The sequence below is a fragment of the Bos javanicus genome, chromosome 14 (genome assembly GCF_032452875.1).
Source record: "Bos javanicus breed banteng chromosome 14, ARS-OSU_banteng_1.0, whole genome shotgun sequence".
Lineage (NCBI taxonomy): Eukaryota > Metazoa > Chordata > Mammalia > Artiodactyla > Bovidae > Bos > Bos javanicus.
This window is the reverse complement of record NC_083881.1, coordinates 61,938,586-62,010,674: the sequence shown is the minus strand read 5'-3', so window position 1 is coordinate 62,010,674 and position 72,089 is coordinate 61,938,586. Positions and strand designations below refer to the sequence as shown.

Sequence of the window (72,089 nt, the reverse complement as noted above, 5' to 3'; positions counted from 1 at the left end):
ATACAGTGTGAACAAATGCACCGGCCATCTGCATCAGCCATTTCCCCCCATAATCCCTCCAAATCCTACCCTTGGAACTGCCCCCTCTGCCTTCCTGAATATTGATTAAGTTAGTATAAGGAATAAGGAAATCCAGGACCTTCTGATCAGGGACTTCGTTATTTTAAAATATTTTCATCTTTGGGTATTTTTTAGAATTAGATCAAACTGATCTCTCAGTGTTAATGATGTCCTGTGAAACACCAAGTTAACACATGTTTATTGACCATGGCAGGCACTAGGGTTCCAGGGAGAGCCAAGACCTAGACTCATTCTTGACAGTGACTCACAAGAACCCAGGCATGACTTCTAAATATAGTGACCTGGCGAAACAGAGTCTTGGAGAAATGTTCCACATTCAAGCTTTATACCACTCTTCCCTCCACTTAACCCTACAGATGATAGCATGCCAGGTTCCCTTGTCCTCCACTGTCTTCTGGAGTTTGCTCAAATTCATGTCCACTGAGTTGGTGATGCTATCTAATGACCTCATCCTCTGCCAACCCCTTCTCCTTTTGCCTTCAATCTTTCCCAGCATTGGAGTCTTTTCCAATGCGTCAGCTCTTCGCTTTAGGTGGCCAGAGTATTGGAGTTTCAGCTTCAGCATCAGTCCTTCCAATGACTATTCAGGGTTGATTTCCTTTAGGATGGACTGGTTTGATCTCCTAGCAGTCCACGGGGCTCTCAAGATTCTTTTCCAGCACCACAATTCAAAAGCATTAGTTCTTCGGGGCTCAACATTCTTTATGGTCCAACTCTCACATCTGTACGTGACTACTGGAAAAACCATACCTTTGACTATACAGACACCTTTGTCAGTAAAGTGATGTCTCTGCTTTTTAATACATTGTCTAGGTTTGTCATAGTTTTCCTTCCAAGGAGCAAGTGTCTTTTAATTCCATGGCTGCAGTCACCATCTGCAGTGATTTGGGAGCCCAAGAAAATAAAACCTGTCATTGCTTCCACGCCTGCCTTGTGCTGGGTACCAAAACCACAGCAAGAACTAAATTGTCTCCCTTTCCAGGCTCACGGAGACGTCATTGCCTTTTCTGAGATTTCTGAGAATTCCCAGGGGCCTCATGTCTCCAGCCTGTGCTTCTGAAACAGGGTGGATTCACAGACAGGCTTACTACCATCCCACATGGTCCCTGTTTAGACTAGCAAACCAGATCTGACACTCTGCCCCTCTCCATAGCCACCACTGAAAGCCTCTCTCACAGTACGTGTGTGGGGGTGTGCCTGCACTGTGTGTGGAGCAGAGTCTGCTGGTGGCGTGGTAAAATGGACAGATCTGACTCTAACACTCGCCCTACACGACAGCAGATGACACCAGGGGGACCTGTTCCACAAGTCTTCCAGGCGCCTGGGATGCCAGGCTCGTTGCTTCCTCTCCTCTCTCACTTCCCCTCTTTCTTTCTTTTGACCTAAAGTTCAAGTTGTCCCATTTGATTATGTGGAAAAATGCAGCTCTCCTCTGCCCCTAAACTTGGCGCCAGGCCTCCCCGTGCACTGCTAGCTGACACAGCCAAATCAAGCGCTTCCTCAGACACCATCTTCCTGCCAGGGACTGACTGGCACGGTCGTCTCTAAAGGTGTCCACAGACCCTCTGAGACCTCTCCTCCCAGGGGCTGGCACCTAATTCCAGTCCCCAGCAGTGGGAACTGAATCTGGTAGCTCACTTCCCATGAATGAAATGATGGCAGAAGGGACACGCGACTTCCCAAGTGAGCAGATAAAAGGCTGTGTGGCTTCCTCCTCCCTCTCAGCTCACTCACCCTGGACCAGGCCGCCTGCCATGTCAAAAGGACACGCAAGAGAAACCTCACTCTTCTCTTTCTCCACTGCTAATTCCTCCCACCAGATGCAGCTCCAGTTCACAGTACAGAGCGTGGGAGGGGTCAGTGCAGGGGGAGGTGCTGGGTCACAGCCGAGGAGACACAGACAATCAATACCCAGGGGACCAAGTGCAGGGGAGAAGCACAGGCTCTGGAGGCACAGAAACCTGGGTTTGAGTCCTAGCTCTGCCTCTTATCATCAGCCCCCTTTAGCTCCTGAAGCATCAGTTCGCTAACCCAAGCATCAGTTCGCTAACCTATAAAATGGGGCATTATCTCCTTCAGAGAGACACTATACGGAGTAAGTGGGCTGAGGCACAGTTAGGTTGGGTATCAGGCCTGGCCCAATGTCAGCACTCCTTGGTGGCAATAGCTATGATGATGGTGAGGACTGGTTCAGGACCTACTGTGCGTGCATCAGGCTCAGTGGTAGCTGTATCACACACATTTTCATATCATTGATATGAGATCTTAATCTTCACCCACCAACTCAATGAGATTGATAAGCTGCAGCAGTTGAATAGTATCCCCCCTGCCAAAAGATGTCAAAATGAGAATTTCAGATACCTGTGACTAGTGACCTTATTTGAGAACAGATGTAATTTTTTTTTTTTTTTTGCAGATGTAATTAAGTTAGGGATCTTGAGATGACATCATTTTAACTTTAAGCCCTAAATTTCATGGTGGGTGTCTTTATAAGAGAAAGGAGAAGGAGATTTGAGACTCAGAGAAGGGAAGATGGCCACGAGAAGATGGAAGTAGAGACAGGACTTACGTTGCCACAAACCAAGGAAGTTCAGAGCTGGAAGGATTCTCCCCCTGAGGCCTTTGGAGGCAGTACGGCTTTGCTGACACCTCAAGTCTGCACCTCTGGCCTCTAGAATTATGAAGAGAATGAATTCCTACTGTTTCGGGCTGAGTCTGTGGCCATTTGTTACAGCAGCCCTGGGAAACTAATACATATGTTATCACCTGACTTTTTTAGATGAGGAAATGAAAGTGAGCTAACTTGCTTAGGGTATGTTTTTATGCAAAGTGATAAATTACACTAGATAAACATGAAGCTGCTGCTGCTGCTAAGTCACTTCAGTCGTGTCTGACTCTGTGCAACCCCATAGACAGCAGCCCACCAGGCTCCCCCGTCCCTGGGATTCTCCAGGCAAGAACACTGGAGTGGGTAAACATGAAGCTACTGAGTGCCTATAGGAGAAACGATCAGGAGCCAACAGAGAAAAATTAGCACAAATGTGCAGTTCCGGGTCTCCATCGGAGGAACCATACCATTTCCCTTAAAGTGTTCCTTCTCACAAATAACAGAGCTTGTTTAATTAGGTCAAGAGAAACCCTCTCGGAAGGAAAACGCTGGCAACACAGAACTCAGGATGACATGTAAAATAGCTCCGCACAGCTCTGTGGAAGAGACCAGACCAGCCAGAACCAGCCCTGAAGACTGATGATTAGACCCTTGGGAGATGTTGAGCAGATTAAATTAATAGAGCAATTAGGGGCCAGGAAGCCACTTAAGTCTCTTAAAATCTAGGAATCCAAGGGGAAAATTTCAAGACAATTAGGTTTGTAGGAAGGACTCAGGTCACAAACTTTAATTTCTCTTTGTTTCGTTTCTTTTTAGATGCTGAAATGGCAGGTCTGAAGAGCAAGAAATAATCACAGATTTCTTCTGAAGTGCAAACAGCAAGGAATCATTAACTTTAAAGATCTACCCATTTCCCAAGGAGCCATGCCTGCTCTTGAGGGTTTAATCCACTGACACACAAGGGGAAGATTGCGCCTACCCTACACCATCACCCTCCCAAGAGGCTTGACCTTCTTTTCAAAAAGAAACTTGCACTTTTCATAGTTGCAAAAACAACAAATGCTAAATGTACAAAAGTTGGAAAACTTGAAAAGGCACAAAGGAAAATAAAAGGAGAAAATAAGTGTCTTAATCCACCTCCAACATGTTAAAATATTTTCTCCTGGTATTTTAGATATAGCTACAGATACATAGCTATCACTATATATATAGCTATATATAAAAGATATACTATAGCTATCAGATCAGATCAGATCAGATCAGTCGCTCAGTCGTGTCCGACTCTCTGCGACCCCATGAATTGCAGCACGCCAGGCCTCCCTGTCCATCACCAACTCCCAGAGTTCACCCAGACTCACGTCCATCGAGTCAGTGATGCCATCCAGCCATCTCATCCTCTGTCGTCCCCTTCTCCTCCTGCCCCCAATTCCTCCCAGCATCACAGTCTTTTCCAATGAGTCAACTCCTCGCATGAGGTGGCCAAAGTACTGGAGTTTCAGCTTTAGCATCATTCCTTCCAAAGAAATCCCAGGGCTGATCTCCTTCACAATGGACTGGTTGGATCTCCTTGCAGTCCAAGGGACTCTCAAGAGTCTTCTCCAACACCACAGTTCAAAAGCATCCATTCTTCAGCGCTCAGCCTTCTTCACAGTCCAACTCTCACATCCATACATGACCACAGGAAAAACCATAGCCTTGACTAGACGAACCTTTGTTGGCAAAGTAATGTCTCTGCTTTTGAATATGCTATCTAGGTTGGTCATAACTTTCCTTCCAAAGAGTAAGCGTCTTTTAATTTCATGGCTGCAGTCACCATCTGTAGTGATTTTGGAGCCCAGAAAAATAAAGTCTGACACTGTTTCCACTGTTTCCCCATCTATTTGCCATGAAGTGGTAGGACCGGATGCCATGATCTTCGTTTTCTGAATGTTGAGCTTTAAGCCAACTTTTTCACTCTCCACTTTCACTTTCATCAAGAGGCTTTTTAGTTCCTCTTCACTTTCTGCCATAAGGGTGGTGTCATCTGCATATCTGAGGTTATTGATATTTCTCCCGGCAATCTTGATTCCAGTTTGTGTTTCTTCCAGTCCAGCGTTTCTCATGATGTACTCTGCATATAAGTTAAATAAACAGGGTGACAATATACAGCCTTGACGAACTCCTTTTCCTATTTGGAACCAGTCTGTTGTTCCATGTCCAGTTCTAACTGTTGCTTCCTGACCTGCATACAAATTTCTCAAGAGGCAGATCAGGTGGTCTGGTATTCCCATCTCTTGAAGAATTTTCCACAGTTTATTGTGATCCACACAGTCAAAGGCTTTGACATAGTCAATAAAGCAGAAATAGATGTTTTTCTGGAACTCTCTTGCTTTTTCCATGATCAAGCGGATGTTGGCAATTTGATCTCTGGTTCCTCTGCCTTATCTAAAACCAGCTTGAACATCTGGAAGTTCACAGTTCACATATTGCTGAAGCCTGGCTTGGAGAATTTTGAGCATTACTTTACTAGCGTGTGAGATGAGTGCAATTGTGCAGTAGTTTGAGCATTCTTTGGCATTGCCTTTCTTTGGGATTGGAATGAAAACTGACCTTTTCCAGTCCTGTGGCCACTGCTGAGTTTTCCAAATTTGCTGGCATATTGAGTGCAGCACTTTCACAGCATCATCTTTCAGGATTTGGAATAGTTCAACTGGAATTCCATCACCTCCACTAGCTTTGTTTGTGGTGATGCTTTCTAAGGCCCACTTGACTTCACATTCCAGGATGTCTGGCTCTAGGTCAGTGATCACACCATCATGATTATCTGGGTCGTGAAGATCTTTTTTGTAAAGTTCTTCTGTGTATTCTTGCCATCTCTTCTTAATATCTTCTGCTTCTGTTAGGTCCAAACCATTTCTGTCCTGTATCAAGCTCATCTTTTCATGAAATGTTCCTTTGGTATCTCTGATTTTCTTGAAGAGATCCCTAGTCTTTCCCATTCTGTTGTTTTCCTCTATTTCTTTGCATTGATCACTGAAGAAGGCTTTCTTATCTCTTCTTGTTATTCTTTGGAACTCTGCATTCAGATGTTTATATCTTTCCTTTTCTCCTTTGCTTTTCTCTTCTCTTCTTTTCACAGCTATTTGTAAGGCCTCCCCAGACAGCCATTTTGCTTTTTTGCATTTCTTTTCTATGGGAATGGTCTTGATCCCTGTCTCCTGTACAATGTCATGAACCTCATTCCATAGTTCATCAGGCACTCTATCTATCAGATCTAGGCCCTTAAATCTATTTCTCACTTCTACTGTATAATCATAAGGGATTTGATTTAGGTCATACCTGAATGGTCTAGTGGTTTTCCCTACTTTCTTCAATTAAAGTCTGAATTTGCTATATATTTAAGTCTGAATTTGCTATAGCTAAATATAAAAGATATATATAGCTATATATAAAGATATACTTTTCTATATATAAATATTTATATTTAAAATATTTATATATATATATACATATATATATATATATGTATATATATATAAAAGCAAGAGAGTTCCAGAAAAGCATCTGCTTCATTGACTATGCCAAAGCCTTTGACTGTGTGGATCACAACCAACTATGGAAAATTCTTAAAGAGATGGGAATACCAGACCACCTTACCTGCCTCCTGAGAAATCTGTATGCAGGTCGAGAAGCAACAGTTAGAACCAGACATGGAACAACAGACTGGTTCCAAATTGGGAAAGGAATACATCAAGGCTGTATATTGTCACCCTGCTTATTTAACTTATATTCAGAGTACATCATGTGAAACGCCAGGCTGGATGAAGCACAAGCTGGAATCAAGATTGCTGGGAGAAATATCAATAACCTCAGATATGCAGATGATACCACCCTTATGGCAGAAAGTGAAGAGGAACTAAAGAGCCTCTTGATGAAAGTTAAAGAGGAGAGTGAAAAAGTTGGCTTAAAACTCAACATTCAAAAAACTAAGATCATGGCATCTGGTCCCATCACTTCATGACAAATAGATAGGGAAACAATGGAAACAGTGACAGACTTTCTTTTCTTAGGCTCCAAAATCCCAAGATTTTCATGGCTAGCCATGAAATTAAGAAACTTGCTCCTTGGAAGAAAAGCTATGACCAACTTATACAGCATATTAAAAAGCAATGATGTTACTTTGCCGACAAAGGTCTGTCTAGTCAAAGCTATGGTTTTTCTAGTTGTCATGTATGGATGTGAGAGCTGGACTATAAAGAAAGCTGAGCACCGAAGAACTGATGCTTTTGAACTGTGGTGTTGGAGAAGACTCTTGAGAGAGAGTCAGGAAATCAGTGCTGAATATTCATCAGAAGGACTGATGCTGAAGCAGAAACTTCAATACTTTGGCCACCTGATGCAAAGAACTGACTCACTGGAAAAGATCCTGATGCTGGGAAAGATTAAAGGCAGGTGAAGAAGGGGAGGACAGAGGATGAGATGGTTGGAAGGCATCACTGACTCGATGGACATGAGTTTGAGCAAGCTCCAGGAGTTGGTGATGGACAGGTAAGCCTGGCGTGCTGCAGTCCATGGGGTCACAAGAGTCGGACACGACGTAGTGACTAAACCACCACCACCAGCCACTCAACAACAACAGATATAAATATATAATTCAAAACCAAGTGGACCATAGCTGCTCCTGCATGTTCATGGGGTGGGGTGGGGTGAGGAGATGAAGGTGAGGGTGTATGCATATTTACGGAGAAAAACAGCTAATATTTAACAGTGTTTACTTTGTGCCAAATACTCTAAGCACTTTGTACATATTAAATCTAAGAAACTTCTGCCTATGACCAAGTCCAAACATATTCTTCTGTATTTAATTCATTTAATTCTCAGCGACCCTCTTAAATGTTAGCACCGCCCCCATTTTGTATATAAGGAAACTGAGGTACGTGGAGACCAGTGCCCCAAAGGTCAGAGCTAGGTGAGCAGCGGGGCGGGATTTTTCCTGCCTACCCAGAGAGCCAGCATCATTCACTGCTTCTTTCCTCTTAGAGACCAGGAGTCGGGAGGGACTCACGGTTCAGAGCCACGATTCGTTGGTATCTTCCGTCCCAGACTGACGTCTGCCAGAGTCACCAAGGAGTCTCAGTTGGTAATATTGGGGTGGGGAGCACACAGTAAGGAGAGGGTGAGGAAATTGAAGCCAAAAGCGCCTGGAGGAGAGGCGGGCCCTGATCCGGTGCAGCCCTGTGATCGGCAGCCCACGGCCGCGGCCACGCCCACAGCCACGCCCACGGCCAAGAGCGGCCCTCGGCGGTCAGAGCTTGGGCTGGAAGTGCCCGAAATGCTTGCAGTAGGACAGTTAGCCATGCAGCACTCTGGATCTTAAGAAAAGTCTACCACACACTCATTTGCCTAGTGCAGGTGGTTTTGGAGAAATTCAGGGACATGAGTGAATCCCACGTCTGCGCCGGGGCGCGCTGAGAGAGAGGCCGCAGGCAGCTGTGAGCTCCTGGGCATCGGGATCAGTCTTTACAGGACAGTGTACATTGTAGTTTTCGCAAACCCGGACTAGAGGATACAACCTATTCTGTCTCAAGCTCAGAGGGCTGAATGATCTCAACCAACATCTGAAAAAGAGATATTCTTTCCATGCATATACAGACATGCTATCTGTAACATGTGTATGTTATATACTACACATATGACACAAAGCATGTATGAGTAGATATGTAAATAATTTACAAAAAGTGACATCACACAGAATGTAATAAATCTATATAATATACATTTGTGAGATAATTGCATTATATAACAAACATATTATATAAAAGCTACACAAAAAAATACATTTTATACATTAGATATACAAGCACATATTGATATAATTTTTACTAAAATTTAATATTACGTATGCTTTTAATCTTCTTTACCATTAAAATTTTACAGAAATGAGAAATTATTAAATATACAATTTTGCGGGAATATATGGTGACCATTTTCTCATCTTATTAATATTCTTTTATAATATGATTCTCATATACTTGTACATACTATGTGGAGGCATTATGATTTGCTTAGCCAGTCTCCAGTTTGGTTCTTTGGGCTGTTCTGAGTTTCTGTTATAATAAATAATGCTGCTAATAAACTTTCTCCTAAATAGATCTCTGATTTGATACGTAGCACTTGCACCAGTTAGGGCCTGACAGGAAACAAGTGGCATGCCAAAACTGGGTAATTGCTGCTGCTGCTGCTGCTAAGTCGCTTCAGTCGTGTCCGACTCTGTGCGATCCCATAGACGGCAGCCCACCAGGCTGCCCCATCCCTGGGATTCTCCAGGCAAGAACACTGGAGTGGGTTGCCACTTCCTTCTCCAATGCAGGAAAGTGAAAAGTGAAAGTGAAGTCGCTCAGTCGTGTCTGACTCTAGCGACCCCATGGACTGCAGCCTACCAGGCTCCTCCGTCCATGGGATTTTCTAGGCAAAAGTACTGGAGTGGGGTGCCATTGCCTTCTCCGTGTGTAATTGAGGGAGGTCTAATAAGACGTACAAATGTGTGAAACCTGCCAGGGATGGTGCAGTGCTGGGGGATACTACCACCCCCAGGCCAGAGCGGGTGGGGAGGGAGCAGTTACCAGAACCTGCAGAGGTGGGTATTTGGGGAGGGTCGCCTTTGACTGTGTGGGGACAACAGAGGATGAGATGGCTGGATGGCATCACTGGCTCGATGGACATGAGTCTGAGTGAACTCTGGGAGTTGGTGATGGACAGGGAGGCCTGGCGTGCTGCGATTTATGGGGTCGCAAAGAGTTGGACACGACTGAGTGACTGATCTGATCTGATCTGATGTGATAGAGGGTACGGCCTTGGTGCAGAGATGCAGCAAGCCCAGGCAGCCGCAGAAACCAAAGAAACAGTACCCTCACTTTCTTCCCATCCTCCTAACTCCTTCCCATGACTCTAACTAACACCACCTAGCCAGAGACCAGTCCACACAAGTCAGCCCCCAGGGACACAGAAGGATGGAGAAGAGTAGACAGTGGATCTGGAGAAGCAAACCAAGGTTAATATGCCATAAAGAAATATGTTAACAATTTCATACCCAATAGCAGTGAGCACCTATTTCTCCATAATACCCTTGTAGCTACTGGGCATTACCACTTGTAGGGGGCTGTCAACAATAATTACCATTTATAAGGGGAAGTCCAAGGACTTCCCTGGTGGATGGGAATCCACCTGCCAATGCAGGGGACACAGGTTCAATCCCTGGTCTGGGAAGATTCTACATGCTGCAAAGCAACTAAACACGTGCGCCTCAACTACTGGGCTAGAGCCCTGGAACTACTGGAGACATCTAGACCCACGTGTCTAGAGCCCTGTACTTGGTAACAGGAGAAGCCACTGTAGTGAAAAGCCGGTGCATTGTGGAGTAGCCCCCGCTTGCTGCAACCAGAGAAAGCCCTCATGCAGCAAAAAAGACCCAGTGCAACTAAAATAAATAAATTAACAACTAAATAATTTTAAAACAAACAACAAAACAATATCAAGTCCAAATCCCTGAAACTTCTTAGTGTTACCTTATATCTGTGTGCTCAGTAACTCAGTTGTGTCCAACTCTTTGCAATCCCATGGACTGTATGTAGCCCACCAGGCTCCTCTGTCCATGGAATTCTCCAGGCAAGAATACTGGAGTGGGTTACCATTCCCTCCTCCAGGGGATCTTCTTAACCCAGGGATCAAACCTGAATTTTTTACATCTCCTGCATTGGCAGGCAGATTCTTTACCATTCAGTTCAGTTCAGTTCAGTCGTTCAGTTGTGTCCACCTCTTTGTGACCCCATAAACTGCAGCACGCCATGCCTCCCTGTCCATCACCAACTACCGGAGTTTACCCAAACTCATGTCCATCAAGTTGGTGACACCATCCAACCATCTCTCCTCTGTCATCCCCTTCTCCTCCTGCCATCAATCTTTCCCAACAACAGTGTCTTTTCAAATGAGTCAGCTTTTCATATCAGGTGGCCAAAGTATTGGAGTTTCAGTTTCAACATCAGTCCTTCCAATGAACACCCAGGACTGATCTCCTTTAGGGTGGACTGGTTGGATCTCCTTGCAGTCCAAGGGACTCTCAAGAGTCTTCTCCAACACCACAGTTCAAAAGCATCAATTCTTCAGCTCTCAGCTTTCTTTATAGTCCAACTCTCCCATCCATACATGCCTACTGGAAAAACCATAGCCTTGACTAGATGGACCTTTGTTGACAAAGTAATGTCTCTACTTTTTAATATACTGTTTAGGTTGGTCATAACTTTCCTTCCAAGGAGTAAGCGTCTTTTAATTTCATGGCTGCAGTCACCATCTGCAGTGATTTTGGAGTCCAGAGTCTGCCACTGTTTGCCCATCTATTTGCCATGAAGTGATGGGACCAGATGCCATGATCTTCATTTTCTGAATGTTGAGCTTCAAGCCAACTTATTCATTCTCTTCTTTCACTTTCATCAAGAGTCTCTTTAGTTCTTCACTTTCTGCCATAAGGATGGTGTCCTCTGCATATCTGTGGTTATTGATATTTTTCCTGGCAATCTTGATTCCAGCTTGTGCTTCGTCCAGCCCAGCGTCTCTCATGATGTACTCTGCATATAAGTTAAACAAGCAGGGTGACAATATACAGTCTTGACGTACTCCTTTTCCTATTTGGAACCAGTCTGTTGTTCCATGTCCAGTTCTAACTGTTGCTTCCTGACCTGCATACAGGTTTCTCAAGAGGCAGGTCAGGTGGTCTGGTATTCCCATCTCTTTCATTGTGTTCTCATTCAGTTCACAATCATTTCATTGTGAACTCATTCAGTTCATTGTGATCCACACAGTCAAAGGCTTTGGCATAGTCAATAAAGCAGAAATAGATGTTTTTCTGGAACTCTCTTGCTTTTTTGATGATCCAGCAGATGTTGGCAATTTGATCTCTGGTTCCTCTGCCTTTTCTAAAACCAGCTTGAACATCTGGAAGTTCACGGTTCACATATTGCTGAAGCCTGGCTTGGAGAATGTTGAACATTACTTTACTAGCGTGTGAGATGAGTGCAATTGTGCAGTAGTTTGAGCATTCTTTGGCATTGCCTTTCTTTGGGATTGGAATGAAAACTGACCTTTTCCAGTCCTGTGGCCACTGCCGAATTTTCCAAATTTGCTGGCATATTGAGTGCAGCACCTTCACAGCATCATCTTTTAGGATTTGAAATAGTTCAAATGGAATTCCATCACCTCCACTAGCTTTGTTCGTAGTGATGCTTTCTAAGGCCCACTTGATTTCACATTCCAGGATGTCTGGCTCTAGGTCAGTGATCACACCATCATGATTATCTGGGTCATGAAGATCTTTTTTGTACAGTTCTTCCGTGTATTCTTGCTACCTCTTCTTAATGTCTTCTGCTTCTGTTAGATCCATACCATTTCTGTCCTCTATTGAGCCCATCTTTGCATGAAATGTTCCCTTGGTATCTCTAATTTTCTTGAAGAGATCTCTAGTCTTTCCCATTCTATTGTTTTCCTCTACTTCTTTGCATTGATAATTGAGGAAGGCTTTCTTATCTCTTCTTGCTATTCTTTGGAACTCTGCATTCAGATGTTTATATCTTTCCTTTTCTCTTTTGCCTTTCGCTTCTCTTCTTTTCACAGCTATTTGTAAGGCCTCCTCAGACAGCCGTTTTGCTTTTTTGCATTTCTTTCTCTTGGGGATGGTTTTGATCCCTGTCTCCTGTTTAATGTCATGAACCTCATTCCATAGTTCATCAGGCACTCTATCTATCAGATCTAGTCCCTTAAATCTATTTCTCACTTCCACTGTATAATCATAAGGGATTTGACTTAGGTCATACCTGAATGGCCTAGTGGTTTTCCTCACTTTCTTCAATTTCAGTCTGAATTTGGTAATAAGGAGTTCATGATCTGAGCCACAGTCAGCTCCTGGTCTTGTTTTTGCTGACTTATAGAGCCTCTCCATCTTTGGCTGCAAAGAATATAATCAATCTGATTTCGGTGTTGACCATCTGGTTATGTCCATGTATAGTCTTCTCTTGTGTTGTTGGAAGAGGGTGTTTGTTATGACCAGTGCATTTTCTTGGCAAAACTCTATTAGTCTTTGCCCTGCTTCATTCCGTATTCCAAGGCCAAATTTGCCTGTTACTCCAGGTGTTTCTTGACTTCCTACTTTTGCATTCCAGTCCCCTATAATGAAAAGGACATCTTTTTTGGGTGTTAGTTCTAAAAGATCTTGTAGGTCTTCATAGAACCATTCAACTTCAGCTTCTTCAGCATTACTGCTTGGGGCATAGACTTGGATTACTGTGATATTGAATGGTTTGCCTTGGAAACGAACAGAGATCATTCTGTCGTTTTTGAGATTGTATCCAAGTACTGCATTTCAGACTCTTTTGTTGACCATGATGGCCACTCCATTTCTTCTGAGGGATTCCTGCCCGCAGTAGTAGATACAATGGTCATCTGAGTTAAATTCACCCATTCCAGTCCATTTCAGTTCGCTGATTCCTAGAATGTCGACATTCACTCTTGCCATCTCTTGTTTGACCACTTCCAATTTGCCTTGATTCATGGACCTGACATTCCAGGTTCCTAGGCAATATTGCTCTTTACAGCATTGGACCTTGCTTCTATCACCAGTCACATCACAGCTGGGTATTCTTTTTGCTTTGGCTCCATCCCTTCATTCGTTCTTGAGTTATTTCTCCACTGATCTCCAGTAGCATATTGGGCACCTACTGACCTGGGGAGTTTCTCTTTCAGTATCCTATCATTTTGCCTTTTCATACTGTTCTTTTGATATAATGAAACTTAAATTTTTTATGTAGTCAGATCCTTTCATCTTTGCTTGTATGTTTTAGAATGATGCCAACTTCAATAAAGTTGTATCAGTTCAGTTCAGTTCAGTTCAGTCGCTCAGTTGTGTCCAACTCTCTGCAACCCCATGAATCACAGCACACCAGGCCTCCCTGTCCATCACCAGCTCCTGGAGTTCACCCAGACTCACGTCCATCGAGTCAGTGATGCCATCCAGCCATCTCATCCTCTGTCGTCCCCTTCTCCTCCTGCCCCCAATCCCTCCCAGCATCAAAGTCTTTTCCAATGAGTCAACTCTTCGCATGAGGTGGCCAAAGTACCGGAGTTTCAGCTTTAGCATCATTCCTTCCAAAGAAATCCCAGGGCTGATCTCCTTCACAATGGACTGGTTGGATCTCCTTGCAGTCCAAGGGACTCTCAAGAGTCTTCTCCAACACCACAGTTCAAAAGCATCAATTCTTCGGCGCTCAGCCTTCTTCACAGTCCAACTCTCACATCCATATATGACCACAGGAAAAACCATAGCCTTGAATAGATGAACCTTTGTTGGCAAAGTAATGTCTCTGCTTTTTAACATGCTGTCTAGGTTGGTCATAGACTCCTTTCCTTCCAAGGAGTAAGAATCTTTTAATTTCATGGCTGCAGTCACCATCTGCAGTGATTTTGGAGCCCCCCAAAAATAAAATATGACACTGTTTCCACTGTTTCCCCATCTATTTGCCATGAAGTGATGGGACCAGATGCCATGATCTTAGTTTTCTGAATGTTGAGTTTTAAGGCAACTTATTCACTCTCCTCTTTAACTTTCATCAAGAGGCTCTTTAGTTCTTCTTCACTTTCTGCCGTAAGGGTGGTGTCATCTGCATATCAGAGGTTATTGATATTTCTCCTGGCAATCTTGATTCTAGCTTGTGTTTCCTCCAGTCCAGCATTTCTCATGATGCACTCTGCATAGAAGTTAAATAAGCAGGGTGACAATATACAGCCTTGACGTACTCCTTTTCCTATTTGGAACCAGTCTGTTGTTCCATGTCCAGTTCTAACTGTTGCTTCCTGACCTGCATACAGGTTTCTCGAGAGGCAGGTCAGGTGATCTGGTATTCCCATGTCTTTCAGAATTTTCCACAGTTTATTGTGATCCACACAGTCAAAGGCTTTGGCATAGTCAATAAAGCAGAAATAGATGTTTTTCTGGAACTCTCTTGCTTTTTCCATGATGCAGCGGATGTTGGCAATTTGATCTCTGGTTCCTCTGCCTTTTCTAAAACCAGCTTGAACATCTGGAAGTTCACGGTTCACATATTGCTGAAGCCTGGCTTGGAGACTTTTGAGCATTACTTAACTAGCATGTGAGATAAATAGACCTTAAAGTGTATTTTACAGTTTCTTTTTAACCTCTAATTCTTAACTTCTAACTAACTAGTACTGACTACCAAACAACTGATGGTGGTAAAAAAAAAAAAGAAAAATGTGTGGAGCAGAAAAAGAAAGTATCAGTCAGAAAACTTTACGAAGCTTGTGAAAATGGAGGGTATTAAAAACCTATGGTCTTTACCACATTATGTATCAAGAGTACTTGGCAGAAAATACTTGAATCTATCGTGTATTATTGAATCTATACTGCTATTTATTGCTGTGGACTTAACCATTGTCGGTTATGTGAATTTTTGTCACAAATTGAAGTTAAATATCCTGTATCTCACAGCCATGACCACAGTTCTGTGGCTTAGCAGTTGTAAAGTTTTATTGCAACTTTTGAACTTGAACCTAAGATTGAAATGTTTCTGAGTGAGAACTACTTCCCTTGGTTATTTTCATTTATTTGTTTACTTATTTATTAAGCAGTCATGATTATTGAACACTGAATGGCTTTGAAAATTAACTTCTATTGCAGACTTGATAATGCTTAATGAATTCAATCTAAAATTGAGAGACAAAACAGTATTTATGTACAAAACTTATGTACTGCAATGAGATCATCTTGATGGTAACTAACATTAATTTGGATCACAAGTAATGTCATACTGCTTTACACAGTTGCCATGCTTTTAAAAATTAAAGTGATAATTGAGATCTCCATTCCCACACAAATTTTCAGTGGGTATATTTATATACTCAGCTCATACTGTAGTTTCAGCAGCATTTTTTGAAGTTCCATGCAAGTATAAAGGGAATTTCCATATTTCAGAATCCACTTATCTATAGTTGAGGAGCTTCCACCTTATCTTCAATTGGAAGTGATTAATCTGAATTATAAAGACATGAGTGTGCGTGTGTTAGTTGCTCAGTTGTGTGCAACTCTTTGCGACCCCATAGATTGGGGCCCACCAGGCTCCTCTGTCCGTAGGATTTTCCAGGCAAGAATACTGGAGTGGGTTGCCATTCCTTTCTCCAGGGGATCTCCCCAACCCAGGGATCTAACCTGGGTCTCCCGTATTGCAGGCAGATTCTTTACTGTCTGAGCCACTAGGGCAAAAAGACAATGACATGCTCAAGGGCCAATATTGGGTTGACCAAAAAACTCTTTCAGGTTTTTCTATACCATTTCATGGAAAACCTGAATGAAATTTTTAGCCATCCAAATACAAACAAAAAACAAACAAATACAAACATTTTAGAATTCTAAAAATGCCTTCCAAACAATGAATAGGCTCAATTAAAATTGTATGGTTGAAAACTGGTATCGGTATTTGGTAGCACCTTGCTGTGTAAAAAGACATTTTCCAGGATAAAATACATGAAATTCCATTACATATCAGTAATAACAATAAATGTTTCAAGAGATTTCAGTGTCCACTAGTGGGAACACTAACTTTGAACCCCAATTCAGCAAAATGTGATCCTCACCCCCAAAAATTCCATTCTTACTGTAAGTAGACCTTTATTACAAAAAATTGAACTCATTTATCATTATTGTTTGTATTATTATATTTTGAATTTTATCAGTAAGAATTCTATGACAGTTGGTATTCTCTGTTGTACTGATGTAAGTGCCTACATAATATTCTCTGTTTCACCTCTTGGCCTGTGCTGTGCTCAGTTGTGTCTGACTCTTGGAGACCCTTTGGATTGTAGACTTACCAGGCTCCTCCGTCCACAGGATTTCTCTGTCAAGAATACCAGAGTGATTTGCCACTTCCTCCTCCAGGGGATCTTCCCAACCCAGGGATTGAACCTGCGTCTCCTGAGTCCCCTGGATGGCAGGCGAATTCTTTACTGCTGAGCCATCTGGGAAGCCCACTTCTTAGCCCGCAAAGCCTATAATATTTACTATCTCATCCCTAACAGAGAAAGTTTGCTGACCTTGGATTTAGAGTATGTATACCAAAATGTCAACTGTGGTTTCCCCCAATTATTTAGATTATGAATATTTTCATTTACTTCTTATTCTTGCTACTTGCATTTTCTCATTGATCAGCAATGAACATGTATTAACCATGTAATAAAGAAAATCAGCTTTTTTTAAAACCAGTTCTATAAAGAAAAATTAATCCTCCAATCAAGTTGATACATGCATCACTAATAAAAGTTCTCCATTCCATAAAGCAGACTCACTTCTATGCAATTCATTGTCTTTCTCACCAGGAGAAGTTGCAATCAAACTGAGGATTTCTATAAGAAAAGTCCTTGTGTTTTCCTCAGAACCACATCAGAGCAGAGAATTTTCAGGAGGACGCTTTCATCTGCCACAGGCTGAATCAGACTTTTCAGAAGCCCTGTGCGGGTTTACGGGGAGCAGGCAGAAAGGGTGGCCTGTGGAGTGTCCTCCCAACACAGCATCTGACGTCCCACCTCTTGAGATGCTCTGCAGCAGGTTGCATGTTTGATTGGAAGTAACCATCTCCAAATTGATCCATGCTCACAGGTTAGAGAGCATCAGGGCAGTCAAGGGGTGGGAAATGAGCTCTGTCCAACTCATCCAGAACAATCTGTCCTGGTGGTACTAGTCGGGTATGGTGGCGTCCAGATCTTTTACCTGTTTTCAGAAGCAACTTTACACTGAATTCCAATAGGTATAAATCCATTTTTATCCATATAAATTTATTTCAAGTGGCAATATTTACCACTTACGGTAATCACACAAGGGAAACGAGGCTGTTCAGATACAAATTAAAGTTAGATTTAGGGAACTTCCCCAGTGGTCCAGTGGTTAAGAATCCACCCGCCAATGCAGGGGATACACAGGTTCCATCCCTAGTCTGGGCAGATTCTACATGTCTCAGGGAAACTAAGCCTGTGCGTCACAACTCCTGAGCCCCTGTGCCCTGGAACCCATCCCCTGCAACAGGAGAAGCCAACACAGTGAGAAGACCGCACATCACAACTAAAGAACAGCTCATGGTCGCTGCAACTGGAGAAAGCCCAGGCACAGCAATGAACACCTCAGTTCAGTTCAGTCACTCAGTCGTGTCCGACTCTTTGTGACCCCATGAATCGCAGCACGCCTGGCCTCCCTGTCCATCACTAACTCCTGGAGTTCACTCAGACTCACGTCCATCGAGTCAGTGATGCCATCCAGCCATCTTATCCTCTGTCGTCCCCTTCTCCTCCTGCCCCCAATCCCTCCCAGCATCAGAGTCTTTTCCAATGAGTCAACTCTTCGCATGAGGTGGCTAAAGTACTGGAGTTTCAGCTTTAGCATCATTCCTTCCAAAGAAATCCCAGGGCTGATCTCCTTCACAATGGACTGGTTGGATCTCCTTGCAGTCCAAGGGACTCTCAAGAGTCTTCTCCAACACCACAGTTCAAAAGCATCAATTCTTCGGCACTTAGCCTTCTTCACAGTCCAACTCTCACATCCATACATGACCACTGGAAAAACCATAGCCTTGACTAGACAAACCTTTGTTGGCAAAGTAATGTCTCTGCTTTTGAATATGCTGTCCAGGTTGGTCATAACTTTCCTTCCAAGGAGTAAGTGTCCTTTAATTTCATGGCTGCAATCACCATCTGCAGTGATTTTGGAGCCCCAAAAAATAAAGTCTGACACTGTTTCCACTGTTTCCCCATCTATTTCCCATGAAGTGATGGGACCGGATGCTATGATCTTCATTTTCTGAATGCTGAGCTTTAAGCCAACTTTTTCACTCTCCACTTTCACTTTCATCAAGACAGTAGGTGTTACAAGAGGGCATCAGAGGGCAGACACACTGAAACCATACTCACAGAAAACTAGTCAATCTAATCACACTAGGACCACATCCTTGTCTAACTCAATGAACACCTAGGACAGCCAAAAATAAAAATAAATTTAAAAAACCATTTTTTAAAATTAGCTTTAGACTGGCCTCAGCATCAAGTTTATCCTGAGTTATATTTCTGTTACATGAACTCAATAAAATCCTGAATCCCATACACGTGTGATGGCAAGCATTAACAGCTTTTAGCTGCTTGCTTTTCAACCCCAGGATAACCTTCAATTAAACTGATCTAAAAGCTTGAAAGAAAAGTAATAGAAAATGTTTGTCTTAAAAATGGAATCACTAACATTTTCTTCCAACTGCCAGTATTTCTTATCGTCAGTATGAAAGCCAATCCAGTAGCATCCAAAACTATAATGAATGTTAAAATGAATAGATTTTAATGTATTTAATATCAATAATATTAAATAAATATTAAAATGAATATAAATACAGTATGTCTTGGGCTTCCCCTGTGGTTCAGTGGTAAAGAATCTGTCTGTAATGCAGGATCCACAAGAGCTGCAGGTTCAATATCCTGGAAGAAGGCATAGCTACCCATTCCAGTATTCTTGCCCAAAGAATCTCATGGACAGAGGATCCTGGCGGGCTACAGTCCATAGGGTCCCAAAGAGTCGGACACAACTGAGCACAACTCGGTATATTTACCATCTGAAAGTGCCAATTATCATGCAACTCACTACTGTGTTGAGTGAGTAAGTGAAAGTCGCTCAGTCATGTCCAAATCTTTGCAACCCTACGGACTGTAGCCCACCAGGCTTCTCTGTCCACTGGATTCTCCAGGCAAGAGTACTGGAGTGGGTTGCCATTTCCTCCTCCAGAGGATCTTCCCAACACAGGGATCGAACCTGGGTCTCCTGCATTGTAGGCAGACACTTTACCATCTGAGCCACCAGGGAAGTCCTGCCAGATGGCTTAAAACAACTGAAATTTATTCTGTCACAGTTCTGGAAGCCAGAAGTCTGAAATCGAGATTTGCCCAGGCTACACTCCCTCTGAAACCTGTGGGGAATCCTTCCTCCTCTCACCCTAGCTTCTGATGGTTTGCCAGCACTCTCTATCATCCTTGGTTTATAGATGCATCGCTCCGGTCCTCCATCTTCACATGTGTTTGCATATCCTCCCTGCGTCCAAATTTCCATGTGCATAATGACTGGATTAGGCCCCACCCTAATGAGCTCATTTTAACTTGATTACCTCTGTAAAGACCCTGTCACCAGTTAAGAATACATTCTGAAATACTGGGGGTAGAACTTCAATCTATTTTTGGGGGAAGATATAACACATAACTGATGGCAACTAAGAGTGTCCACGGTGCTAGGGTTTGGATGAGTGCTGAACCTAGGTGTCCCCAGGGGACTGGACAGGCCTAAGGGCTATGAAAGGGGCCGAGTCCCTGCGCCTCGCTGGAGGAGGAGCGAGCGTGTGGTGCATGCTGTTCGCTCATGGTGCAGTCTCAAGCACATCGCAAACACCACCTGTTTGCAGACACCACCTGTTAAATTTACATTTACTCTTGTGAGCCGTGTGTTATTGTGACCATGTCACAGATGAGGAAATGGAGGCCTGATGAAGTCGGTAGACTACTACTCGATTCCTTTCGGTTTCTGGCTGTGATCTACTGGAGAAAATGGGGTTTGCTGTTTGTGCTGGTGACTACGTCATTTCCATTCCCATTTTATTCCCAGTGGGCTTAGACTCTAGTCAGTGATTATGGTGACAGTCCCCTCTCCTGGTTTTAGAAATGACTCACTGGGTCGCATCTTTTATCTTGATTTAACCATGAGCATTGTGTGAAAGCAGAAGTGAAATATTTTGCCCTTTTTCCCGAAGGTGTCACAACTGTCTGAGATTTTTGACTAGGCATTGAGTTGAAACACTGATTTCAAAGTGCCTGGCAATGGCAACCCACTCCCGTACTCTTGCCTGGAAAATCCCATGGGCAAAGGAGCCTGGTAGGCTGCAGTCCATGGGGTTGCTAAGAGTCGGACACGACTGAGCGACTTCACTTTCCCTTTTCACTTTCATGCATTGGAGAAGGAAATGGCAACCCACTCCAGTGTTCTTGCCTGGAGAATCCCAGGGATGGGGGAGCCTGGTGAGCTGCCATCTATGGGGTTGCACAGAGTTGGACACAACTGAAGCGACTTAGCAGCAGCAGCAGCAGCAACAACATGTGGTGGCTCAGACGGTAAAGCATCTGCCTACCACGTGGGAGACCCAGGTTCAATCCCTGGGTCTGGAAGGTCTCCTGGAGAAGGAAATGGCAACCCACTCCAGTATTCTTACCTGGAAAATCCCATGGATGGTGGAACCTGGTAGGCTACAGTCCATGGGGTCTCAAAGAGTCGGACACAACTGAGCGACTTCACTTTAACATGTGTTGAAAGATGTGTGTGTGTGGGGGGGGTGTTGTTGCTTTTTAAAAATATCCTCATAATCACCATATACAGTAGCTTATTATTTTTTTTTAACCGTGTTCCACAGCATATGAGATCTTAGTTCCCTGACCAAGGATTGAACCCAGGCCCCTGCATTGGAAGCTTGAATCTTAATCACTGGACTGCCAGGGGATTTCCCTGAAAGATTTTAAAAAAATATATTTATTTGGTTGCGCTAGGTCTCAGTTGCCACATGCAGAATCTTTAATTGTGGCATATGAACTAAATTTTAGTTACAGCATGTGAGATCTAGTTTCTGGACAAGGGATAGAACCCAGGCCCACCCTGCATTGGGAACATGGAGTCTTAGCCACTGTTAGGGAAATTAAATGAATAGTCTGGTTTAGGCTTCAGATACAAAGCACAGCAGGCCTCTGACCTTGCTTCTAACCTGCCTGGACACTGTCCTGACTGGGAGTGACTGCCTGCTGTGAGTGCAAGGCTTGCAGCACCATAGATAAGATGGGGGAGAAATCTTGAGATTGTTGAACCCCTGGAGGGGGCCTGGTCAACCAAGCCCCAGGCTTCACTACATTCCAAGTTTTACACAACAAGACAGACAGCATTAATAGGAAAATAGGCTTACAATTTGGTCACAGATTGATGATAATATCAGTTTGCGTCCTGGGATTACAAGTGGGAACCCCTGAACTGCAATCTGTGAAGTCTTACCAGCGGAGCAGATGTGCTGCCTGGGACCCTTTCCCAGTTGGGACTCCAGATGAGCTGTGACACGGGATTCCCAGCGCTGATTAAGTCTGGATGTTGGTCATAAACCCAATTTGGTGATGTATTCTCTGCTCTTTCTACTTTTCTTTTAATACTAGCATATTGAAAGTAAGCTAGATAATTCTCTAATAAATATCTGTGTTATTTATTTGTATATAACAAGTGGCTTATTTTGTTAACCAATCCTTTGAACCTGAGACGAAAGTGAAAACAGCCACTGCATCACCAGGGGAGTAACTGAGAGCTGTTTTTAAATGAAGAATAACCTGGAAACTCTGTGCCTCTGAGACGTGTGTCAGAGATGGTGGCAAGAATCATCCAGGGCTTACCCTCTGCCAAATCGAGTCTAAGCGTGTATTTTCTCATTTAATTATCCGAAAACGCCTGATGGGATTGGTATTAATATTTTAGCCCCATTTCCAGATTTTAAAAAAATGAAAACTGATAGTCCAGTTGAATCTTTTGTAAGTGAGAGAGGCAGGATTTGTCTGATTCGAAAGGCTATGCTTTGAATCTTGACTGTTCCCCTGTCATGCACACACACAACCACCACCAAAAACTCAGCAGAGTTCAAGTTCAAGGGAATGCAAAGACCTACCCAGGAGAATGCTCACACCCTCTCTCCAGACCTGAAAAAGGGGCTTTCCCCCTCCCATGCGGTACTACAGGAATGGTTCAGCAGCCTAGGGGCCCTCTTCTCACCGAACCAGGTAGCTATTTTGCAGTTGAACTTCAAAATCCACCAACCGAGGTTTCTCTGGTGCATTTCCTTTGCCCTCCCCCACCTACACCCTCCCTCTCCCCTTCTGCTTATTAACTCGGCAGGCTTACCCAGCACCTTTTATTTTTAGGATCTCGAAATGTTCGAACAAGACATTTGTATTATGTTGCTGTGCTCATGACTGGGAAACCAGGATCACAAAGACTCTGTGATCCTGATGACTTAGATGGTTATGCAACAAACAATTCAAGATAAAAAGCCTCGGGTGAGGGTTGGGAGGGGGCTGCCGTAGACCCTGTCCCCAGGCCCCAGGGTTTGCTGATCTGGGCTGAAAACAGCTCCTTCCTTCCAAGGGCCACGTCTGCCTCTGCAGCGAGGGTGTTATTGACAGGCCCGGTGGGGCAGCCAGCTGGGCTGCCTCAGAGTCAGGCTCACCCGCGTTAGCCATTTTAACCGTCATTTAAAATTCATTTCCAATACTAGGAATAGCAGTTTGTCACTTTCTCTGCTGTTGTTTTTTTCCACAGACATATTAATATGGATGTGGCTAGCAGCTTCCAAGCTCTGAATTGAGCTCATTAAGTCACAGCTGGCTGGGAATACATGTCAATCTATGCCTTTATTTCTCAAGCCGGTTCTATAATGAAATTAAAATGGACTCCTCCACACACCCCCTCCCCTCCAAGCAAAGCCCCTTGACCCTCTGGGAAGTGGATGCTGTGTCCAGAGGATGCTCTTTTCTCAGAAGAAATGCATATATAATTCCGGTAATTAAAACATTTAATTTGGTGATTATCTTCACAAAAAGAAACCACTCGGATTAACCCTGGTGTGGGGACATTCCATCCAGCTGTTAGAACCAGGGCGGCCTGTCCCCTCCGCCCTCCTCCCTTCGAGGGAGGAGCCCACCCGCTTGGGGGTGCTCCCTTCTCACTCACCAGAGACCAGTTCTCCGAGTGGAAGTGTGGCTGGCCAGATGGCCCCCAGCAGTACTCAACTCGCCTCAGCTGAAATGCATGGTTGGATTTCTGAAACACAGTATTTATTTTTTAAAAGGGCTTTAAAGAAAAAGCTGATTCATTGTTACTCCAGAGGAATTCCTTAAGGGAAGATAATACCCTTGCTGCTAAGTCATTCAGTCGTATCCGACTCTTAGCGACCCCATGGACCGCAGCCCACCAGGTTCCTCCGTCCATGGGATTTTCCAGGCAAGAGTACTGGAGTGGGGTGTCATTGCCTTCTCCGATAATACTCTTAAGAGCCGACATTTCCTGAAAACCTTTATGGTTTAAATAAAACGAGCTGCGTGTCAAATAAATTCACCTGGGGAGCTTGTTAAACAAGGGGATTCCCAGGTCCACTCTGGCTGTCCTGAAACAGGAACCTGGGCAGGGGCCCATGATCCGGCTTTTAACAAGCTCCCGGGTGATTCATTTGCATCCTGAAGTTTGGGAGTCCCTAGGGGTGTGGGGGGTGGGGTGGGGGGTGGAGGAGGAACATGGGGAGGGAGAGGACACCCACTTATCATCAGTGCTGGGTTGGGGTGTAACAGTGAGTCACTTGGAGAGCGATGTGCTCACCTGACACCCCTCTGTGCTTCATTTGGATGACAAATTAGAAAATGATGTGCAATTAAGCTTTTCACGAGGCACAGTTCATCGGTTCACCCCCTCTGTACCTCAGAGCCAGGCTTTGTGTCCCTGGGTAATCAGGAAAGTCACTAAGACTCCCTCTGTTGTGTGGATGGGAGGATAGCAGGCCAGACCTGCCTGTCGATCTGGGAAACAGAACGGGCGGAGTGAGTCCTGCTCTGCTCTCAGGAGCTGCTGAGGAGCCCAGCGTACCCGCAGACGTTATTGTGTGTGCTGTGCTCAGTTTCTAAGTCGTGCTGGACTCTGCAACCCTCATGGACTGTAGCCCGCCAGGCTTCTCTGTACATGGGATTCTCCAGGCAAGAATACTGGGGTGGGTTGTCATTTCCTCCTCCAGGGGATCTTCCCAACCCATGGATTTGAACTCGTGTCTCGTGCCTTGGCAGGCGGATTCTTTACCACTAAGCCTCCAGGGAAGCCCAGTAGGGGTTCCCAAGTGTCAACTCAACCCAGGGTCATCCAGAGAACTTCTTAAAAATACAGATTTCTGGAGCCCGGCCCTGAGCCATTGAGGGAGAGTGTCTTGGAGGCTGGGCCCTGAAATCTCTATTCGTGGCAATCCTTCCTGGGGAATCAGGAACCACTGAGAACAGAGAGCACTGCTTGTTGGATCATGAAATTATTAGAAATAAACCTACAGAGAAGTCAATGCAAAGAAAAGAAGCTAGACATCAGATGGCAGGGGAACCAGGATCTTGCACCCCTAGATTCTACCAGATTCTCCTGACAAGGGGAAGGTGAGTGATGAGAACTATAAAGAAAGACAGCCCATTAAAAGAGGCTGCTTAATTTGAATTTGTTTTGCTCCCTTTTAGTAGCAGGAGCTTGTAAAATGATAGGGAGGGTGGGATGAAGATTTTAATTGCACGGGCTGCTGGCTCCTGTGAGGGAATTTCTTTCTTTGTTTTAAAGCAGTATTTCCAGTGGTGTGTTGTAAGTGGGTGCTTACAGGGAAAAAAGAAAGAAAAAGCCATGATACGTACCGTTGACTGATTTCCCTGGAGTAAACCCTCCTTCCGTGGCCTCTGGCAAGCTACTAACATGATGTCACCGAGCATGAAACTGAGAGGAGATACATGCAGTCGGCTCTTCTCTGCTGGAAGGAACCCATTCCAGCACACCTCGGGATGGTCCCCAAATTCAAAGGAGACCTTCCTGAAACAAATTCAGCAGTATCTGCCGCAAATGTCACCATACTGGAATCCCTGTGGGATGGAGACAGGCAGAGTAACACTGACTGTGTGGTTGAGGGCGGGCTTCTCCCCACCAGGCATGCAGACATCACTGGGTACCATGCTGGGAGCCACAAGCAATGCTCAAGCAAGCACAAGGTCCCTTGTCAAGGAGCCAGCAGCCCACCTAAGGCAGAGCCCTATTCCCTAAGGAAGTGGGGACAGGCAGTGGAAACAGGAATGAAGAACTTCAGGTGGGGGAAGGGGTTCTTTCTCTTCAAATTCTGTTCATAATCACCCACTACAGAATTCATGAAAAAGGAAATGGAGCTGTAGTTGGGAGCCCGACTGGACAAGCAGATTCTGCAATATTAGGGGGAAGAGCTTAGGATGACAGAGCCTGCACAACACGAACTGGAGTGGAAACGATCCAATTAATCATTCAAATTTGTGTCTAAGGAACCATGATACTCGGTTATGCATTTCAAGTACCTCTTAAAACCTGCTCTGGAGAGAGGTGTGAAACCCATGATGGATGTAAAATTAGCACATATTTTCCCAGGTAGGTGAAAATGTGCTAGGTAAATAATAGGAAAGAAAGCAGAGATTTCTGGGAATTACCTCGTTTGCGTGCGTGAAGAAAGAACGAGATGGGGTGGGAGGAGAGAACAAGGCAGACCCCAGATCCGGTGGGAAATATCTTTTGTATTTGTGGTCCTCAGGGAGAGTTGGTTGTTCCTGAAGCAAAAGCAGCCAACAGTGTACAGCTCTGCTCTGTTCCCATGTTCCTCTAATATGTTGGGCAGATCCAGCATGAAAGACAAGGGGTAAAGGACAGCTGAATGCAGTTCATTTCAGTTGCTCAGTTGTGTCCGACTCTTTGCAGCTCCATGGACTGCAGCACGCCAGGCTTCCCTGTCCATCACCAACTCCCAGAGTCCACCCAAACCCATGTCCATTGAGTCGGTGATGCCATCCAACATCTCATCCTCTGTCGTCCCCTTCTCCTCCTGCCCTCAATCTTTCCCAGCATCAGGGGCTTTTCAAATGAGTCAGCTCTTTGCATCAGGTGACCAAAGTATTGGAGTTTTAGCTTCAGCATCAGTCCTTCCAATGAATGTTCAGGACTGATTTCCTTTAGGATGGACTAATTGGATCTCCTTGCCATCCAAGGGACTCTCAGAAGTCTTCTCCAACACCACAGTTCAAAAGCATCAAATCTTCGGCGCTCAGCTTTCTTTATAGTCCAACTCTCACATCCATACATGACTACTGGAAAAACCAAAGCTTTGACTAGATGGACTTTTGTTGGCTGAATGCAAGGACTGCTTTATTTTCAAGCTACTCCTGTTGCAAGAAGGCAAGCCTGGAGCATGTCAGTGCCCTTGTGTGTTATGTTTGGGATGGGAGTAAAGGAAAACTAGTAATATCCTAGTTTACTAAAGAAAAAAAAAAAACAAGATCCTGCCGTAAATGAGCTGCTATAAATATTTGCTGGAGGGATTGGCTGACAAACAGGGATGCGCTGGAGCCAGCCCCAGGGCGCTGACGGGCTCGAGCCATACATGCACATCTCTTCCCAACTTGACATCAGTGACGTGACACCAACAGCGTGAAATCGGCAGGGGCAGTACTGACACTGCAGTAATTGGCAGATTCTACAAATCAGGTCATTTGTCCCCGGAGGGCCAGTTGTTAAGACCTACCACCATATCACTGCAGGCAAGTTACTCTAATGGAAGGTTGGATCATAACTGTGTCACTAAGTCTGCTCAGGCCACCATCACAAAATACCACAGGCTGGGTGGCTGAAACAACAGATACTTCTTTTCTTAGAGTCCTGGAGACTAGAAGTCCAAAGGCAAGGTGTCGGCAGGGTTGGTTTCTGCCGAGGCTCCTGTCCCTGGCTTGCAGGTGGCTGCCTTATCACTGTGTCCTCACGTGGCCTTTCCTCTGTGCCTGCCTATCCCTGGCATCCCTTCCTCTTCTTATAAGGACACCAGTCAGGCTGAATTAGAGCTTACTCGTATGACCTCATTTGACCTTACTTCCTTAAAGGTCCTATGTCCAAGTACAATCACACTGGGTGCTCTGGCTTGAGGAGCCCCTGGTCAGCACTCCCTGAGCATGCGTCTTCCATTCTGACACTGACAGACAGCTTACTTCGGCCCTCCCACACCACTTTGGCGTCTGCACCGTTGGCTGCCTCCTGCCTGTTCTCCCATCAGCCCACTCATCCATCAATGTGACAGGACTGTGCTAGTGCCACGAGTGTGGCAGTGCACGTGGCAGCCTGGTCCCTGCACACATACGCAAGCCACGACAACTGGCATGCCTCCTTGAGGCGAGGGCCGGCCATGAGAGGACAGAGTGGGCTGACCCTCGGGAAGAGCTATTTGAACTGAGATCTGAACCACTGAGTAGGGTTAGCTGAGTGGAGAGGAGTTAAGCGTGGGCAACACAGAGCAAACAGCCGTGCAAAGGCACTGAGGTAGAAAGGGCAGGGCGTGTTCTGCTGTCTTCAGGCAGTGCTCCCTTCTTGGAAACTTCTCCTGCCACCACCCCCCAGCCCCTACTCTGATGAGTCCTGCTTGGTGGAGAGGCGGCAAGAGGCAAGAGAAAACTCATAGACCGGAAGAAGGTGGTGTGAGGGCTGGGGAGCTTATTAAGAGGCTAGAGTCCCTGGTTAGTTTTTTTAACTCTTCAGTGATTATTAAGAGAATGAGAACCTTGCAGGGTGAGAGACCATGACCAGAGAGAGTAGAACTTCCAGCATTAAGAGTCGAGAGTGAAGCACTTCTGGGAGATGATGGAGGCTGAAGGGGCCTATGGCCTACGGGGAGGGTGCTGAGGTGAAGGTTGCTGACGGCAAGCATTTCAAGAAAGGAAGAGCCTGGAGAGAGGCCAGCCTGGGAGTCAGTCAGAATATACGAGGAGAGGGCAGAAGAGCTGCAGGAAAGACCCCAGTGGAGACCACAGGCCCCCCTGCGGGTACCAGCTGAGCGTGTAGGAAAGTTCGAGGGGGGCTTTGCAGCCTCTGACCCCGCTCCTTCCTGTTTTGCTGCCTCCAGTGGGGAACTGCGCTGCTGTTGGCAGGGGAACATAGCTAGGACTGCGGTAAAGGCCAGGGTTTGGAGACTGAACTTTGACAAACATTGGGAAAACAACACTCCAGATTGATTTATGTAAGAGATAAATATTTGTTTGCAAAAATAGGAGTACATGGGATTAAAAAAAGAGAAACATAAACTCAGGCATTGCTAGTATTGACTGTACCCCGGTTTCCCGGCCACCCAGAGGCAGAACTTAAACAGTAACAAACCACATGTTCTCGGCTGGTGCCCACCATGGCTGAGCACCCAGCCTTCTGCCTGGTGTTTCTCAACTTTTTTTCTGGGAGCTTTGCACAAGTGTCTCTAGAAGCTCACAACAGCCCTCTCTGGCTCAGCTGGGAGTCCCACCACTCTGCCCACATCCTGCTCCAGCTCATTCTATGGAGGGTCCTGGTCATGTGGCCCAGAAGTCACCTTCCCCAGGGCTGTTCTATCTTGAGGACTCTGGCATCATTGCCAAGGGTGCCGTGTCCTGGGGCTTCTGCACTGGTTCTGCCTCTTGCAGTTTCCTGGAAGGACACTGCTCCTGGGTCCCTCTGTTTAGTCCTATGGGTACCTTGTCCTGGTTGGCTCTGGGCACCTGTGTTAATGTACTGAAGCCTGGAAAGGGACAGAGCTTTGCTCTGTGTTCTGGAAATTTTGACACACACAAGTCATCCCCTACTTCAGGTCACAGAGGGGAGACTGTGTGATCTTGTCTTCTTCATGATCTGAAAGTCAGCTAGGGTCCCACTGGCCCTGGCAACTCACAGCCTGGACCCCTCTGTGCAAGCCTGAGGCACTCTCCAAGGTCCCCAGAGGAGGCTGGCACTGTTACCTCGGGGCCAAAGCTCCTGGCATCACAGTCAGCTCAGCGTGTGGGTCCCTCACCATCTCACACATGCCATTTTCTGTTTCACACCATCTTGGCCCTGCCATGAACCTCAACTCATTCTTTGATTTTTATTAAAAACAAAAAGACCTGTCATTCATATTAGTGATCAGTGAGATGTGCTAGGCATTACTAAACACTTAGGGGGCAGATAGAGGTTTATATCACGGCAGCATGTGTGTGTGCTAAGTTGCTTCAGTCGTGTCTGACTAGCCGCCAGGCTCCACTGTCCATGGGATTCTCCAGGCAAGAATACTGGAGTGGGTTGCCACGCCCTCCTCCAGGGGATCTTCCCAACGCAGGCATTGAACTTGCATCCCATGAACTCGTCTCCTGCATTTGCAGGTGGATTCTTTACCACTGGCACCACCTGGGAAGCCCTTATCACAGCAGCATAAACTCATAAAGAGATTGGACTTCCCTGTATCTTAAAAATAACCCACTAGCGATTGTACCTGGGTACACAGGCTTTGCAAAACGGTTCAGCAATGTCTAGCCCAGCTGAAACTCGCATATATACCCTGACCCACCAATTCCATCCCACAGGCATGCTATGAATATTCACCGAGACGTGTAGGAGAATAACCCTATGGCCATAGTGCCAACAACAGCCTCAAATGAAAAAATGCCCAGATGTCTGTCTACAAATGTCCAAGAACATAGAAAGCATATGTAGGTTGTGGTGTATTTACACAAGAGAATGCCCTACAGCAGAAAGGAGTGAAATACAAATATCAGGCAACAATGAAACTCACAACTCTTATGTTGACTGGGAGAAGTGAGACACCAAAGAGTAGATGGGTTTTTGTATATTTCCATTTATACAAAACCAGGCAAAATGAGTTCTGGCTGCTTGAGAGCAGGAGGGGTTGTTAAAGCCAGAAGGAGGCATGAACAGGGGGTACTCAGAAGGTTCTGTTTTTCGATGGAGGTGCTGGTGACATGTGGAGTCACTTGGTGACAATTCACCAGTCCCGTTTGTTGGTCTCTAAGGCACAGGACAGAGAAGGCAATGGCACCCCACTCCAGTATTTTTGCCTAGAAAATCCCATGGACGGAGGAGCCTGGTGGGCTGCAGTCCATGGGGTCGCTAGAGTCGGACACGACTGAGCGACTTCACTTTCACTTTTCACTTTCAAGCATTGGAGAAGGAAATGGCAACCCACTCCTGTGTTCTTGCCTGGAGAATCCCAGGGACAGGGGAGCCTGGTGGGCTGCCATCTATGGGGTCGCACAGAGTAGGACACGACTGAAGCAACTTAGCAAGGCACAAGACATGAGCGGTCTTGCCGCCCTGACTCCTGCCCCCTTAGTGTTCACTCTTCTGGGTTTCTCCCTCTCCCCTTCACCTACTCTTTTGGCACAAAGAGATATTTGTCTCTAAGGCAAGTTCCTGCACCAGCCTTTAAGAATATAATTTCCCCCACCTGGAAGGGTTAGGTGGGCTTGGGGAGGGGCCCACAGCCTGGCAGTGCTGCGTGGTGGCTATACCTGGAGCTCCAGGTCATCACCAGTACACCTTTGGCGTCCAGGGCTTGCCAACTGGGCAGCCATAAACAAGTGACTTGGCTGCTCTTTGCCTTAGTCTCCTCTTCTGTGAAAAAGTGACAATGTGTTAGCACAGACCTCAAAGGACTGAGCGACAGGATCTAGTGGACAAACACGTGACCAGCACCTAGACTACCGCCTGGATGTGTAGCCATCGCTGCTGCTCTAAACCCCTCATTTTATAGAGTAGCCAATGAAAAGAGCTCCATTTTGAGTTCTTCTCTTGATGTCATACATCCTGACCAACTACAGACTCCAGTACGGGTCCATGCAGCGGAGGGGCTGGATGTAATAGAGGTTGAGAACAGAATCAGGCCACAGGCACCAGGCTGCACTTGAAGTCTAGGCCTGCCTCCAATCTGAGCTTTATACCCCCTCCTCCTCTAGTTCTTTCTCCAGAAGCAAATGGAGCCCAGCTGGACTCACCATTTCCAGTCCACAGGCTGATCCAGACCCAACTAAATTCCTTGAAGGGGTTCCAAATTAGCTGAAGCCAGGACATTGCTACATAGGTTTTTAAAAAATATCACTTATAACCAATCAACTTCTCTCTTCTTTCTTTATTTTACACCCCCACAAGCACGCACACGCACACATGCTTTATTCACAACTGGGTTTTTAACTTCTGGCTGTCCTGGATCTTTGTTGCTGTTTGTACGGACTCTTCTCCAGTCGCAGCAAGCGGGGACTATACTTCAATTCGGTGCCTGGGCTTCTCATTACCGTAACTTCTCCTGTTGCGGAGCGCAGGCTCTAGAGCACATGGGCTCAGTAGCTGTGGTGCTTGGGCTCGGTTGCCCCGAGGCAGGTGAGATCTTCCTGGACCAGGGATTGAATCCCCGTCCCCTGCATTGACAGGCAGATTTGTAAACACTGGACCACCAGGGAAGTCCTACTATTGTTATTTTTAAATGCTTACATATTCTGTAAACGTCTGTTTTAATTTCTAATAAGGCTCAGTCTTCATAGATAAAACCCACATGACCAAAAGCTCTTTGGAATCCCCACTTTCAGAGTGTAAAGTGGTCCTGAGGCCAAGAAGTTTGAGAGCCACTGAACGAAAGCAGGAAGATGGTACTACATTCCCTCTCTCCCTCCTCTCTTCTGTTCCCCTCCTCCTGGGCCTCCTGTCCCACAGCTTGAAGGGACCCTGGGTGTGGCCTGTCTCTAGCTTTTGCTTTGAGAGCCCTGTGCTGATCTCTTTCTGCTGGGCTTCTGCAGGGACTTGAGAAAGACTTGGGGAATCTGAATGTATCTCAGTTCCCTGGAAAGCTGAGTCAGACAGAATGTGAAGTAAGAAGAGGGCTTCGCATTTCACGTTCTGGGGTTAAGAGCAACACCTGCTGGAGGCTTCCCTGGTGGCTCAGCAGTAAAGAATCCACCTGCTGTGCAGGAGACACAGGAGATGCCGGTTCAATCCCTCAGTGAGGAAGATCCCCTGGAGGAGGAAATGGCAACCCACTCCAATATTCTTGCCTGGAGAATCCCATGGAGAGAGGGGCCTGGCAGGCTGCAGTCCATAGAGTTGCAAAGAATTGGACAGAACTGAAGTGACTTAGCACACATGCACTGCTGGAGGCAGAGAGTCTACCCCCTGGACCAAGAACCCAGGCAGGAAGACTTGGGAGTCTTCAGTGGGAATGTTTTGTTCTGATTCCATCTTCTTTGGTAATAATTGAAAACAAAACTTCTTACTTCACAAAACAAGCCAACCATGCTATGGGAAGGAAAGAATTCTCGGTAAGAAACATTACTTTAGGAGACAGGAGAACACCTGTGGTTGAGGGGAGAGTCAGGACATGATCACTCTGGAGGCCGGTGTGAAGCAGCCCCATCTCTGCAGGAGGGACACGGGGTGGGGTGGGGCCCAGAGCAGAAAAGCACATTACTCCATTTAAACAGCAACATGTGCAGCAAATCAAGCTATAGGTGTGTGGATAATGACAGAAGCAGGCAACCCAGAAGTCCCTGTGTTCAAGTCTAATTCCTCCTTCATCTTTCAGGTGAACATAAAGAGAAAATTTCTTCTCAAGAGTTGTTAGACTTGAAGACAGAGAGAGGAGGCTGGCCACCTGGTTGGAACACTAGTTGTGTCACTTGCTGTGTGAACTCCCCATTCCTCAGTCTCCCTATCTGTAAAATGGGGATAAACAGCCCCACAACTTGAGCACTCTTTACATGTGAAATATTATTCAAGTAAGTCTCTATTAAGAGGTAGGCAGCTATGGTGGTGGTAGGGACATGAAAATTCTCACCCCTCACCCCCGAAGTAATCAGGCCACCATCTGCAGCAGAAGCAAGTCCTTCTGTTTCCAGGAGGACATAGACATACCCTTTCTTGTTTGAATGATTCCAGTGTGGAGTTCAAGGAAGCTTTTTCGTCTCTGTCTTCAAGAACAAGCCAAATTGCAGTTAACAATTTTTGTTTGGTGAATCCATGAGGCTGGAGACGAGCAGGGGGAGAAGGAGCAATTGGAGATTTGAGAGGGTGAGAGAAAGGAGTTATAAAGTATAGTTGTCACAGAGAATCCAGAGTTCATAATATGACTCTACCTTCAAAGCTGGGCATCCCTGGTGGCTCAGTGGTAAAGAATCTGCCTGGCAATGCAGGAGACCCAGGTTCGATCCCTAGGTCATGAAGATCCCCTGGAGAAGGAAATGGCAAAGCACTCCAGTATTTTTGCCTGGAAAATCCCAAGGACAGAGGAGCCTGGTGGGCTGCAGTCCATGGGGTGGCAAGAGTCAGACATGACTTAGCGACTAAACAATACCACCTTCAAGACCAGGGGTTGACATACAGGTTTGCACCCCACTGAGTCTAGCTGCATCACTTAAACTGGACAAATTGGATGGACTACCATGGCCACTTGGTACTTCCACCTCATTTTCAACTTGCATCTCCTGCCCCAGTTTTGGCACTACCAAAGTCCCACATCCCAGACAAACCAGGATGATGATCACAAAGATCCCTGTCCACTCCTTAGATATTAATGAGGGACTTCATTCATGTATGTGCGTGCTAAATCACTTCAGTCGTGTCTGACTCTTTGCAACCCCTTGGATTGTACCCCGCCAGGCTCCTCTGTCCATGGAGTTCTTCAGATAAGAATACTGGAGTAGGCTGCCATTCCCTCCTCCAGGGGACCTTCCCAATCCAGGGATCAAACCCACATCTCTTATGTCTCCTGCATGGCAGGCAGGTTCTTTACCACTAGCATCACCTAGGAAGCCCCCAAATTCTCATGACTCCTTCTCAGTAACGCCTGAATGATGATATTTGCTGGAAAAAAAAAGGAAAACACCTCATGAGATGCTCTTTCAAGATCCTGGTAACCAAAAACATCTACTGTGCTGCAACCCCTTGGACCTGAGTTCACCCTTGTTGGGTGCAGTTTTAAGAGTAACTTACCAACATCCTCCTCCTCCGTATCCCTTCCCTGATTTAGCAGGAAGATATTTGTCAAAGCTCCTTGTGGAGGTGGGGAGGAAGAAAGAGGGAGATAAATGACGTGGACCAATATGGTTGGCCATAGGAGCCCTGATGAGGGAGCACTAGCCCAGTGAGGGAGCACTCCATCACTTATACAAGCCCCTCAGCTCTTCCATCCTTATCTGCCTGGGGTGCTCCAGCAGAGATTCCCTGCTGGGTAGGAAGTGGTCTGGATGACTTAGATCTTCTAAAGCTAAAGTTCTGAGGCTCCAAATGCCAGGAAAGTCTTTCTTGCTCCAGGGATAGTGTCCATGGGTGAGCCTTTGTGGGTGTTTCCAGACACTTTCCCTAGTTTGAGTCATCTGCATTGCCTAGTACCTTCAGGGCCTTCAGGATTGGTGGCTGCCCTGATGCAGCTAGCTCTGAACATAGAGGGAGGAGCTAGACTAGCGCCAGACAGCATGCACTGGCGCAAAGGTAGACCCACACGTTTGGCCTGGAGTGGTCCTCTCAGACAAGTCCAGGGAACAGCCTTGTCATGTCAGTTGTGTTCTTCAGTTACGGGTAACTGAATCTGACTGGATAACTGAAGAGAAGCAGGAATGTGTTGGAAGGATATGGAAGAGTTCAGAGACTCAAAGGAAAGCCAGAGAACCAACTTGAAAACAACAGAACAAGGCCGTAACGAAGGTGTCACGCTGTCCGCGTGAATTAGCTCCAAACATCCGAAGTCTCTCTGTGAAAGATCAAACCCCCAGAGGAAAGTCGGATAGGCCAGCTTTTGTTACATGTCTGCCCCTTTACTGGGCAACATTATTGATGGTACCTAATGGCAGACTTATATGCAGAGTACATCATGAGAAACGCTGGGCTGGGAGAAGCACAAGCTGGTATCAAGATTGTCGGGAGAAATATCAATAACCTCAGATATGCAGATGACACCACCCTTATGGCAGAAAGTGAAGAGGAACTAAAAAACCTCTTGATGAAAGTGACAGAGGAGGTGAAAAAGTTGGCTTAAAGCTCAACATTCAGAAAACTAAGATCATGGCATCTGGTCCTATCACTTCATGGCAAATAGATGGGGAAACAGTGGAAACAGTGGCTGACTTTATTTTTCTGGGCTCCAAAATCACTGCAGATGGTGATTGCAGCCATGAAATTAAAAGCCGCTTACTCCTTGGAAGGAAAGTTATGAGCAACCTAGATAGCATATTCAAAAGCAGAGACATTACTTTGCCGACAAAGGTCCGTCTAGTCAAGGCTATGGTTTTTCCAGTGGTCATGTATGGATGTGAGAGGTGGACTGTGAAGAAAGCTGAGCACCAAAGAATTGATGCTTTTGAACTGTGGTGTTGGAGAAGACTCTTGAGAGTCCCTTGGACTACAAGGAGATCCAACCAGTCCATTCTAAAGGAGATCAGTCCTGGGTGTTCTTTGGAAGGACTGATGCTGAAGCTGAAACTCCAAAACTTTGGCCACATCATGTGAAGAGTTGACTCATTGGAAAAGACTCTGATGCTGGGAGGGATTGGGGGCAGGAGGAGAAGGGGACGACAGGATGAGATGGCTGGATGGCATTACTGACTCGATGGAGATGAGTTTGAGTGAACTCCAGGAGTTGGTGACGGACAGGGAGGCCTGGCATGCTGCATTTCATAGGGTCGCAAAGAGTCAGACACGACTGAGCGACTTAACTGAACTGAACTGAATGGCAGAGGGCAGGGGAAGAGAAGAGAGAGTTATTTTATCAGGAGAGGATGCCATGGATGATGGCTAGGAAAAGTATTCGATGTCCCTTACAGGAAGTTCAGTTCAGTTCAGTCGCTCAGTCATGTCCGACTCTATGCAACCCCATGAATCGCAGCACGCCAGGCCTCCCTGGCCATCACCAACTCCCGGAGTTCACTCAAACTAATGTCCATCGAGTCAGTGATGCCATCCAGCCAACTCATCCTCTATCGTCCCCTTTTCCTCCTGCCCCCAATCCCTCCCAGCATCAGAGTCTTTTCCAATGAGTCAACTCAGGAAGACCCATCGGCAAATCTGCTCAGAGAGATGGCCCTGGAGCCCACCTGGATTATAAAAGAAGAGGCTGGAGGTGGGCTTAGCAATTCAGGTCAAAACCGATAGTGTGGCAGACAGCATTCCATCAGAAATTGTTTCATTAAAAAATTGGTGATATTCTTATCGAAGAAACTAAGAAATGACAAAAGTCTAGGAACAGAATTTTTAAAACCATCTTTAATTCCACTACTGAGATATGACCACACTTAATCCTTGAGGGTGACTTTGAACTTGATGTTTGAACACCAGTAACTGCTGCTGCTGCTGCTGTTAAGTCGCTTCAGTCATGTCCGACTCTGTGCAACCGCATAGACAGCCTCCTACCAGGCTCCCCCGTCCCTGGGATTCTCCAGGCAAGAACATTGGAGTGGGTTGCCATTTCATGAAATGCATGAAAGTGAAAAGTGAAAGTGAATGCATGAAAGTGAAAAGTGAAAATGAAGTCGCTCAGCCATGTCCGACTCCTAGCAACCCCATGGACTGCAGCCTACCAGGCTCCTCCGTCCATGGGATTTCCCAGGCAAGAGTACTGGAGTGGGGTGCCATTGCCTTCTCTGAGTAACTGCTAGAGGAACATTTTTGTGCCATTGGCTTAATAAATGACTTAGCTGTCGCACCTAGTGAAAGAGACAGAGGACACCCCTTTGGGCACATAGTTCTACCAATACTGGGGACCAAGCATCTACTTACCCTCCATCCCATAGAAGGTTCAATCTGGACACCAGCCAAAGTGGCGGAAGCTTCCCCAGACATAGTCCTATACAAGGAAAGCCTCTCATTTCCATTGTACAAACGTCCAAGGAATCTTCTTGTGTTTATGCTGCAGGGAACTGTGACTCTAGATTGTTCCTGTGGGTTTCTGCAGGTTCTAATGAATTCTACATTGCTCTTCTGACATGAATAGATCACATTTCCCTCTGATCTTTAAAGGGGTCACTACCTTTGTTAAGTCACTTGAAATGATGTCAAGAATATGCATCACGATAAAGAGTGCAGTTACTAGGAGGATAGAATCATGGGGGAATCCCAGTTAAAATAAAGCTATAACTATCTTCATAATGTGTCATGTATAATACAGATGTGTGCGTGCTTAAATTCCTGAACCTATATATTTATGAATTTAAAACCGAGAGCTTGCTTGTTTTGACCTTTGCTGACATTTGCTAAGGGATAGAATTTGTGGTGATATAAAAGTTCAAAGTCCATCCCTTGGAACTAGAGAAATCTGAACAGCTCCACAATGAACCCTCAGGAAGAGAACAGGCCACATTCCTATTAACACAATCTACCTTCAGAATTGGATGGAATCACTCTTGAAAGACTTCACCATTTGTCCACAGAGGAGTACTACCCCTCTTTGTTTTTCTAACTCATCCTGTGTGTCTCAGACTCCAGCCTCCCTCATTCTAATATCTTCAGGGAAATTTGCTTTCTTTGCTAAAATGCTTCATCTCTACAGAAAGGGAGTTCATAGGTCAAGACTGAGGTCTACTGGACTTGGTCTAGTGATACACAATGGACTTCGGCAATGGGAATTCTTTCTTCTCGTATTTCTTCTATGAGACTTTCATGAGCTCCTTTAATTCTCTCATTTCTTATCATTGTTCTTCAGGAGTCTGCTTTAGTCCTCTTCATTTTTTCAATCTATTTCTCCTCTTGAGTGATCTAGCCCAGTCAAGATCCTGAATTTTATATCTCTGACCCAGCTTTCTCTCAAGTTCCAGACCCACTTACCCACACGGTACTCCACATTTCTACCTTAAAGTTGTCACCAGCACCTCAAACTCAGCATGTCCTCCAAGCTTACTCTTTTTCCTGTGTTTCATATCTCAGTCAATGGCACCATGACTCAATCAAGCTAGAAACTTACGAGTCATTACACCTCCCTCACTCTGTCCTCATTCTGTTCACTAAATGCTATTTAATTTTACTCATTTGGTGAATCAATTCTAACTTCCTATTCTGTGCCAGACATCATGCTGAGGATCTAATGGTGAGCAAAAATAATTGGTCCCTGACCTCATAGAGCTTACACTCCAGTTGGAGAAACAAACAATGTTACAAAAGACATATGTGGACTGTTCAGCATGTCCTCTGGGGAACAGGGAAGCCCTTGAAGGAAGGACATTTAAGAGAAGAACTAAAGAATGCCTTAGGAGTTAACTAGATCAACTAGTTAGGGTGTTGAACTTCTAAGCAGACAGAACACAGTCCAGAAGGAGGTGGAATGAGAGAGACTTCAAGGAAGCCTTTGTGGCTCATGCAGAACAAGTTGCAGGAGTAATGATAACAGAAGAGACTGGAGAGGTGGGCAGAGGCCCTACTGTTCACCACCTTGTGAGGATGTTGGGCCTTCTCCTACGAGGACAGAGAAGAATCTGAAGACTTTGAGGGGAGGGTAGAGTCGAAGGGTAATAGATTTATGTATGAACATCACTCTGGCTAAAACGTGGAGAGTGGATTAGGTAGGGCCTGAGCGGATGTGGGAAGGTAGAGGAAGACGGCCCATTGGCTTCCTTCCTGCCACTCCTATGGCCATGGTCCCCAGCCCTGAATCTGTCTCCTGCCTTCCCGCAGAAGACATTGCTACTGTTCTCCCCTCATGCTCCACCTTCAGTGTGGCTTACCTTCCAACTTCTCTCAACAGAAAGGAGACCCAGTGAGTCTACACTGCACTCAAAATAAAGTTCAAATGCCCTAACTGGCCAGAAGTCCCTTTAAACCCAGGCCTTGGTCTCCCTCTCCAATGCCACCTCCAACCACCTGTCCTCAAATACCCTATGCCTTGGTCCACTAAAAGGGAATTTGAGAGGCAGAGAGCAGTTTGAGGGGAATGGCCCAGGGGAGCAGAAGTAGCCAAGCCAAGGCTGAGGGCTGAGCCCCAGGTCCAGCATGTTGACCCAGCTGAGAACACAGGAAACTGGCCCAAGTCAGGGTCTCAGGCAACTTCAGGCAGTTGGCTCTGAGTATCAAGGACCAGCACTTGGGAAGCACTTGGGAATAGGGCATCTGGCAGCTTGGATGTAAGACCAGAGGCATAGTTGCCGGGAAGTGGTGATGAGGACAAGACTCTGAGCTTTGAGAGATGGGAGCTTAAGAGCAGGACCCCAGTCACAGGAGAACTGAGGTCCTAGGATAGCCAGGATGCCAGCTGATAAAGAACAGGCAGGACCCAGAGATGGGAGGCTCAGAAGGTCAAGGACAAAGGCTGACTCAAGGTTAGCTTGGTAAGGAGAACCCCTGGGGAGCTCTTAATATTCTACCTATAAAGGAATAGAAGCCAGAATGAATCCTAGAGTATAAGGGGCAAGGCTAGATGTCGAGGCTGGAGCGAGAAGAACCTGAAGGAAGGAGCCAGGCAGCTCCTTCTACCCTGCACACTAAGATCTTCATTGCTGTGGCTAATCCACAGGCCACACACAAGTCAAGAGCAGGACGATTTAGCCCAATAAACCCCAAGGAACTGTGACGACTTGGGGGGCCCATCCCACTTCAAGGTGAATGAAATCAAGGTGAATGAAACCCTTATGTTAATTACGGTGGTTCTGAGAGTAGCTCTGTAACTCTAAGGAGGGCCTCTGGAGACCGTGACTGTGTACAGTTCTCATGGTAACTGAAAGACTATGACATACTTAAGAGGGTGGTGAGGTCATAGAACCCAAGCTTTAAAGTAAGTGAACCATGTGTGTGTCATTTATTTTTAAAAGAAACCTCTGAGAAGAGCTTAGAACAATTTTTTCCCCCCCGAGTGCCATTTCCCAAAGGTACTCACAGAACAATAAGGTGTGACTGTAATGGCTGCACTGAGTTGTCTTTTGGACAGTGTTAGAAGGGACATCAAGAAGGTGGACAGAGAACTAAGGCAGTTGAGATGCATCGACGAGCTCAGCGCACGATGCCTGTGCGACTTATACATGCACCCATATTGCTGCTGCGACCTGCACCCCTACCCCTACTGCCTGTGCTACTCAAAGCGATCACGGTCCTGCGGCCTGTGCGATCTCTACCCGTGTTGCCTGTGTGATGTTAAGCTTTACTGTCTTCGCCCGTCTCTCAGAAGTTTGGAGAGGAAAGCCATTAGAGCCATAGAGGATGAGAAGAGAGAGCTTGCCAAGTAAGACAACATCTTCAGGTTTTTAGAGTTGGTGCATTAGCCTCCTAGGTTGGAATAAGGGAGGAGAGGGTGACAATCGATACTTGAACAAAGATGAACCGGGTTCAAGATAATGACTCTGGTGACACAGAAAAGATTTAAGAAAAGAAGAGTAAAAGGGTCCATAATGGGAACTGTAAGATTCTCAAAAGACAGTGTAATGATGTCGGTTGGCAAGGTTGTTTTCAGCTTATGGCAGGAGCACCAACGTGATAAATAATGTGGCTTCAATGAGGGAAAGAAACAGGGGGTGTCATTAAAAAGCTATTGGGAGCAGCAAACTAAACATTTTTTCTGGTTATGAGTAAAGTGATTTGAGTGTATTTCGGCTTACAGAAATGACTATGGGAGAAGTAATAATAATTGATCAAGTCAAACGTTTGCCAGAGGCTTTAAGAGCAGGGGAGCAAATTGAACAATAGAGGCATTTATTTGGTTTTGTAGGAAATCCTTTCTCCTATTCTCCAACTCTTGATGACTTCAAATTCATCTGGTATTGGGTTTATTGTCTGCCTCCCCCTTCAACTATAGTAAAGATTGTGTAAAGAAATTACAGAACTGAAGCCACAGTGTTCAGAATACAGTTGAAAAGGTTTTAATTGAACTGGATAATTTTAAATTCACTTTACAAGTTTTTTTTGGTTTTCATCACATTTTACTTTTTGCCTGAGAAAACTTTCTTTTTCTGTCTACTTATGCCATTTAGTCTGTAACTATGATAGAAAAAAATAGTTGAAAGCACTGTCACCTGGTTAAACAAATTATGGTACATTCATACATTGGGATAATATGTAGCTGTAAAAAGAACTGATGAAGCATTTTAAGTATTGTCATACTAAGTGAAAAAAGGTACAGAAAAACTACTTAATATGCTACTATTTTTTAAAAGATGGCACAAATAGATGATCTTTTTAATTATATTTGACATAACATTGTATAAAGTTAAGTTGTACAATGTTGCAAATTTCATACATTTATATATTATAATATGATTGCCATTGTAGCAATAATTAGCTATCTCCGTTGTGCTACACAGGGCTTCCCAAGTGGCTCAGTGGTAAAGAATCCTTCTGCCAATGCAGGAAATGAGGATTCAATCCCTGGATTGGGAAGATTCCCCAGAGAAGGAAATAGCAACCCACTCCAGTACTCTTGCCTGGAAAATCCCATGGATGGAGGAGCCTGAAAAGCTGCGGTCCATGGGGTCACTGAGGGTCAGACACGACTGAGCAACTTCACTTTCACTTTCATGCATTGGAGAAGGAAATGGCAACCCACTCCAGTGTTCTTGCCTGGAGAATCCCAGGGATGGGGGAGCCTGGTGGGCTGCCGTCTATGGGGTCACACAGAGTCGGACGCGACTGAAGTCTAAACAACAACAACAACAACAAACTGTGTTATATAATTATTGCTTTTTAGTGATTGGATTGATTAAGTCCTAGCCTCTTATCCAGTTTGATGATTATAATACAATGTTTCTTTTGTCTACATTTACTATACTGTGATTAGATCTCTAGGACTTACTACTCATTGCCAGTTTGTATCCTTAAACAATGTCCTTCTTATCCCAGTGATAAGATTAATAGATTAGATGATAGATTAGACAGAGAGACAGATATATTAATAGATGAATAGATAGGAAGAAAGAAAAAGGAGGGAAGAAAACAAGGAAGGAAGGGGAGAGAGGAGAGGGAGAGAGAGGAAGAAAGAAAAGAAAAAGAAAGATGACGATGGATGGATGGATGAAGACAGAAAGAGAGAGAATGAAGCCCTTGACAACAAAGGACAGTGATGATTCCCTGGAAAGGGCAATAGAACAATTATTGTCTAGGTCATTGGTCACCAAAGGTCAGTAATGAACTTCCTTCAATAGTCTGAGATGGGACCATTGTCAAATAAACTCATCTATACTCAATCTGAACCAATTTTTACCCCATCAAGTATCAAGTTACATAAATTTCATGTAAGGGTCATTTTTAAAAAATATCTGGTCTAAATGAAGGGCTACTTGCGAGTAGCCTGTGTCTACTTCCCTATGCCTCTGACTATTCAAATCCCTTGCTCGAAGTCTGCTCAGTCTCTGTCTCCAGGCTGTCTTACTCTCCGGGCTCTCCAGGTGAGTTCTTCACCAGCTGGGCACCCTCCGCCTACTCTGGGAGTCTCTACTTAATGATCTGCAGTAGACACGATTTCAAGCTTAAATCTAAGCAGTGTGGTTTATTTATACAAGAGGTAACGCTTATTATGGTTTGTGATACTTTCCCTGATGATGTCTGGATTTTTCGCTAATTTTTTTCTGTTGCCTGAAGCAGGACATGAAGCTGCTGAGGTCTTCTGGGATCTCTGAACTGATAATCCTGAGTTCATTTCAGAAATGACCTCAGGTCTGCCCTCTTCCCAGCTACTTTTCTTCCTATTCAGACCACCTTGGGAAACTCCTATGCTCTAACAGCTTGACATTTCACTGTCCTGAAAAGCTTAGAGTTACCTGCAAACCTAAATATTCAATTTCTGAATATGAATGAAAATGTTAAAGCCTGGTCCAGCTCTAGTCCCAGAGGACTCCCATTATCATTTTTTTCAGTGAAATGCCTCCTTTCTTATCTCTCAGCTCCCAACCCATGACTGAATGGATTGAGAAATATCATGTTGATTCGATTTAAAACAATCTTTGGTGTGAAACCTTCCCAAGGCTTTTAGAATTTAGAAAACATATGCACGTGACCTTTTACCCCTTAAAGCAAAAGCCAGCAGTTTGATTAGGTATGACATGTCCTCTTAGATGCCAGGACATGTTATCCAGAAGCTTCTTTGCCCAGTGGAGAAGATTCCTTGGTCTATAGTTGCCATGGCCCCACTGGAATTGTTTTTCTGTGTGAGAGTCTATGTGCTCTGTCTCTGGGTGTTCCGTTAATAATAGGCAAGAAGTTTTGGCAGACCATGTAATTTCCCCTAAAAGTCATTTGAGCCTTCCTGAGTGTGTATTTAATTGGTGTGTATTTGATTGTGTGTGTGTGTATTTTTAGTCTGGGTACAGAAGGTCCAAATTCTTTCCATTGTTTACTGAGCAGCTACTTCTAAAGACACCTTGACAGTATCTTCAATAGTGGAGACCCAAGTAAGTACTTCCATTTCATTAGCTTCTTTGAAATTCTTTTCTTCTCCCCAGATTACTTTCGTACTCTAAGCACTAGCCTTTTCCCTGACTCTTCCTTCCTTCCTCTCTTGAACTGAGAGAGACTGAAGTTACTGAGTTTGATTTCTCTTGTAGGAAACCATGTGACCAGCCTGATGTAAGTTTGCACTCGATTCACCCCTGCATTTCATGGGCTTCCTGTCCTCTGTACGCAAATGGTAGAAACAAAGCCAGCCCCTCCTCAATCCTGCCCTTAGAAGTGAAGTTGCTCAGTCGTGTGTGACTCTTTGCAATCCCATGGACTGTAGTTTACCAGGCTCCTCCTTCCATGGAATTTTCCAGGCAAGAGTACTGAAATGGAGTGCCATTTCCTTCTCCAGGGGGGTCTTCCCAACCTGGGAATCGAACCCAGGTCTTCCACATTCCAGGCAGACGCTTTACCCTCTGGGTAAGAGCCATCCTGCCCTTAGGGTTCATTATCTAACTATAGCTCATATTGGAGTGGCTCCAACACTTGGGTCTAGTGTTCGTGGGCAAATGAACCTTGATCTGCAGCTGCACTTAGGAATGCCCTAGGCTCAATGCTGGGCCCTTTGCAGGTACCTGGAAATTCATCCTGAGACTGCTTCCGTCCAGTCATCCAAGTATCCTTGGTTGACCTGCAGCTCAAGAAGTTCCCTTAAAAAAACCCCCACCTCAGAGGCATCATCTTCTGAGAACTTTGAAACCAGCCTTCTCATTTCCTTTTACCCCTCACACTCTGAGTATGAAGTTCCCCCTGCATCACCCTCATTGGGGGAGGCTGATGACTGTCAGCCCCCAGAGTGCATTCTTTGTGGTTTAGCAGTGCCTCCCTAGGTTTTAAGCCCTCAGGCAAATCATTCCACTCCCCTCAACCCACCTCATTCTTTGACCCAAAGATCAGGGCATAGTCACACTGTGGGAAGCCAGCAGAGAGGAACCCAGGAACTCTGCGGCTTTACCTTACGGCAGGTTGACTCTCCCACAGAGAGGAGAGCTTGCTGTTTCCCTCTGTGACCTTGCAGAGCTGGAAGCAAGCTGGGCCCCTTGTCCCCTCTCACCGCAATCTCTTTGTACCCATAGGTCTCAGGGCCCAGGCACCCAGGGCAGCAGGAGTAGGAGTTGCTGCTCCTGCAGGCCAAGTGCATATCCATTATTTAGCCTTAGTGTTTAATGACACAGGACTTGGGGCTTGGCCACTTAAAGCCTCATATTTCGGGGAAGTCTGTGTAAGGCAGAGCCTGATAAAGAGACTTACCTTTATCGAGTGAAAACCAAGTGCCTAGCACATCATCTTCATTTAATCCTTGCAACATCTTGGCCAATTTAGAGATTATGAAACAGAGTCAGGGCAACGTTCTTGATCCTCAGGATATGGGAGAGCCGGGACTTGAGACCAGGTTTGCCTGAGTTCTGGAATCGATGTGCTTAAATTGCCTGGTCAGCAGTGGTCAGAGTGATCTGCTGTCTGAACCCAGCAGCCAGCATCACCTGGAACTTGTTAGAAATGCAAATTCTTGGTTCCCTCCTCAGACCAGCTGAATCAGAAACTCCGGGGGTGGGGCCCAGGCACCTGTGTTTGAACAGTGCCACAGGTGTTCGGATGCACCTGTGTGGTGCCACCCTGCTCCTGCTGAGAGTCATACTTCTCCAGTATCGTCCAAAATCAGGAGAGAGACAAGGCAAGGAGACAGGAAGAGGGAAAAGAAGGAAGAGGGAAAAGAAGGAAGAGGGAAAGATGTGTTGGAAAGGAACAAGCAAGCTTAACGGGTTACTCGCAGGGGTCTAAGGAGAAAAAGTAACTAGAGGAAGGACAGCCATCCTGTGGTTCAGTGTAGAGACCGGCGTTCTCGTCATCCTCTTCACCTTATTCATCACTCGGCAGAAAACCGATTCATCTCTTTGTGAAGATGGCTGGCGGTATCACTCCCCTTTGCTCTGGGCAGAATCACATTCAGGAGCGTGGTCATACCTTCAGGTGAAATCCAGTTTCAGTCGGGAGGGGAGGTGACACCCCAGAGTGGCAGGCAAACAGCGCTGCCCACTCGCTCTTCCCCAATTTTCCTAAGAGGCTTCTGCCATCCACTGAAGAGGCTGACTTGCCTCTGTTGACCATGACTAACCTCTATCCTCATGATCACAGTAAAGCAGAACATCTCTCAGAACCTCACAGAGCCAGGGAAAATCTTATGTAGGGTGATGGTACATTGCCAGGCAGGAGTCAGGTTGCAAGTTCGGAGCTCAATCTAATGGGTAAAATGAGGCTTCTGCAATTTCTCCTAAACCCACACATCCCCATAGGTTGCACCTGACCTAGGAGCAAAAGGAAGAAGAAACCTGATCCAGCCAAGACTTCTGGGGCAATTTCCTGAAGATCCATATTTGTGAGACCCCCATGCATCTGCTTCAGTTGAGAGGGGGCCAGAGTGACCCCCTCTGGAATAGGAAGGAATAGTCGAAGAGGGGGAACTCAAAGGAAAACCCAAAACAAACATGAATTCATACCCCAAGATTCAGATTGTTGAGAGGAGGAGATGGATCTGGAAGCCGGCCTTGGCTTGTAGATTGGACTCCCAGATCCATCTCCTGTAGAAGACAAAGAGGGCTTTTGTGGTCTGTTAAAAAAGAAAATCAGCCCTGGGATTTCTTTGGAAGGAATGATGCTAAAGCTAAAACTCCAGTACTTTGGCCACCTCATGCGAAGAGTTGACTCATTGGAAAAGACTGGGAGGGATAGGGGGCAGGAGGAGAAGGGGATGACAGAGGATGAGATGGCTGGATGGCATCATTGACTGGATGTGAGTCTGAGTGAACTCCGGGAGCTGGTGATGGATAGGGAGGTCTGGCGTGCTGCGATTCATGGGGTCGCAAAGCGTCTGATACGACTGAGCGACTGAACTGAACTGAAAAAAGAAAAAATAGTCCATCTCTTTGTTTATCTGGACTTTGGGTTTTCTGGGCTTACCAGGTGGCACTAGTGATAAAGAACCTGTCTGCCAATTTAGGAGACATGAGATTCAGGTTTGATCCCTGGGTTAGGAAGATCCCCTGGAGAAGGGAACGGCTACCCACTCCAGTGTTATTGCCTGGAGAATCCCATGGACAGAGGAGCCAGGCCGGCTACAGTCCACGGGGTCACAGAGTCGGCCATGACTAAAGCGACTGAGCACAGCACATTTTGTGTTTTCTACAGTGAGCTTGTAATAACTTATGTAACAAAAAGCAGTAAGTGTATAAACTATTCAGTATAAAAAGTCAGAATAAAAAATATATCTGAGATTAATCACCCAATCAGAGTCCAGACTCCTCAAACCAGAAGAGGTTCTAGAAAGCACACATGCCAAGACCTCCCTTTGGAGGCCAAAGATGCAAGATTTGCCAGGAGTGGCTCTTAGAATACAGATTTTTTTTTAATGGTAAGGGAGTAAAAAGAAGAGCATTTCAGAGCATTAGGTTATCTTTGGAAGGCTTAGGCAATTAGAAAGAAATTGGTCCCTGAGGAGACCCAGAGCAGGCAGGGCTGATGCCAGGCCTCCAAGACTGAGTGTCTGGGTCCTCATGCTGAGAGCTCAGTCTAAGTGATGGTTAAAATCATGACTTTGGCATTAAACAGGCCTGGATTTGAATCCTGGCTCTGCACTCACCACCTTCAGCATCTCCCCATCTACAAAACAGGGACAATTCCACCTGCGTGACAGGGTTCTCATGCAGGTCAAATGAAACAATGCCTCCAGTGGCTTAGTACTTTCCATGGCACATTGTGGGACTCACACACAAGACAAAAGCCTAACATGCTAACCATGCTCGGAGCACCAGTATAGATCCTTTTCATTCAGTAACTAATTTGTCTCATGAAATCCCTAGAAATAGGTTACTGGTATTGTCCCAGTTTTACAGATGAGGAAACTGAGGCAGAGAGGTTAAGAAGCCTGCCCAGGGTTCCATAACTAATAAGACAAGGAGTTGAGATTTAAATGCAAGAGAAAGTGCTGATCATTTTGTAATGGAAAAAAGTATCAAATCACTATGCTGTGCACCAGGAATGTTGTAGGTCAATTATACTTTAGAAAAACCCAACCAACAAACCAACCACACAGACAGAAAAAGAGATCAGATTTGTGGCTACTAGAGGGGTGAGGAAGGGGGAGGATTGGATAAAGGTGGTCGAAAGGTACAAACTTCCAGTTATAAGGTAAATAAGTACTGCTGCTGCTGCTGCTAAGTCGCTTCAGTCGTGTCCGACTCTGTGCGACCCCCGAGATGGCAGCCCACCAGGCTCCCCCGTCCCTGGGATTCTCCAAGCAAGAACACTGTAGAATTGCCGTTTCCTTCTCCAACGCATGCAAGTGAAAAGTGAAAGTGAAGTCGCTCAGTCACGTCCAACTCCTAGCAGCCCCATGGACTGCAGCCTACCAGGCTCCTCCGTCCATGGGATTTTCCAGGCAAGAGTACTGGAGTGGGGTGCCATTGCCTTCTCCAAAATAAGTACTGCTGCTGCTGCTGCTGCTAAGTCGCTTCAGTCGTGTCCGACTCTGTGCGACCTCAGAGATGGCAGCCCACCAGGCTCCACCATTCCTGGGATTCCCCAGGCAAGAACACTGGAGTGGGTTGCCATTTCCTTCTCTAATGCATGAAAGTGAAAAGTGAAAGTGAAGCCACTCAGTCTTATCTGACTCTGTGCGACCCCATAGACGGCAGCCCACCAGGCTCCCCCATCCCTGGGATTCTCCAGGCAAGAACACTGGGATGGGTTGCCATTTCCTTCTCCAATGTATGAAAGTGAAGTCGCTCAGTCGTGTCTGACTCTTACTAGGTATGTAATATACAATATGATTAACAGTGCTGTAGGTTGTATATGAAAGTTAAGAGACTAAATCCTAGGTGTTCTCATCACAAGGAAAAAGATCTTTCTGTTTAATTTGGTATCTATATGAAGTGATAGATAATCACTAAACTTACTGAGATAATAATTTCACGATGTATGTTAAGTCAAATCATTATGCTGTACACCTTAAATTTACAACGCTGTATGTCAATTATCTCTCAATAAAACTGGAAAGAAAAAGAAAAAAATTTTAAAAATAAACAGTAAAAATAAAAAACTTCCAGAGAGATCTGGAAGACCAAACACTCACCAATAGTTAACAGGGGTTTACCTTGGAGTGGAGGGTGTGGTTCCCATGGGCCAACTCTCATTTTTCACTTCACACCCTTCTGTAAAGTTTGACTCCCCACAGTGACTAGTGTTTGCTTCTGCTGGTTTGGTTTTTTTTTTTTTTTCAATAGAGGTTAAAATGTTGCTTGTCAAGTTGTGTCTGAGTCCATCTGAGCTTCTCCCTCCTACCCTTTCCTTTTCCTAAACTCCAGACTGAGAAGAACAACAAATAGAATTCTGGCCTCCTCTTGCTGTAGCAGTAACATTTTAGGATCGGTGAACGTGTGCGGCTTTGAACCGGATCAAGTCAAGGTTAGAGTGAAGGACGGAAAGGTGTGTGTGTCGGCCGAGCGCGAGAACAGATACGACTGCCTGGGGTCGAAAAAATACAGCTACATGAACATCTGCAAAGAGTTCAGCTTGCCCCCATGCGTGGACGAGAAGGACGTGACCTACTCCTACGGGCTCGGCAGTTGCGTCAAGATCGAGTCTCCCTGCTACCCTTGCGCGTCTCCCTGTAACCCCTGTAACCCCTGTAACCCCTGCAGCCCCTGTAGCCCCTGTAACCCCTGTAACCCCTGCAGCCCCTGTAGCCCCTGCAGCCCCTGTAACCCCTGTGACCCCTGTAACCCCTGCTATCCTTGTGGGAGCCGGTTTTCCTGTAGGAAGATGATCTTGTAAAGTGTAGGAACCTAGGACTTAGTAGAAGTCATGTATCCAGCCAGGCAGCTCTTCCAGTGTTTCTCTCCCCCTTCCCATGGCCCATGTTATTCAAGGACATAGGAAACTGAATACATAACTGCAACCCACTGGCATGTGCAAGTCTTTTGGTTCAACCCCCGCCCCGAGCCCCACCTGGTTAGTGGGCACTGGAAGGATGAGGGGTGGGCAGGGAAGGTGAATGGTGAAGTCTGCCCTCCCGGGTGCTACTTCACACCCCACTAATGCCAAAGCCCGGGAAAAGATATTTTGTGGGTGGGCATCCTCACATGTTGCTTTTCCAAATGAGTCAGTGACATGACCTAGTCCAGAAATTAAACAGTCAAAGCAGAAAACGAGACTAGTTAGGGTTGAAGACAAGCACTTTTTCAAAGCTGCTATGGTAGGGAGCATTGGAGAGAAAGTGACTCTCCAAGGGACACGTGGTTGGGTTTTGACTGGGGGTAACGAACAGAGTACAAATGTATGGGGGGAGCAAGCCCACTGACAGAGGGTAGGGTGGCCATACAGCTGCTGTTTCTCAACATTCCTGTGATTTGGGGGAAGGGCCAGCTGTGGCTCAGGGTGGTTTGCAAACTTCTCAGGATTTATTTCAACTATGCTTTCCTCAGTCCCTAAAACTACTTCAAGGCACAAAAGTTCAGTCCAGCGTTCATGAGTGGAAAGTACAGCTTTCACAAAGTGATAGCATAGTTCACCTGAACTTGGATCCTCACGGACACGGCCCATGAGTCACTAAACCACCAAGACAGAAATAAGTGTAAAGAAGAGGGAGATGATGGGGCGGGATCAGAATGAGGACGTGGGCTGATTTCACGTCTGACTTTTACAAGGAACATAAAGCCTACACGTTTGCAGAGTAAGTCTCTTTACTAGTCTCAGCTGCACGTGGGTTAAAGCCTTGGCTGCACATGGGAATCACTTGGGAAACTTTAAAAACATGGATGCCAAACCATAAAGAGAAAAAAGACAAACCACACACACACAATGCACACAAGAAAAAAAAATTTAAATGTTTTTAAAAAGGAAAAAAAATACATTGAGATTTTTAAGTCTTCCCAGGTAAGACTTTGAATCACACAGGTAATGCTGAGAAACCCTGGATGGGATCTTAAAGCTCTCCCATCCCTGTTTCTTTAAAAGTTTCCTTCAAGTTTAAAGAATATTGACGGTGATAGAAAACATAGTTTGCTTTTAGTTGAGGGAAATAATGGCCCACTAATACAGGTGGTAGATATAAAATGTTGAACATTTCAAAAATTTATTACCTAGCAACTAGGTATAAATGAATGTTTGTATGTACCAAATGGTAGAGTTACCTTTATAAGTGTCTTGCCACACTTTGATTACATGTTCATAAATATTCTAGTTTCTAAGTAACACATTTTTAAAATAGATTTTGAAAAAATTTCATGCTGTTGGGTCAATGGAATCCAGCTGGGGTCTTGAATAAGTGGGAATCCCTGTCCTCTGGAAGGTGCCATTCCAGGGCATGCCTGGTGACAGTTCATGCTTGTATTCACCTACCCACCTGCTCACCCTCTTGTTGGTCCAGATTCATTCATTTACTAACCTGCCAAGCCAGACTTATCCATTTAAATACCAGATGCTGTGTTCTATACCCTCTTCACCAATGCCTCAAATTCAAGAAGGTGCTTGGAGAGATTGGGAGAGGAGGGAGTTCTGAAGAAACTGAATTTACAAGGACTAGGAGAGGCCGGAGGGGCATGCTGGATGCACCTTGGGCATTTCTGAAAAATGCATTGATGATATCACTGCCTCACAGGATCCCTCAGGGAAGCCAGAGGCCACCCCTCAGCTGGAAGCCTGGCCTGTGGTGGTGGGTTAGTTGCCTGAATCTGCTCATCATCCTCACAGGGAAAACTGACATAAAGGCAAGGGTTTCTCTATTGAGTACCTGTAATGATAGTGCCAGGAGCGGTTGTCAATGAGAAGTACCTTTCTAGGAGCTTTGTTCAGTCAAGGCAAGACTAACACCATGATTTAATTGTCAAGGGCTTCAGGTGTGCTTCAGACAAGTCAGTAACAGCAAGGGTCCTGGAGCCAGGATGCCAGACAGGGCATTTGAAAGCCAGCATTCACTGTTCTATAGACAACTGGTCCCACCACTTAGAATTCCTTCCAGCAGGTCATCTTTCTCTCTGCAGTATAGAGAGTGCCCCAGGGATGTGGGCATAACCCTGTGTGGCTGGACTAACTTCTGCTCTTGGTGGAATAGGGACCACCAAGCATCAGAACATCTGAAAGTTCAATCTGGAAGGTTCAGGGTGGGAGGGTGCAGAAATACTCCTTTTTTTCTTCTAAAACTTCAGTTTTCACTGAATTTTCATATACTAAGAAAAACGTTCAAAAAAAAAAAAAAAACAACCAGAGAAGAGTTTTACTTTGTGATTTTTTAAAAATAAAACAATCAAAAAATAAATAAAACAATCATTTTTCTAACATTCATGAATTTGCAGGTCAGAAATTTAGGAAGGGCGTGGTGGGATGCCTTGTCTTTGCTCCATTTGGGAAAACTCAGGTGACTGGAGTCTTCTAGAGGCTTCTTCATTCACCATCTAGCACCAGGCTGGGATGATTCCAGGGCTGGGCTGGGATTTCAGATGAAAAATCTTACAATGGTATACAAAGTGTCACAGTTTGTTATACACATAAATAACAGCTTTTATTGAAGACAATACAACAACATCAATGATGATATTCGGCATCAAAAATGTTTCCACTAATGGAAATGTAAATTGATACAGCCACTATGGAAGATGGTATGGAGATTCCATAAAAAACTAGGAATAAAACCACCATATGACCCAGCAATCCCACTCCTAGGTATACCCTGAGGAAACCAAAATCTAAAAAGACACATGTATCCCATTGTTCACTGCAGCACTATTTACAACAGCTGGAACATGGAAGCAACCTAGATGTCCATTGACAGATGAAAGGATAAAGTTGTGGTACATATATGCAATGGAACATTATTCAGCCATAAAAAGGAACACCTTTGAGTCAGTTCTAATGAGGTGGATGAACCTAGAACCTATTATACAGAGTGAAATAAGTCAGAAAGGGAAAGATAAATACTGTACTCTAACGCATATATTGGAGAAGGCAATGGCACCCCACTCCAGTACTCTTGCCTGGAACATCCCATGGATGGAGGAGCCTGGTAGGCTGCAGTCCATGGGGTCGCTAAGAGTCGGACACGACTGAGCGACTTCACTTTCACTTTTCACTTTCATGCATTAGAGAGGGAAATGGCAACCTACTCTAGTGTTCTTGCCTGGAGAATCCCAGGGACAGGGGAGCCTGGTGGGCTGCCGTCTCTGGGGTAGCACAGAGTCGGACACGACTGAGGCGACTTAGCAGCAGCAGCAGCAGCAATGCATATATACAAAATCTAGAAAAACGGTACTTAAGAATTTATTTACAGGGCAGCAATGGAGAAACAGACATAGAGAACAGACTTATGGACATGGGGAGAAGGGAGGAGAGGGTGAGATGTATGGAAAGAGTAACACAGAAACTTATATTACCATATGTAAAGTAGATAGCCAATGGGAATTTGCTGTATGGCTCAGGAAAACTCAAACAGGGGCTCTGTGTCAACCTAGAGGGGTGAGATGTGGTGGGAGATGGGAAGGAGGTTCAAAAGGGAGGGGATATATGTATACCTATGGCTGATTCATGTTGAGGTTTGACAGAAAACAACAGAATTCTGTAAAGCAATTATCCTTCAATAAAATAAAATAAAAATGTTTCCACTAATGGAACATTTGAAATTAACACTGCATTAGAGGGGATGGAAAAGGAAATGGCAACCCACTTCAGTATTCTTGCCTGGGAAATCCCAGAGAAGAACCTAGTGGGCTGCACTCCATGGAGTCACAAAAGAGTTGGACACAGTTTAGTAACTAAACAAAGAGGGTAGGGATAAATCAGAAGCTTGGGATGAACATACACTATTATACATAAAATAGACAACCAACAAGAATCCACTGTATAGCATAGGGAACTCTACTCCATATTCTGTGATAGCCTATAATAGAAAAGAATCTAAAGAAGAATGATTATACGTATAACCAAATCACTTTGCTGTATACTTGAACCTAATACAGCATTGTAAATCAACTATATGCCAATACAATTAAAATTTTAGAAAGCCACTGCATTAGAAAGTTACAGGCATTTGGTCACCACTGCCTATGAAAACTACAGCCAGACACAATTAAGCTTTGTTCACTGTTTTTCCTCCTCATACATTTGTGGTTATCAAAATCATTTAAGTTAAAAATGAATCGAGGTTTAGTGTTGCTTCTATAAATCCAATGGATATCTCAGGTTTTCTGGGACAGCCCCGGTTTCAAATGATGGTATCCTGATTTGGGGATGGGAGAACGTGGTCCACACTGTGGACTTTGTGTGGTGAGGGTTTCCTGATGCAGGTGTGAAGGGGTTAGTACGGATCATTCGGACAACATCTGAGACAGCAACAGAACAGAAAGGTACAAGGAGAAAGCTGTTGGAGCCAAGCTGGCAGCCCATGAAGAAGGAGGCAAAGGTGGCAGGCAGGCACGAGGCCAGGATGTGTGTGGGCGAAACAGCATGATAATCGAACCGGCAGCCATCTTGGAAGAGGAAGTTGGTTTTCTTGAGTCAGCAGCTTAGTCATCTTCTGATATCATCAGTGTCAAGTACTTTTTAGCTTTCAGGACCTGGCCACTGGCTTCTGAGGTGGTTTCACCACCAAGGAACGGGGTGGGTTCTAGAAGGGTGGGCCTACAGGTTCATTTGTGGGAGAAACCCTCCTCCCTTCTTCATGCGAATCCATTCAAGGACTTCCTCTGTGCCCAGCAGCCTGGAAGAAACTGGACAGGGAACTTCCCGTGGCGGGGGCGGGAGAGGGGCGTGGTCCAGTGGCTAAGACTCTGCACTCCCAATGCAGGAGGCTGGGGTTCGATCCCTGGTCAGGGAACTAGATCCCACAGACCACAACGAAGATAAAAGACTTCATGTGCCACAACTGAGACCCCGCACGGCAAAATACATAATAAATAAAAATAAACATTAAAAAAAAAAAAAAAACAAGAAAATGGGCAGGATCCAGAAACGGCCAAAACCCAAATCTTTGCCTCTGAGGAGTTCCAGTCTGGTGAGGGAGATAGGCCTATAAAGGGTAAGTTATAATTTCACTTTATCAAGATTTGTTGTCTAGATAGAACCAAGCACTGAGGGAACAGAGGACAGAGCCAGTAGCCCAGGGGGAGCTGGGCTGACTCAGGCCGGCCATCGCTTTGCCTCGCACGGTCCTAAGTCCTCTCCCGTAGTGGGGTAAGCACAGGGAATGACAAGGACTGCTTCTCCCGGGCCTGTGTGAGTGCTTCTGAGGGAACCTCTTATCCTTCCAGGCTCCTCTTGCTTCTTTCCCTATTTTTCTCCCCCTTTAAGGCCCCGTCAGAGTCCAGGCAGCAAAGAAAGCACACTCAGTTGGGGGTTATGAGAAGGTTTCTTAGTGAAGTGACTATTTACAGAGGTGTGGGAAGCTTCCTCTAAGTCGTAAGAGACGCTGATACCCACAGCCACTGCCCACGGAGCTCGCCCACCTGAGCGGCAGAGGCTGAGGAAGACGTGTGGTGTGCGTGCCCGGGTGAAAGCTGGCATCCTGGGAGGAGGGCCGCAGGACGAGAGGTGTGAGTACGTAAGAACGTGCTGCTGCCAGGCCTGCCCAGCCCGTGAGGCGTGACAGCGATCAGAACTCCCACCTCCCCTTCCTCCAAGCCTCCAAACCCCTGACTGGGTATCCATTGGCCACACCCAGTGGGGGAGCCGGAGGTGAGGAAGCCTGTGAGGTGGTCCGGTGAGGTTAGCCACCCGGGGCCTACAGCAGAACTTCACGTGGAACTTCAGAGTTAATGGAAATCACCCACGCCCTTTCCTTCCTTCTCACCTGCTTGCCCACAGGGCATCATGCCAGGCATTGAGGAATGAAGGATCAGTAAGCCAGACCTGGCCCTCGACTTTATGGTACTTACAATCTAGGAAGGAAACAAAATAAGGAGACATAGGGGCGAATGAGCTCAGGAAACAAGCCTGGGGCCTGGTTTTGCTTTGCCAAAGTCAGGCCACATGGGTCCCTGCTTCCAGAACTACATGTGTCTGAAGGGACCCCGTGAAAACCTTTTCTCGGGGATCACCCTAGGAAGCCCAGGTGATGGACCACTCGGAATTCAGAGGCAGAACGCTTCTCAGCCCCAAGTCACTGTACCGCAGGCACTCTGTAATTCTTCAGCATTTCTATCTCCTGTTTAAACCTACGCACTCTTCCTCAGTCTTCCTTAATACGTAATGGAAGACGGATTCAGAAAACATCTTTCAACCTTGGGATGGAGAAAAACAATCTGGGCAAGTCAGGGTACCCAGAAGCCATAACAAAAATTACAGATATATTCAATGACATTTTTTAATATTGTGAGGCAAAAATCATGAAGTCAGTGGAGACATAATAGACTATAATAATAGACTAGGAAATAAATAGTTGAAATAATAGACTAGGAAATAAATAATAGACTAGGAAAAAAATAGTTGAAACCTGATGAAGTTCAAAGTCCTTAGCAAACAATTTGAAAAGCAAAGGACAATTTAAAAATAGGCAAGAATATTTATAGCAGCTTTATTCATAATCTCTAAAAACTGAAAGCAGCCCAGATGTCCTTCAATAGAACATGGAATGGATAAACTGTAGTACATCCACATAATGGGATATTATTCTGTGATTTAAAAAAATAATAAGCTATCAAGTCAGGAAAAGACACGTGTGAACCTCAAATACATATTGTTAAATGAAAGACACTAATCTGAAAAAGTTACCTACTGTATAATTCCAACTATATGAGATTCTGGAGACGGTAAAACTATAGAGACAGTAAAAACATCAGTGATTGGCAGGAATTTGATAGGAGTGGGGTAGAGGGTTGAATAGAAGAAGTATGCAATTTTTGTTTTTGGATGGTGAAATTATTCTGTGTGATACACTACTTGTAAATATAGGACACTGTGTATTTGTCAAAATCCATAGAACTTCACAGCACAAATAGTGAACCAATGCATACACATTAAAGTAAATCATCTAGGAGATTAAGGGACTCCAGGATTGAATGCAGACTGGGATGAAATAATCTGTACTGGAAATGTAACAAAACGCCTCCCTGAAGGAGGTGAGGGGATAGGTGCTGACTGAGGGAACCTTGGAAATGAATGGAGCCATAAGATTAAAGGCAAAAAGAACTGCGCATAAAACTGTACTCTGTTTGATGAAGTTTTTCCCATCAGGGTAGGGTTAATAATTCTGATGCTGATATACATGTGTACTAGAAATCAACAATAAAGCGAATATTGTAGGGAGCCAGGATTCTCACTGTTGGAGTGGGCATTTACACATAAGCATGGGAAGGAGGCGAGACTATTCCATGTAGTGATAGAGCTGTGGATATAGGAATGAATTCATATTCATATAGAAATATTTGTAAATGTGTATAGATACACTGGTTAATAAGTTCACATACATTACCTTGCTCTGTGTGCTGAAAGAAACTGGAAGCAATAACAACCCAATAGCAATGAGCAATCTTGTACCCAGACCTTGTTTTCCAATACCATTCTCTCATAAAAGAAACTAGAACTATTTGGAGAAAAGGCTGATTCTAGGGTACAGCAAGCTGATTCTAGGACACAAGAAGAACCTGGAGCACCTTGAAATGCCAGAAGGCAAGGATGTGATCAAAATAACAAAGCCCAGACTTCCGTGGCGGCCCAGTGGTTGAGACGCCGCCTTCCGAGCAGAGGGTGTGGATTCAGTCCCTGGTCGGGAAACTTAAGATCTCACATGCTACAGGGGGTGACCAAAAATTCAATAAATAATAGATAAATTTTAAAAACACACACACACACACATTGATGGTAGTACGTCAAAGGGTCATGGGCATCATCTGAAATGGTCCAAGCTGGAACAATTTGAGCAAGAAAATAAGATAGTATTGGATTATAACCTAAAGTATAAGGTAAATATCCAGGCATCCGAATGGATATGTGTAAATGAATAATTAAGTAAACAAAGGGAAACAGACAACTCTTTCATATAGAAGGGTTCAAAATCCTTCATGTACTTTACCCTAAAGGAGATGAGGCATAACCCCTACTCCATAGGTGTGGGTTTTACATAGGACCTAGGCTTCCCTGGTGGCTCAGCTGGTAAAGAATCCGCCTGAAATGCGAGAGACCTGGGTTCGATCCCTGGGTTGGGAAGATCCCCTGGAGAAGGGAACGGCTGCCCACTCTAGTGTTCTGGCCTGGAGAATCCCATGGACACAGTCCATGGGGTCGCAAAGAGTCGGATACGACTGAGCGACTTTCACTTTCATACATAGTAACTACCTTCCAAAGAGTAGAGGGTGGAAAAAGCGGGGAGAGAGTGACTTTGCAGGGGAGAATCTGACAAACACCGCCTTGCCAGGTGTGCAAGGCTGATGCCAAGGCCAGGCTGATAATTTGGGCTTTAATACCAGTTTAGTCAGGAGAAAAAGACAAGACCCAGATAGGGACATACTATACACAATGCCTGACCAACACTATTCAAAACTGTCAAGGTCATGGAAAACAAGCAGTGTCTGACAAGTCATCAAAGCCAGAAGGAGCCCAAGGAGCTGAAATAACTAAGTGTAATGTAGCATATTCAAAAGCAGAGACATTACTTTGCCAACAAAGGTTCGTCTAGTCAAGGCTATGTTTTTTCCTGTGGTCATGTATGGATGTGAGAGTTGGACTGTGAAGAAGGCTGAGCGCTGAAGAATTGATGCTTTTGAACTGTGGTGTTAAAGAAGACTCTTGAGAGTCCCTTGGACTGCAAGGAGATCCAACCAGTCCATTGTGAAGGAGATCAGCCCTGGGATTTCTTCGGAAGGAACGATGCTGAAGCTGAAACTCCAGTACTTTGGCCACCTCATGGGAAGAGTTGACTCATTGGAAAAGACTCTGATGCTGGGAGGGATTGGGGGCAGGAGGAGAAGGGGACGACAGAGGATGAGATGGCTGGATGGCATCACTGACTCGATGAACGTGAGTCTGGATGAACTCCCAGAGTTGGTGATGGACAGGGAGGCCTGGCGTGCTGCGATTCACGGGGTCGCAAAGCGTCTGATACGACTGAGCTACTGAACTGAATGTGGTGAAAAAGAGTATGCCGTTCATGTTTTAGTTCACTTTCTGGCACAGAAAGGAGACACTAGGCGAAAAACTAAGGACATTTGAAGGTCTTCAATTAATAATAATGTATCCGTAATGGTCCATGGACCATGACAAATGCAGCAAAGTAATGTAAGGTGTTACTAATGGGGAGAGTGGGCGCAGCTCTGTGGGAACCTCTGCAGGTCCTCACAATTCTTCTGTAAATCTAAAGCTGTTCTTTTAAATAAAGTTCATTTTGGGAATTCCCTGGTGGTCCAGAGGTGAGGACTCCACACTTTCACTGCCCAGCGCCTGGATTCAGTCCCTGGTCAGGGAACTAGGATCCCACAAGCCACAGAGTGCAGTCAAAGAGAAAGTTTATTTTAAAATAATAAAGAAGGCAATTTGTAGAAGAGGAAATGTAAGTGGTCAGTGGACATGAAAAAAAACAAAAACACCCTGACCCCTGTGGTCATTGTAGAGAAGCAAACTAAAACATTAACGGCATACTCTTTTTCACACATCAAATTAGCTTAAACCATAAACAGCTATACTATTTTACTCTGTCTTGCGGTTAAGAGGGCACATTCATTTCTTGCTGGTAAAAGTGTAAGTTGCTAAAACTTTTGGACAACAATCTGACATTCTCTACTATAAAGGCATGTATTTTTGGAGGCCATGTTCTACTGCAGGTGACCCTTAGAAACGAGAGCTCTGGAGCACACAAACCAGAGGACACATTTTGAAGCTTGGCTTGCAGAGATGAAAGTCGGAAAACCACCTGAGTATCTCTCAATGAGGGAAGAGCTGAATGGACTACAGTCTGCTCATCCTGTGGAACATTTAATAAGCATGATGGGTGAGATCCCCAGGGACTGGTCAGGAGGGGTTATGGCCTCTCCCCTCTCTATCAAGAAGGACTGAAGTTAATCATTGGAGATAATCTAGACCCTTAGCAGTATGGCAGGAATCTACATAACAAACTTTGCTAAAACCAGACCTCATCTACCATTGATTCCTTCATGTATTCGCAGTCCCACAACTTGCCACTCCCAGAAGCCCCAAATGCTTTTCTTATGTCTTGATGCTTCTCTAAAAATGTATTGTTCTTTTGTTAAGATGCTGCATAAGCTCAAATTCTTACCACCCCTTTGAGTTCCTTATAGCTGAGTGCTCCTATGCATATACATGTCAATAAACTTGATTTCTCTTGTTAATTTGTCTTTGTAAGTCGAATTTCCAGAGCTGCAGCCAGAGAACCTACCATGGGGAGAGGAGAGACTCCCCTCATACTTGTACGTGGGTGGAAGGGGGCTGGACTTGGAGGCTCTAAAAAGTACAGGGTGAAGCCCGTCTGGTGAACCCTTGAAGAGAGATGCTGCTGGGAGTCAGGGGCTGGGGGTGGCTGGAAGCCCGAGCTCCTCAAACCTGACCGCACATCACATCACCTGGGCTCTCGTTAACATGTAGGTTCTGACTCAACGTGGCCGTCCCAGGTGGCACGCTGGTAAAGCATCTGCTCGCCACTGCAGGAGCTGCAAGAGATGCGGGTTCGATCCAGGGGTGGGGGAGATCCCCTGGAGTAGGAAATGGCAACCCACTCCAGTGTCCTTGCCAGGGAAATCCCATGGATAGAGAAGCCTGGCGGCTACAGTCCATGCGGTCACAAAGAGTTGGACACAACTGAGCACGCACACACACACACTCTCACGTTCTGATTCAACAGGTATAGGTGAGCCGAAGCTCTCCGTTTCTGACAGGTGAGACCTGCTGGGCCATGGCCCACCTGGACTTGCAAGATGGTAGGCAGAAAGCTGGGGAGGCACTACCAAGTGGGTAAAACGCCCCCAGAGATGGCAGTCCATTAAGTCCTCACCAAGCGTCTCTCTTGAGGAAAAATCTGGTGGAACACTCGCCCAGGTCACGGTCACAGTCATGATCACCTGAGGCCTGCAGCACTCACGGACGACCTTTTCGGCTAATTACCTCCCTCCCTCCACCCTCACGGCCCCCCAAAGCAGCAGCTGGGGGGTGACAAGACAGGCACGAACGGACAGAGAAGAGTAACGAGCACAGTTCTTTTTTCACCCAGTGTGTGAAAAGCAGGCCCAAGCTGAGTGGGGAAGAGCTTTTCAACTGGACCCGAAGTCAGTTTCCACATCAGCCCAGCCTGGATTTTTTTTTCCCCACCCAAGATAAGCTGAAAAGCTGTGGGATCTGCCTGAGATCTCACTCAGGGCCTGGAAGGAACTGCCTACAGTGTGGGTGAAAAAGGCAATTGGGAGAAAAAAAAAGTAAGTGGCTTCCTGCCTGCACCCTGTGGAGCCCAGCTGGTTCCCAGGCACCAGAGGCTGTCCCCTCTCCTGCTCGCAGGCCCACAACCCCTAGCCTGCCTCGGGCTGGTCCTTCCTCTCTTGCTGTAGCAGTGCACTGACCAGAGGCTCTGATTTAACAGAACCACAACAGCTCATTCCTCCACCCTTTGCCTCTCAGCAACAGAACATCCACAGTTTCTCCACTTCCTTCCCTCTCATTTGCTTTTTTTTTTTTAAGTAGCATATTTAAATAAAACGTGTGTTAAAATAAAAAAGTTTCCCTACTTCTTGGACAAGAACTAGCTTCTCTGAGAGTTCCTTTTTCTACTGTAACAAGGATACGACCTTGCTGGGTTTTGAAAGCACTAAAGAAACTAATTCTGCTAAGCACCTTAGACACCAAGCAGGTCCTCAGTAAACGCTGGTTCTGGCTGAAGGTGAGAAAGCCCTGTAGCTCCAGGTACAGTGGGGCTAGCATCAGCTGGGATATGACCAGGCAAGTCCCTGGACTTTCTCTGCCTTCTTCCCTGCCCACACTGGGCCATCATCTCATATCCTTCATTCTCTGAGGACTAGGCTGGACCTGAGAATTGCAAAATGAAATCAGCATCAGAAAGGGCCAGAAGACCGCAGACCACGAATTCTACCCCCCCACCCCGCCTTCCACCCCACTCCCCACCCCCCTCCCCACCCCTCCCCCACCCTCCGGCAGTGCACTAACCAAAGCAGACCATCCTGCAGGGCCCTAGGGTTCTGGTGATTTCTGATCTCTCTCCATATTGGCCACGCCCTCCTCTTAATCCACATGCTCCGAGGGCCTAGGAGGTACCAGCTGGGCAGCCAAGTGCCATGGGTTTCAGGGATTCTGACCCAACACACTCTCTTCCTACAAAGAGTTCATCAGAGTGGAGAGCAAAGCAATCAGGTTTCAAACCTGGATGTCACCGGGGAATAGCTGGGTGGCCGTGGCCAACACACGTCCAGGGGACCCATTTCTCCATCTACAAAAGAGGGAGAATAATATGTTTCTTCAGGGCCCTTTGGAAAATTACACAGTGCAATCCAGCTCTTAGGATTGTTAACAACAATTCAGCTAAGCAAATTCAAAGATCTGACCAGCTTTATTCAGTGATGGTGGTAAAGGGCACTCCGCGGGGCAGCACAAAATGGGAGGTTGTAATAGGAAGAAGGAGGGCGCAGCAAGGAAGGCACTGGCGAGAGAAAAGAAAGGACTGTTTCAGGTCTGGCACCTTGTTTTGGAAGGACAGGGTCTCCCATGCAGGTTACCTCTTCTTCCCTTGGAGTGGGGCTTGGTGCTGATGGTGGAGAAGTCCCGTGGGGCCCTCAGTGGTGAGGGCCAGAAGGTTTCAGACTGCCCAGTTTTAACTGATTCTCTTTGCTGTACACCTGAAACTAATACAACACTGTAAATTAACCATACTCCCCATAAAAATTATAAAAAAAAGACTACGTACTTGGGAAAGGTTGAAGCTGCAGCTGGGTCTAGGTTTGGTATCATGCACACAAGCGATACAGTTTGGGGCCTGTGGTTTTTCTCTTTAACAGGATTTACACAATAAGATTTTTTTATTTTGTTTTGATTGTCAAGAAGACATGGAACCACATCGTAAAGGGTAGAATTTACTTCTCTCCCTGGAGGCTCAGTGGTAAAGAATCTGCCTGCAGTTCAGGAGACACAGGTTCAGTCCCTGGGTCGGAAGATCCCCTGGAGGAGGAAATGGCAAACCACTCCAGTATTCTTGCCTGGAGAATCCCATGGACAGAGGCGCCTGGCAGGCCACAGTCCATAGGGTGCAAGAGAGTCAGATGTGACTTAGTGGGTAAACAACAACAAAGATCTGCAAAGAAACAGGAGATGAAGAAGTAATAAATAGGGATACATGCTGCTGCTGCTGCTAAGTCGCTTCAGTCGTGTCCAACTCTGTGCGACCCCATAGACGGCAGCCCACCAGGCTCTCCTGTCCCTGGGATTCTCCAGGCAAGAACACTGGAGTGGGTTGCCATTTCCTTCTCCAATGCATGAAAGTGAAAAGTCAAAGTGAAGTTGCTCAGTCGTGTCTGATTCCTAGTGACCCCATGGACTGTAGCCCACCAGGCTCCTCCACCCATGGGATTTTCCAGGCAAAAGTACTGGAGTGGGGTGCCATTGCCTTCTCCAAAATAGAGATACACAGTATAGCCCAAAAGATAGACAGTAAAGTAGATGGATGAATTTTTCAATTCTATTGATTAAAAAAACAAAACCCAACTTTGCCAGGTGAAAGGTTAAAGGTCATGTCAACATCTGGGCTTTGGTGTTGCCACTAGGAGGCATCAGTTTGCAGAAATAAAACACAGGACTGCAAAGTGATTCTGCTCTCCCTGCAGCAGTTCCAAGAGACAGCACAGAGCTAATTGTCAAGAATTAGGCTGAGGCAGGTGTTGAATTTTCATTTCTAAATTTAGTTTTTAAACCAAGTGACAAATACAATGAAAGAGACTGCTGAATGCCAAGGGAGAGAAAGAAACCTGCATGTTGGTCTTGTGTAAAATACCTTCTAAGAACACACGGTATTAGATCGCAATGTTATTAAGTTTCCAGGGTTTTGGAGAACCCTTTATTAGAAGAATTTATTACTGTAGATCCCACAATAATAATTGGACATGGAACATCTTGCTTTGGGAGATTTCTTATTTGGTTCCTGAGGAATTTCTTTTGATTCATGTCTACCTGGAAATTTCTGTAAAACATGAAAATAGGGTTTACATTCTTTTTTTTTTTTCCTTAAATGTTTGCTCTTTTATTTTCACTTCCGCAGGGTTGGGGAGCCATGAACTCCCTGGAGCTGTCCTTCTCAATCACCGAGTTCAGAATTAAAAAGAGGGGTTTTGCTACCCTCTAGTGGCCAGCTCTGGTCCCGGTAGCTGGCAAAAGCCATGGAGTAGAGAGGGGCGAGAAGGCAATGGCACCCCACTCCAGTACTCTTGCCTGGAAAATCCCATGGATGGAGGAGCCTGGAAGGCTGCAGTCCATGGGGTCGCTGAGGGTCGGACACGACTGAGCGACTTCACTTTGACTTTTCACTTTCATACATTGGAGAAGGAAATGGCAACCCACTCCTGTGTTCTTGCCTGGAGAATCCCAGGGACGGGGGAGCCTGGTGGGGGGCCGTCTGTGGGGTCGCACAGAGTTGGACATGACTGAAGTGATGCAGCAGCAGCAGCAGAGAGAGGGGAGAGGGAGAAATAAGATCCCCAGCGCTGAAGGAGAGGGAGAAAGGAAAATCCTTCCCACCGGACTGCCAGCCCCTCTGGTGCCCTCCCCATTCCCAGGAAGAAAAACCAGAGGGCCCTGAGCCCTGGGGAGGTTGGGAGGGAAGGCTGGCACACACCAGGGGAGGCAGTGTGGAAACTCCCTTGCCTCAAGGTTCTGTGCTGCAGGTGGAACACGAACACAGGGGCCCTGAGACCTCAGGGCACCCCTCACCCATCTGCACCCCTCTGGGCATGCCATAAGAATGGAAAATCCTCTGTGGTCCCACGTCCCACATTCACAGGGTCACCCAGCTGGGCTGCTGGCAGGCCCTCCATTCATGAGTCTCTGTTTCCCTCCTCCTAGTGGGAGGAGGGAAGATTGGGGCGATCCCAAGCAGAGACAATGTTTTCCTGTTGGGTGAGCTTCCCCGGGGGACCCCAGAGCCTGCCGCCCTGCCCCCTTCTCTAGGCCGTGGCTACAGCTCTCTGTGATTGTGGGTGTGCTGGAAAACAGACAAGGGCAATGCTGCTGCCCAACTCTAACTTCTCCAGCTCTTTGAAGTTGTCATTAAGTTTAAACAGCCCTATGTGGATACTGGCTATGGTATTGGACCATATAGTTCTAGAGAGACAATGTGAACACTTTGAAATCCCAGGGCTGTGCATGAAAAGGGTGGTTTCAGGACTGGACGCAAGTTGAATTGAGCAAGTTTTGAAGTGAAAGGAGGGATAAGACGGCGCACGTTCAAAAGCACGCATCCATTCATCCAACAAACCTCTGCCACCACCTTATTAACAGTAAATGTGATTTACTGGGTCATACATTTGGCTTCCCTCCTAGACAGACAGTTGAGACTCTGCTCTGTTCATCCTACTCATCTTTGTATTCCCAGCACTACACACAGTACCTGATACGCAGTAGCATCTCAAAAACTGTCTGCATGCTGTTTACAACAGCCAAGACATGGAAGCACCCTAAATGTCCATCAACAGAGGAATGGATAAAGAAGATGTGGTACATCTACACCATGGAATATCACTCAGCCATTAAAAAGAATATGAAATAATGCCATTTGCAGCAATTTGGATGAATCTAGAGATTGTCATACTGAGTGAAGTAAGTCAGACAGAAGGAGAAATATCATATGACATCCCTTGTATGTGAATCTAAAAAGAAATGATACAAATGAACTTACAAAACAGAAAGAAACTCGCAGACTTAGAGAACAAACTTATGGCTGCTGAAGGGAATGTTGTGGGGAAGTGACAGTTAGGGGGTTTGGTATGGACATGTGCACACTGCTATATTTTAAATGGATAACCCACAAGGACCTACTGTATACCACAGGGAACTTGGCTTAATGTTGCATGGTAGCCTGGATGGGAGAGGACCCTGGAGGAGAAGGGATATTTGTGTGTGTATGGCTGAGTCTCTTTGTTGTCCACCTGAAACTATCACCATGCTGTTAATCAGCTATACCCCAATACAAAATAAGAAGTTTTACCATCTGAGCCAACAGAGAAGTCCCCAAAGTAAAAAGTTAAACAAAAATTGTTTGCATGAGGAATGGAACTGTGCTAGGTCTTCAGTGAGATATCCACGTCCATCAGACGTGGATCCTGCCACCAACAACACATGACCCAATGATAAATACTTAAATACCAGATGAGAAGACTCGTGTGAAAGCAGTGGCATTATGCTTAACACAAAGTAGGCCCACGATTGGGTTCCCTGGTGGTGCTAGCGGTAAATTGGCATCATTCTGCCAACGTAGGAGACGCAAGAGACACAGATTTGATCCCTAGGTTGGGAAGGTCCCCTAGAGAAGGGCACAGCAGCCCACTCCGGTATTCATGCCTGGGAAATCCTATGGACAGAGGGGCTTGGTGGGCTACAGTCCAAAGGGCACAGGCCCATGATAAATACTTAAGTTTCTTTCCTCCTTTCCTTTCTTTTATTCTCTCTAGACCCTACCCTCCAAAGATTTCCTTGAAAGAGATGAAATGCTCAAGCATTTGGAGGAGGCAAGATTAATTTGCCTGGGAGAACAAAGGAAGGCTTCCTGGAGGAGGTAACATTTGATCTGGCTCAAGCAGCATGAACCAGATGTAAAGGTTTGGGGAAAAGGGATGTGTGGAGGAATGTGGAAAAATTCAGTTTAGCTTATGGAAAGGTACGTGATGGGGAGAAGCAGAAAATGGTGTAGGAGAGTTTCTTGTATTCTACGATAGGGGAGGCTCTAATGCTTGTGGTTAAAGACCTGGATTTCAGGACTTCCCTGGCAGTTTAGTGGTTAGGGTTCTGCACTTCCACCGCAGAGGGCACGGGTTCCATCTCTAGTTGAGGAACTAAGATCCTGCAAGCCGAGCAGCACAGCCCAAAAAAAGCAAAGCAAAACAAAACAAAAACCCCAAAGACTTGGATTTTATTGCCAAAGAGACCAGACACTCTTGGCCTGGCCCAGACTCTGTCCATTATCTAACTACTGACTGTGTGATGACTGTGGGCAAGCTACCTAGCTCTTCCAAACCTCACTTTCTGCAATTGTAGAATGGGGGTGATGCCACTGCTGCTGCTATTTGGTCACTAAGTTGTGTCTGACTCTTCGTGACCTCATGAACTGTAGCCCACCAGGCTCCTCTGTCCATGGGATTTCTCAGGCAAGAGTCCTGGAGTGGGTTGCCATTTCCTCCTCCAGGGGATCTTTCCAACCCAGGAATGGAACCCGAGTCTCCTGTTTGGCAGGCAGATTCTTTACCACTGAGCTACCTGGAAAGTCCATGGAAATGATACAACTTACTCTTTAAAAAACAAAGAGAAAAAAAAAAAAAAAAGAGAAGAACACACTGTAAATGCATACAGTTCTTTTTTTTTTTTTCCTACTTTGGGAAATGTTACATGTTAGCATATATAGGGTTGACCCTGTATTCACTTATATGCCATTATCGTAATTTAACTAACCATCCTTTTACTTGTGCCCCTTAAATTCATAAAGGGACACTACTATATCAAAGGGTACATGAAATTTAAATTCTGACAGAATTACCAGATTACTCTCCATAAAGGGTAACTTGGTTTCACTCCCATCAGCAACATATATATACAGGTCTGTTTCCCTACGCCCTAATGCTGACATCATACTTTCTGGTCTTTGCCAATTTGAAAGCATTTAAATTGGTATCTAATTATAGTTTTAATTTATATTTAACTGAGTTGGGCATCTTTTCAATATTTAAAGGAAAGGCATTTGTATTTTCTTCTCTGGGAACTATTTGTAGCCTTTGGCCATTTCAGTTTGTTAGGGGTTTTTTTTCTTATTGATTTATAGGTGTTCTTTATTTATTAAGGAAATTAGTCCTTTGGGTATGGTTTCAGCTTGTCATTTCTCTTTCACTATGCTTATTTTTTTTCCCATGCAGATGTGTTTTATCTTTATGTCGTCAGACTGATTATACTGGGTTTTGAATCATTTCTAGAAAGGCCCTCCCTACTCCAAGGCAATAAGAAAAATCTTTGACATATCTGAATTTATTTGGGGGTGAATAAAGAGGCAGGCTTTCTAGGTGGCTCAGTGGCAAAGATTCCACTTGCCAGTGCAGGACATGCAGGAGACACAGGAGACTCAGGTTCAATTCCTGGGTTGGGAGGATCCCCTGGAGTAGGAAACGGCAACCCACATCAGTATTCATGCCTGGGAAATCCCATGGACAGAGGAGCCTGGTGGGCTATAGTCCATGGGGTCGCAAAGAGTCAGACACGACTAAGTGACTGAGCATGAACCCTCACGGCTTATTTTATACCCAAAGTTTGTACCTCTTAATCCCCTCCCCCTATTTTGTCCCTCCCCCCACCTATAACCACTAGTTTGTTCTCTATATCTTTGAGTCTGTTCCCTTTCGGTTATATACACTAGTTTATTTTTTAGACTCTCTAAATAAGTGATAACATACTGTATATGTCTTTGTTTTTCTGACTTTTTTCACTTTGCATGATATCCTCCAAGCCTATCCATGTTGTTGCAAATGGCAAAACATTTTTATGGCTGAGTAGTATTCCATTTTATACATGTATCACATCTTCTTTATCTATTCATTTGTTGATGGACACTTTGGTTACCTCGGTATCTTGGCTATTGTAAACAATGCTGCTATGAGCATTAGGGTGCGTGTGTCTTTTCAAATTAGAGCTTTCATTTTTTTCTGAATGTTCTACTCTTGGGACTGCTGGTAATCCAGCAATAATGGATTACTGGTAATTCTATTCTTAGTCTTTTGAGGAGCCTCCACACTGTTTTCCAAAGTGGCTGTACCAATTTACATTCCCACCAACAGTGTATGAGGGTTCCTACTTTTCTACATATCCTCACAACATTTGTTATTTGTGGTCACTGTGGCCTTCTTTTTGGGCAACCACTGGAAAGTCTTTTTGCCTCGAATTCCTTAACATTTTAAACTGATCACTCTCACTCTGTAAGCACTGCCAGTATGCTGCTGGGATGGAAAGCCATCTGTACCTTCCCGGTTCTGGCTACCTTGTTTTCCTTTAGAACCGAACTTGGGTGTCCTCTCTTCCAGGAGAACGTCTCTGATTCCCCTGACTCTCCAGACCCAGGGCTGGTCAAGACTCACATCTCCGTGCTCTCAGCTCCCTGAGTATTTCTAATAGGTCCCGCCACCTATTCACAGCCAGCCCTCTTGTCAGATGGAAACGTCTTTAAAGCTGGGATGTTCCTTCCCAGCTCCCCCCAGCAAGTTTGTTCCACTGAATGCCACCCTCTTAGCCAAATGGAAATATTTTCAAACGGATGGTGTTATAAAAATAAGTATTAAATTCTATCAAATTGAATCTTAGGACTTTAACACTATATGGACCCTTCAGAAGAAGAAACTGAGGCCTTGAGGATGAAGTGGCTAGGCATGTCTGCACTTGGGCCAAGATGCGAGCAACATTACTGGTGGAAGGAAGCTTGTTAGTGACAGCAGAAACTATCCCTGGGCTGAGGTTTGTTCATGTAGTCCAAAACGTGTTCATCAACTGGTGTGGCCTGTGGCCCTAATGTCTAAACATTTCTTTGGCTTCTGTATTTTCTTTATCACTTTTATTATACATTTTTTTAAAGTTTACCTTTTGATTATAAAAGTATACATTACTTATTATAGAGATTTGGGAATATCAGTTCAGTTCAGTCAGTCGGTCATGTCTGACTCTTTGTGACCTCATGGACTGCAGCACGCCAGGCTTCCCTGTTCTTCATCAACTCCCCGAGCTTGCTCAAACTCATGTCCATTGAGTCAGTGATGCCATCCAACCATCTCATCATCTGTCCTCCCCTTCTCTTCCTGCCTCCAATCTTTCCCAGGATCAGGATCTTTTCCACTCAGTCAGTTCTTTGTGCAGGTGGCCAAAGTACTGGAGTTTCAGCTTCAACATCAGTCCTTCCAATGAATATTCAGGAATGATTTCCTTTAGGATGGACTGGTTTCATCTCCTTTCTGTTCAAAGGACTCTCAAGAGTCTTCTCCAGCACCACAGTTCAAAAGCATCAATTCTTTGGTGCTCAGTTTTCTTTATATTCCAACTCTCACGTCCATACATGACTATTGGAAAAACCATAGCTTTGACTAGATGGACCTTTGTTGGTAAAGTAATGTCTCTGCTTTTTAATATGCTGTCTAGGTTGGTCATAGCTTTTCTTCCAAGGAGCAAACATCTTTTAATTCCATGGCTGCAGTCACCATCTGCAGTGACTTTGGAGCCCAGAAAAATAAAGTCTCTCACTGTTTCCACTGTTTCCCCATCTATTTGCCATGAAGTGATGGGACCAGATGCCATGATCTTAGTTTTCTGAATGTTGAGTTTTAAGCCAACTTTTTCACTCTCCTTTTTCACTTTCATCAACAGTCTCTTTAGTTCTTCTTTGTTTTCTGCCATAAAGGTGGGAATACGTGAAATAGTAAAATAAGGAAAGAAAATGACAAATCATCTGAATTCTACCAGCCAGAGAAAGCCTGTCTTATTTATGGAATATCACCACTAGGCCTGTAACTAAAATCAAGATGTGTGTTGAATTTTATGTTTTCATTTTTCCATTTGAATTGTGAGCATTTCTCTAAGTCCTTAAAAAATGTGTTTTTCTTTGTAGCCTTTGTGTTATGAAGCTTTTTCATGTACTGTATGGAATTAATTTATAAATAAAAAGAAGCTTTAATGAAAAGGGAAAATGCTACACACTGTATTTTTTATATTGCTGTTCAGTCACTAAGCCATGTCCGACTCTTTGCAACCTCGTGGACTGCAGCAGGCCAGGCTTCCTTGTCCCTCACTATCTCCAAGAGTTTGCTCAAACTCATGTCCACTGAGTTGGTGAGGCCATCCGATCTCATCCTTTATCGCCCCCTTCTCCTCCTGTCTTCAATCTTTCCCAGCATGAGAATTCTTTCCAATGAGGTCAGCTCTTCACATCAAGTGACCAAAGTATTGGAGCTTCAACAATTATTTATAGTAGGTGCACTTTACATGGATTGACCATATTTTCCTAACATCTAGGTGGCTTGAAGTTTTTCATCATAATTAATGAAAAATGTGTTTATTACATTATCTTGCTGTAATGAAACAATATCTTTGAATTAAATCTCTACCTGTATTTCAAATCATTGCTTTAGGAGCCACATATTGTTTTTGTCCTCAACTTGGAGGAAAGATTTTTAAAAGACAAATTATTTCAAAATTATCAAGAGATAATGCTGTTTTTCAGACGTATAGATATGGAAAACAAAGTTACAGTTACAAAAGGGGAAACATGGTCGGGGGGATAAATCAGGAGCTTGAGATTAACATATTCACACTACTACATATAAGATAGATAACCAACAAGGGCCTCCTGTAGAGAACAGGGAAATCTACTCAATATTCTGTGATAACCTATTTGAGAAAAGAATGTGGAGAATAATATGTATACATGTATAACTAAATCACTTTGCTGTACACCTGAAGCTAACACAACATTGTAAATCAACTATACTCCAATAAAAAATTTTTAATGAGAGAGATAATGCTGTTTTTCAAGTTGCCTTAAAAGCATTGATTACATTTCAATCAGGAAAAGGAAAGGTTATTTTTAAAATAAACAGCCAAAAAACCAATCTAGTGAAATGGCGCTGAGTCTAGCTGCAGACTACGAGAGCGTGCGTGCATGGTGTCACTTCACTCGTGTCCGACTCTGTTCAACCCTATGGACTGTAGCCCACCACAACTCTCCATCCATGGGATTCTCCAGGCAAGAATATTGGAGTGGGTTGCCATGCCCGCCTCCAAGGGATCTTCCCGACCCAGGGATTGAAACTGTGTCTCCAGTGTCTCCTGCTTTGGCAGGTGGGTTCTTTACCACTAGACCACCTGGGAAGCCCCTGCAGCATAAGAGACCTGACTCTCATATTTGAGGGAGGGATTGATTTTTTTTTCCCACTTAGAGCTGTAAATTAGATGTTAATTGCTGATATATAACACTAAAGAAGAGATGTTGCTTTTGAACTATTTTTTCCATTTGTATAAAAGTTAAATAGTTTGAGTTCAAAAATAAAGAAAGTAGAAAGAATATTCTGCTTTTTAGAACATGGATGCCAGCTACTAGATTTAAGTTCA

General features: G+C 45.2%; 1 protein-coding gene and 1 long non-coding RNA gene across 3 annotated transcripts; one reads left to right on the top strand and one right to left on the bottom strand.

The window, feature by feature from the left end:
• Nucleotides 1-31,498: 31,498 nt before the first annotated feature.
• LOC133260656 (uncharacterized) lies at nucleotides 31,499-45,221 on the bottom strand. Of its 2 annotated transcripts, XR_009740913.1 has the most exons (3): nucleotides 45,024-45,221; nucleotides 33,291-33,401; nucleotides 31,499-32,675 (listed from the first exon to the last, which is right to left on the bottom strand). It is a non-coding gene; the product is annotated as an uncharacterized LOC133260656 (long non-coding RNA). The 2 variants fall into 2 exon arrangements; XR_009740912.1 differs by having other exon boundaries at nucleotides 31,499-33,401.
• On the top strand, nucleotides 40,109-49,729 carry ODF1 (outer dense fiber of sperm tails 1). The gene is made up of 2 exons (XM_061439241.1): nucleotides 40,109-40,569; nucleotides 49,133-49,729. Exons 1-2 carry the CDS (start codon nucleotides 40,250-40,252, stop codon nucleotides 49,599-49,601), a joined length of 789 nt encoding a protein of 262 aa, XP_061295225.1. The 5' UTR covers nucleotides 40,109-40,249; the 3' UTR covers nucleotides 49,602-49,729.
• Nucleotides 49,730-72,089: the final 22,360 nt, after the last annotated feature.

Bases quoted from the DNA above. Each gene is read 5' to 3' on its own strand.
- ODF1 (XM_061439241.1), top strand. From the start codon at position 40,250: ATGGCTGCACTGAGTTGTCTTTTGGACAGTGTTAGAAGGGACATCAAG. The intron at 40,570-49,132 runs GTAAGACAACAT...CCTAAACTCCAG, and splicing joins GAGAAGAGAGAGCTTGCCAA to ACTGAGAAGAACAACAAATA.